The sequence below is a fragment of the Nansenia antarctica genome (assembly GCF_963989245.1).
Source record: "Nansenia antarctica genome assembly, chromosome: 15".
Taxonomy (NCBI): domain Eukaryota; kingdom Metazoa; phylum Chordata; class Actinopteri; order Argentiniformes; family Microstomatidae; genus Nansenia; species Nansenia antarctica.
In genome coordinates, this window is record NC_137685.1 from 11,892,482 (window position 1) to 11,958,903 (window position 66,422).

General features: G+C 45.9%; 3 protein-coding genes across 5 annotated transcripts; all 3 read left to right on the forward strand.

Annotated features, from left to right (window-relative positions):
• Positions 1-1,110: 1,110 nt before the first annotated feature.
• plxnb1b (plexin b1b) lies at positions 1,111-39,513 on the forward strand (the record flags this gene model as incomplete). The annotated part of the gene is made up of 38 exons (XM_080545992.1): positions 1,111-1,160; positions 1,709-2,879; positions 4,854-5,036; positions 9,364-9,492; positions 9,839-9,939; positions 10,902-11,034; positions 11,913-12,069; positions 15,590-15,698; positions 17,301-17,409; positions 19,195-20,065; positions 20,171-20,313; positions 20,887-21,021; positions 21,390-21,512; positions 22,030-22,123; positions 22,338-22,504; positions 22,674-22,825; positions 23,034-23,139; positions 23,615-23,751; positions 24,528-24,704; positions 24,900-25,125; positions 25,368-25,610; positions 26,052-26,231; positions 30,526-30,674; positions 30,842-30,942; positions 32,077-32,291; positions 32,583-32,761; positions 32,963-33,029; positions 33,945-34,091; positions 34,432-34,597; positions 35,114-35,217; positions 35,545-35,629; positions 36,326-36,492; positions 36,947-37,107; positions 37,624-37,771; positions 38,046-38,110; positions 38,554-38,629; positions 38,765-38,839; positions 39,409-39,513. Exons 2-38 carry the CDS (start codon positions 1,719-1,721, stop codon positions 39,511-39,513), a joined length of 6,846 nt encoding a protein of 2,281 aa, XP_080402118.1. The 5' UTR covers positions 1,111-1,160; positions 1,709-1,718.
• Positions 39,514-43,172: 3,659 nt separating this feature from the next.
• LOC308170751 (putative peptidyl-tRNA hydrolase 2) lies at positions 43,173-51,271 on the forward strand. 2 transcript variants are annotated; one of them, XR_013937799.1, is made up of 9 exons: positions 43,173-43,401; positions 44,879-44,995; positions 45,095-45,166; positions 45,322-45,396; positions 45,799-45,896; positions 46,811-46,925; positions 47,827-48,215; positions 49,733-49,808; positions 49,943-51,271. XR_013937799.1 is itself a non-coding variant. In XM_080545587.1 (7 exons), the coding sequence occupies exons 2-7, from the start codon at positions 44,885-44,887 to the stop codon at positions 47,911-47,913; spliced, it is 558 nt and encodes a 185-aa protein (XP_080401713.1). In that variant the 5' UTR covers positions 43,173-43,401; positions 44,879-44,884; the 3' UTR covers positions 47,914-48,765. The 2 variants fall into 2 exon arrangements, 1 of the variants encoding a protein (XP_080401713.1); XM_080545587.1 differs by lacking the exons at positions 49,733-49,808; positions 49,943-51,271 and having other exon boundaries at positions 47,827-48,765.
• A 708-nt stretch (positions 51,272-51,979) lies between these two features.
• On the forward strand, positions 51,980-58,142 carry LOC308170643 (putative peptidyl-tRNA hydrolase 2). Of its 2 annotated transcripts, XM_080545454.1 has the most exons (8): positions 51,980-52,205; positions 53,091-53,207; positions 53,372-53,443; positions 53,669-53,743; positions 54,059-54,156; positions 55,423-55,438; positions 55,472-55,537; positions 56,422-58,142. In XM_080545454.1, the coding sequence occupies exons 2-8, from the start codon at positions 53,097-53,099 to the stop codon at positions 56,506-56,508; spliced, it is 525 nt and encodes a 174-aa protein (XP_080401580.1). In that variant the 5' UTR covers positions 51,980-52,205; positions 53,091-53,096; the 3' UTR covers positions 56,509-58,142. The 2 variants fall into 2 exon arrangements, with proteins under 2 accessions (XP_080401580.1, XP_080401579.1); XM_080545453.1 differs by having other exon boundaries at positions 55,423-55,537.
• The last annotated feature ends 8,280 nt before the right edge of the window (positions 58,143-66,422 follow it).

Sequence of the window (66,422 nt, forward strand, 5' to 3'; positions counted from 1 at the left end):
GTCAGGTCAAAATGACACAGATAACTGTGGTAATTATTGTTATGCTCAAGTAAAAAAATGTTTTCTTTCTTTTCCATGTTTGGACTCTCGCCATCCCTTTACCCTCTTTTCCTAGATAAAGAGCTGCCTCTTATACAAAGAGGTCTCTCTAAATACCCCAATGTGTAGCGAGGAATGGCGTGTGTGTGTGTGTGTGTGCGTGTGTGTGTGTGTGTGACTGTAGTTAGGATTGGTCTGTTGAGCTGGGTGAATAGTGTCTCTTTCAGTCTCTCTCTCTCTCTCTCTCCAGCCTCCCTCTCTGACACAGAGAGACCCGTCTGAACTGGCAGGAGATAATCCTACTTCCGTGCCAATGAATGAAGAGGAGGGAGGGAGGGAGGGAGGGAGAGAGGGAGAGAGGAGGGGGGGGGGCATAATGATTGGGGTGCTAGAGGGAGAGAAGTATAGTGAGAGAAGAGGTAGGATGAGAAGTGAGGAGACAGGCAGATGGAGAGCTACAGGCTCCAAGAAAACAAGGAACCTTCTTCCATTTTGTCCCTCCCTTTATCACTTTTTCAAGCCTTCTTGATCTGTAAATGCAGGGACTGTCTGTGGCAGATGTGTCCAGGGGTGTTACTCTGCCAAAGTGAAGTGTTTTTGCCTTGTCGTCATAGCAATAGAGAAGGATTAGAGCAGTGTGTGTGTGTGTGTGTGTGGTACTGGAAGCTCTCTCTGTGAGTGACACTACTTGACCTGCCTTTTGCCGAGGGCTTCCCATTGCAGAGAAATGGATGTCGTCAGCCAAAGGCAGGACTGACAGGAATCTCAATGGGAATGAGCTTCACTTTGTTGCTTCGAATGGACTATATAGAGACAAACACACTCTTGTGGTCGGTAGTGTATGTATTGGTAGAGGATAGTGACGTAGCTTGGATGTTGTAGCTTGTTCTACATACAGTTAGTTGTGTGTGGGAAATGTATTTATTTATTAAGAAACATGCCAACAATGTCTACTTGTTTTACACTTTTTGGAAGTGGTTGCTGCGTTCGCTGCGGAGATTTTGATCTTGTTTTCCTCTCTCTTTGTCTTGTAGATTGTATCCACAGGGATGTGTTTCTAATCCAGCTGCTAGGTGGTCAAGAGGTGACATGCCTCTGTAAGACATCACTGGAAACAAATGGTGAGAAAAATAATATTTGGCTCAAATGCAGTACATTTTCTACGTCCGAACACCTTTTTTTGATACAGCCGCAGATGCTATTCACTCCAATGCACATTTGTTGTGGAGTTTCTCCAGAATTACATACTGGACACAAAGGCCTCAGAAAGAATGTCTGATGGGCCTAACAACAAACCAAATGTTTCCGTTTGGACCAAAAGAGGCCAAATCTGTTTAGGGGGTGACTCAACAACAGTTAGGCAAGAGAGGCCGTTGCTATGCAGTCAAATTTCAATCAAATGCATAGTGTATAGCACTTTTTTATATGGACAAATGTCTTCACAGTTTTTCACAACAACACAGTACTAAATGATATAATACAATACATACAATACAAACAATATGATCTAGCACCAAACCATTGACCCCTGATGTGAGCCAAGGAAGAAACAGACTCTGGTAGGGGGGTTTGGGGGGGGGGGGGAATCTTCCTCTATGCATCTCCAAAATCTTTTGAGAATGGTGTGTTGAATCTTTCTCTTCTTCTTTTCTCCCGTGTCTTTTCTCAGATCGGTTGCCATGCCTCCGGGGATGGTGTGTCGTCTTTCGGTCTGGCCAGTCCAGGCGCTGCTGCCACTGCTACTGCTGCGAGCCCTCGGCTGGCCCTCCTCCTCCAGCCCCAGTGGCCTCGCCCTGGCCTCTGACACCTCCTCCCCCTACCCCACCTTCACCCGCAACGGCACCCTCTTCGAGCACCTGGCCCTCCACCCCGACCCCGCCGTAGGGCGCGTCTACGTGGGCGCTCGAGATCACCTCTTCCAGTTGGACCGTCACCTGACCGCGGAACTCCAGGAAGACACGGGCCCGGTGACGGACAGCCGCGAGTGCCTACCCCCCGTCACCGAGTTCAACTGCCCCCAGGCCCGGCGGACCAGCAACCACAACAAGCTCCTCTTGGTGGACCCTTACTCCATGGAACTCATCACGTGCGGAAGCGTCAACCAGGGGATCTGCCAGAAGCGGAGTCTGGACTCGGTGGACACGGTGCTCTTCTCCGCCGAGAGACCGGTGGACACTCAGTACGTGGCGGCGAACCATCCCAACGTGAGCACCGTGGGACTCGTCGTGCGTTCGCGGCCCGACCGCCAGCCGGTGCTGTTCGTCGGACGGGGCTACACCAGCAGCCACCCGCCCATCTCCACGCGGAACCTCGCCATAGAGCCCATCTTCTCCTACGAGGAGACGGCCAAGCTCGCCGTGGCGGGCCGCCTCTCGGAGTACGACCACCATTTCGTCGCCTCTTTCACCCACCGGCACCACGTCTACTTCCTGTTCTACCGCCGCGACATCAAGTCTCAGTCGCGGGAGTACCGCACCTACGTGTCCCGCGTGTGTCTGGACGACCAGGCCTACTACTCGTACGTGGAAGTGCCTCTGGCCTGTCGCTCGGCGGCGGGGAAGAGCTACAACCTGCTCCAGGCCGTGCGGTTGGGGCTGGGAGGACAGGAAGGGGTGGGCGGCGGTTCGGAGGTCCTTCTCGGGGTCTTCTCCACCCGTATGGCCTCCTCCACGCGCCCCAGCGAAGACTCGGCCCTCTGCATGTTCAACCTGGTGGATCTGGACCAGAGGATCAACTCCACCAGGGACCTGTGCTACACCCAGTTCGGCAAGGCCGAGGGAGGAGCCGAGGCGGCCTACATCGAGTATGAGGTCAAGTCCAACTGCGCCAACCTGCCCTCGGTGAGTGGAATTATGACAGGGTTTTATTATAATTATGACAGGTCTTTAATGGGTTTTTATTTCTTTAGGTGCGCAATGTATTTGGGGGCTTGTCAAAGGTGAAATGCCTTCCCTTCTTTCTGCCTCACAGAACGGTTGTACGCAATGTCGAAGATGGAGATGAAGCCAGTTTAGACTGTTTAGATGCAAAGTCCTTGTTATGTTGCGTCTCTGAGTGGTGAAGTGGCATGTCTTGTAAGAACTGTATGAATATAGTGCATGTCTGCCCATGCGTGTGCCACTGCGTATGCTTTCCAGGGTCACACGGTTCCCATAAAGTGACCTCCATATCAAAGAATAAATGAAATGTAATATCATTTGTTTAGTACAGAGAAATGTAAACCTCTTTTTGCGGGGATTAGATTTGATTGTTTTTTCATAATGCCACTTTAGCTTCCGTAATGCATATTGCGTGCGTGCATGCGTGAGTGAGTGTAGTGTTAGTGTTCACATTCCTATAGGTTTCTGTAGCTATGTGCGTGCAGACCTACAACTTGTTGGTGGGAAGTGCACTGACCCACAGTGTGTTTAATGATACATCCTAGAGGACACTGAACAACCGTTGACCTCTGAACTCCAGACCGCCCTTAAACTGAGACGGGGTCCGGGTGGGGGCGCGGGGGGGGGGGGGGGGGGGGTATTTAATAGGATTGTTGGGAGATCGATCCACGGAATTAGCCTTCCTTAGTGGGAGGGCGACGTTTAACGAGAACTGACAAGGATGGACAAGGTCACCACGGAGACGATCACAGCAAATACACCGATTGAGCAAGAGGGGGGGGGGGGCGGGAGTAGAGGGGAGAGGCAGAGCTAAAGAGAGAATAGTAGTTAGAGGAGGGGTAGGAGGGATGTGAAAGAGAATAGGAATGGAGGGATATACTGTAGTAGAGAGAAGTAGGAAGGATAGAAATGGAAGAGATTAAACAAGTAATTGAACAAATAAATAACAGTTAGAAAAACAAAAATAGAGAGATGGTTTGCAGAAAGAAAGGGCTAAGGAGGAGCATGAGAGCAAGAAAGGGGAAGGGGACAGAGAGACGGAACGAGGAAAACAAATTAAATTATTAATTCTTAGAATTAAGAATGATTAATCTTGCAATGCACACAAGGTGGCCCATCTCCCATGGGTTCTCAGCCCATCTGTCCCATTCTTGGATAGTTTAAAAAAATAAATATGCTGATCTTGGATCTGTGCCTATGGGGTGACTTCTACCTGGAGCACAAGGGGAGGGGGGGGAATATGCTGAGTGGAATTCAAACAAGGACTGAGTCTCTGGTTCAAATGAGAACTGGCTAATATTCATAACAACACACCAACACCACATGAAAACCACTCAAACAAGTCACTGTCAACAGTCATAGAGCTGATGTTTATTGCCTGTACTTCCTATTGTTATCACTCATAATGAGTAACGACTTGCTTTTGAGTGTTTCCATGAAAGAAATCCTGTGGAACAAAAAACAACAGCCCCGTTGCCAAAGTGCAACACAACTAATTCTCCATAATCTTTAAAACACTCTCAACCCGAGACTGCTAGATTCCTGCAATTGTTTCTCCCTCACCTCCAACCCCTTTCTTCCACTATAAATCTTCACTGTGCCTTTTGTAGCCCCTACCACATTTGCTATCACTCTAGCTACCAATGACTGATTTGTCTGTAGGGCAGATGTTTTTATACACAGAAGCATAGTTTACATTCTACCTGCCATTCAGTGTTAGCAGGTGCCAGGTGGATCCACTCTCTGTTAGTGAATTCTTTTCAGGAATCGGACTATTTCAGAAAGAGTGTGTCTGTGTGGCTTGTTGCATCAACACATGTAAATGTTCTACCTTGACACAAGTATACACAACACAAAAGAACAGGTAAAGTGTACCCTTTCTTACGTCATCATAATTAGAGTAATTGATGTACGTCTTCCCTCCTTGACCCACAGAACACTCTGGACGCCTATCCCTGCGGCTCTGACCACACCCCCAGTCCAATGGCCAGTCGGGTACCGGTGGAGGCTGAGCCCATATTGGACAGCCCTTCGGCCCGTCTCACCGCCGTCGCTGTCAGCGTGAGGGCGGGACATACCATCGCTTTCCTGGGGGATTCCAAAGGAAACCTTCACAAGGTACGTAGAGAGAGACCCCCTCAACTCAGAACTGGACACATTTTCTCAAGGCTGTTTTTTTTTTGACGTTTCTCGATACGTTTTTTTTGTCGATCAGAAATAGCTTTGTGTTGTAATACTGCAGGCTAAACTTATAACGAGAGTAGGTCTGGGAACAGGTGGCTAATGCGTCCATCTCAAGTGGCTCTGGGAGCGTTTGTTTCTCTCTAGCCGGCCAGAAACACTCTCACTGTCAGTCCTGTTATGATTATAACACAGCTAGAGCTTTACTGCAGGAGCTCTTCTCTCTCTCTCTCCTTTTCTTTGGCTGTTCTTTCCTACGCTTGTTTCTCACCAGACTTGGTTTGTTTTTTGTCCTTTTTTTTTTCATAAGATGATATAGTCCTCCATTGTTAACGTACGACCGGGCTATTAAAACCACAATAACAAAATAATAATAATAATAATACATTAGACTTATATAGCGCTTTTCTAGACACTCAAAGACGCTTTACAAACTGAAAAGATCGAGTAGTTATAATAAAAAGAAACAAAAAATAAATAATAGAAAGTATATAAGGGCCAATTAAGGTAGTGCTGGGGACACATGGGAAGGGGAGGGGGAGAGTGTTGAATCAACTGGCACCATTGTTGACCCCTACGCTCCATAGGGGTCGTTCCTGCATCCGCCCTGTACTATCCCACAGATGCAGAGATGATAGCACAGACATCCCCATTCAAACGTTGGGACAATTGTCCAGAACAATAATCCTTTTTGCGTTGGTTGGCGTTGCCTATGTTGGACAGATCATGTGATGCTAAGTGTGTAGATGTAGGGGTGTGTGGGGGCACCAGCTCTTGTCAGTTTGATTTCCGAGGTGTGCCATCAATGGGTGAAGAGGTCACGGCAGGGTCAGGTGTAGCGGTGTCTTCTGGGGGTTCACACAAGGGCCAGGGCACTCCACGGTCGTGTCAGGGAAGACATGGAATGTTCTGGTGAGGGAGACAGACAGAGGGAAATAAGGGTTGAAACAAGGGATAGAACAGTAGAGAGAGATGGGGGAAGAATAGAGACGGGGAGAGCAAGGAATGAGGGATCAGCGATGGATGTGGAAAGAGGGAATAGACAGGAGAAAAGAGGAGGAGGGATGGAGAGGGAGAGCACGACAAGAGAGGAGGTGGAGATTGAGAAGAACAATAGGAGATAACACACCTTCGCGTTAACGGGACATGACAGTGACACACATGTTCAGGGGCATGGGATGGGACAGTACACAACACAAATCTCAAATATTGTCATGAAACAGACAAAGGATCATTCAGGAGTTTTTTACGGAAACCAATGGCGAATTCCCTCTCACAGCTAGCGCTAATTCTCTCTCATAGCTAACGCTAGCATAGCTAACAATTAGCGCTTTGTGCCAGTTTTTTTTTTTTTCCTCAATGGCTGCGCTGCACTTGTGGCTAGGCTGGGGGGAGGGAAGCAAAATCAGCACAATGACACCCATTAACAGTATTTTTATACACTGACCACGGAGCAAAACCACAGCCCGTGTCTCATCATGTTTGGCTATTAGGGCTCTATGACTCGTCATCGTCGTGAGTAACAGTGCACAGTCATCGCGAACTGGCACAGATCACGGCGTTCCAAACACAAGGCTCCATTCTCCATAGAGATTCATTAGTCACACGACGAGACTGTGTCACTTTCACAACCCCCCCCCCCCCCCCCCCCGAGGTCTGATGATGATGACTGTCACTCATTGTCATTGTTCCCATAACTGTAGCTGGCTGGTTGGGTCCCAAATGACACCCTATTATTCTGTGTGCTAGTGCACTTGCTCAAAGACTCAATTAGAAACAAAAGAAAAAAGACCGTTTCATACCTTTCTGAATAAGAGTTGAGCATGGCAAGTTTTTGGACTTCAATTGAAAAAGCTCTCATGTGTCAGCAACACATTCGTACATATCGACCTTTTCAAGGACATTCTGTCCCGAATGTTGGGTTGTTTTCTGTCCTGTATGGCTTAGAAATGTTTCCTGTTGATATGAACGGCCTTGGGATCTACCGCTGAAGCTGAAAGTTGCGAAAAGAAAACCTCTGCATTACAAAGCCAGATGTGCCCCTATCATATTTGACTGACACTAGCTTGGCAAAGATCTGAAGAGGTATTGTGGAACAGCCACAATTTGTTCTTACGAGTGGTTGTAAAACATGTGGGGATTGTTTATGTTGGCCAAAGCCATTGCCATAGAGTACCTATCACATTTCATTAGATTAATAATAAAAAATAACCCAATCTGAAATGATATTTTCAGTGTTTTTTACTAAATGTTTTGATTGTAAGAACTCTAGAACTTATCCTTCAACTAAAAACAGTTATCGGCATGCCAGTTTCCACTCCACATGCTACAACGTTTCTCATAGAGAGAGAAAAATAGTCTAGCATGATATGTTGCCACATTTAGCCATTAGGAATAACAACACGCATGCTAAATTGAATTCTGTTGGTATTTGAGGCATTTGGGCTGCAGGGAGACTTTCAGAGGTGCAGCTCCATCAGCCTTATGAGAGTGTATAGAGATGAGACTCTGGATTCACCCCTCCATCATCAGCCTTATGAGAGTGTATAGAGATGAGACTCTGGATTCACCCCTCCATCATCAGCCTTATGAGAGTGTATAGAGATGAGACTCTGTCTGGATTCACCCCTCCATCAGCCTTATGAGAGTGTATAGAGATGAGACTCTGGATTCACCCCTCCATCAGCCTTATGAGAGTGTATAGAGATGAGACTCTGGATTCACCCCTCCATCAGCCTTATGAGAGTGTATAGAGATGAGACTCTGGATTCACCCCTCCATCAGCCTTATGAGAGTGTATAGAGATGAGACTCTGGATTCCAACCTAAATGTTTGTCTTGCACTGAGGTCCGCTGGGCACATGGCAGAAAAGGGGGTGTTTGTGTGGCGTAATATATGCCTAGGATGATCGGTTTTCTTTTTGCCATTACTTTATGTCTCTCTCTCCTTCCTCCCTCTAGCGTGTGTGTGCTTGTGTGTCTCTTGTCTTTGTCTGTTTGTCTGTTTGTCTGTCTGTCTGTCCGTCCGTCCGTCCGTCCGTCTGTCTGTATTTGCGTATGCTTATGGATGAGTTTGTGGGGTTGTATTGTGTGCATGTTTGTACCGTACGTGCACGGTTATCACGGTTATATGTGGATTTCTCCGAAAAAAGCGGACAGATTTGCCTCCTTGGCGTTCAGTGAAAACGGAAGTCTGATCTGAAGTCTCCTTTGAAGTGGGGGGGATCTCATTTAAATGTTTGTTTCATTTCCCCCCCCCCCCCCCCCCCATTCTGTTCCACCGACCCGGTTGTCATGTCGGAGCGCTAATAGTGCTTCAGTGTATTTGGCTAAACAGGCCGTTATTAAAGCCTGGACAGTCAATGCCTTTGATGAGTGTTGGATCAAAGAGCAATGCACTGCACAGATGACCCCACCCCACCCCCCTGCCAATAGGCCAGGATTATCTCATCATGGCAAATTCTTGGCCCACATCTCACACTCTCACCCCCCCCATCATCTGCCTGTACTCTGGCTGACATATTGTACAGTACAGACACACACACACACACACACACACACACACACACACACATTACATTGTTACCATTTAGCAGACACTTTTATCCAAAGTGACTTACAATTAGAGATTCCCCGAGTCTCCCTGGAGTAATTTTAACAATTTACTCAAGGACACACTAGTGGTCGTGATCCTTGACTTGAACTCATGGCCTTCTGATCACCCAGTCCAACTCACTATCCACTAGGCCACCACTTTCCACACGCACGCATGCGCTCTCTGTGTTCAATCCATGTTAGCTGGGAGGGAATGTGGATGTTGTAAAGCTCTCCTGTAAATAGTATACAAGCCTGATGTGGGGTGACTCAGCCAGGCTCTTTAAATGAACTCATGTTACAGTGGTTTTGCTTCCAGTTAAACCCAGTGGACTAGCAGGACAGGTTGCATACCATTTATCTGATCATGTTCTCCGATGTGAATTGTTTCCTAATCCCCCCCAACAAATATTACCCCAAATTTCCCCTAAACCGACATCACGCAGATATTTCACCCAAATGTCATTGTTTCTCTGTAATATGGGATAGATCGGATGGTCTAGTCTGTGGTTGTAGTCTAAGGATACACAACAAGATAAAACAATGGGCTTCAATGGCAGCCGCATTAGCGTTGTAGCTACAGTAGCTTGCTAACCAACTCTCAGTCACCGTTTGCTTCAGCTCAACATAAAACCTCACCTTCTCAACCTCACTGTCGTTTTGTTTTGTAGGTGTTCCTGGGCCCCAACGGTGAGGTGGAGGAGTACTCCATCGTGTCCATCCAGCCTAACATGGCCATAAGCTCGGACCTGGTCCTGGATCAGTCTGAGGAGCACCTCTTCATCATGACCGCCACCATGGTACGTTTGTATAAGCTGTACCCAGGCCAGGTCACATAGAAGGCCCCACTGATCAACACGTCTCAAATCAAGCCCTTGGCCAGCAGACACTTATAACTATGCTTGCTAAGTTAAGCATCCTTATACGTTGCAAGCATCGTGATATCCGCAAGTTTTTTTTTAACCACTGGCCGACTTGGTAAGTCTTACCTTATTGCGAAAGAAATTCGGACAATTAAAGGCAATCGGGTTCTTTTTTTGACATTGGACCGATATGATTTCTCAGTTTAATAACAACTCTCTTATCACTCAGTATTTGGGATATTAAATGTGAACATGGCCTGTTGTTGTTGTTTTGTTGTCATAGCTACAGAAGAGGCCAGTGGCGGAGTGCCAGGAACACCTGGACTGCCAGTCCTGTCTGTCTGCCCACGACCCCTACTGTGGCTGGTGTGTGCTGGAGGGAAGGTGAGCTGACTGACCCCAAGTATTTATGGAACCCATTATGCTACAGATTGAGATTTAGATTCAGAGTGACTGGAAGTCTAGGATTTTTTAGCGTCTCTGGTACTCTATGGTTTGTGTTGTGAGTTAGCGTCTCTGGTACTCTAAGGTTTGTGTTGTGAGTTAGCGTCTCTGGTACTCTATGGTTTGTGTTGTGAGTGTCTCTAGGGGACTCTGATTTGTGTTGTTGCGTCTATGTTGTTGCAGCCACACTTAACTGTTGCACTTAACACTTAACCTCTTGTGGTTTAGGTGCCGGGTTGTTTAGGAAAGTAGAGTAGCTCGGCACTTCAGCTCAAATGTGAACACACAAACTAAATCACAACTTAGAGTCAATGCCACAGCCCTCCCGTCGAAGGTTGCTGGCACAAACGCTTGTTTCGACAAATTTAGATTTTTTTTTTTTTTTTTTTGAAAAGTCATCTTAAAAGCTGACTCCGGGGGATTGTAATGATGAAGAGCATCCTCTCTCTACCATCTGTTTCTTCCCTCTGCCCCCCCTCCCCTATCCCTCATCCCCCCTCTACCTTCATCTCCTACACCTTGGCCACCTGTCCCTCCTCCCTCTCACCTGTTTTTTTTCCCCCTCTTATTTCCCCATTTTCCTTTTGATATGTCCCACCCTCCACTCTCTCTCTTTTCCCTCACTTCTTCTGTCTTCATTCTCCTGTACCTCTGCTTCTCTCCCCACTTTCTCTTCTTCTCCCACCCCCCCCCCCCCCCCCACACACACGGCCCACCCCCTTTCTCTTTTCCCCCCTTTCTCTTTCCCTCCTTCATCCCTGGGTTAAAATCAATTCCAATACGTAATCTGTGCCTGTCGAATGGAATTGTTCCCGGCAGTGTAAAGCCCTGGCTTAAGCGAATTGCTTCAAGTATTGTAAACCCAGTCCCTGATACTGACGGTGTGTCGTGTCTTTGTCCAGGTGTGGCCAGAAGTCTCAGTGCACGCGCGGGGCCCAGCCAGGACAGTGGCTGTGGAGCTTTGACATGGAGCACCAGTGCCTCACCATCCAGTTCCTCAGCCCCTACAACATCAGCCGCGAGGAGAAGAGAAGTGTACGTGTGTGCATGTGTCTGTCTGTCTGTCTGTCTGTCTGTAGGTCTGTCTGTCTGTCTGTCTGTAGGTCTGTCTGTCTGTCTGTAGATCTGTAGGTCTGTCTGTCGGTTGGTTGGTCGGTCGGTCGGTCAGCAGGCACACGCATGCGCGTGTGTGCGATTCATTTGTACGGATATGTATGTACAGTACTGAATGTGTGTGTGCCCTTGTATGTTCCTCTGTGCATAACCATGACCGCCATGACAGATGAGGTCTTTGCATACAAGAGACCCTCCACTAGGCCTTTACCGCTACTTTAGTACATATCTCTTGTCATTCCTCTGAGCCAGAGCAGTCCCTTATCTGCTGATGGGGGGAGTTTGAGCTTGGCGGAGTGGAAAGAGTCTCTGCTTGTTATTGTTACGTTGTCACAGCCTGGGAGTAGATGATTATCATGCCCGGTACTGCCTCCGCTCCGTCTGAACCCAATTGGAATACAAACAGAATACATCATGTTTTTAGTAGAGATCAGGATCCCCTGGATGGATTTCCAGATAACGGATGTGAGGGGGAGATACTATAGGAGGAAGGAACGGTGCATGCTGGGAAGTGTCCTTGGATGGGAAACGACCAGGCCAAGGAGACGGGGGCTCTCGCAGGACAGAACCTGGTTGGTGACACGGGGTAGAGCCCCAAGCCCAGTTCCCGGATTCCCCTTTAAGATCAGTCCAACTTCATCCAGTTCAAACCAGTTCTATACTATATCCTGATCCAGTTAGCTTTCCAGGTCCCTCTCCTCTCAGAATGGTGTTCAAATCACCTGTATCAGCCCCCTTTCTCTTGATCTAGTTCTAGCCAGCTTGTTCATGTTCCCTCTCTCTCTCTCTCTCTCTCTCAGATCTCCCTATCAGTCCCAGGCCTGCCTGTCCTAGAGGAGGGGGAGTCCTACTCCTGTTTCTTCCATGACGGCGAGGGTCCTGCCACCGTCACCGACGGGGGGGTCACCTGCCACTCCCCAGACACCCACAGGGTGCCAACTGTACCCCCCGGACAAGGTGAGTGTGCCAAGCACTCAAGCACGCACTGGGCACAGATGAAACTGAGTGTGTGAGTGTGGTGTGAGTGTGTGAGTGTGTGAGTGTGTGAGTGTGTGAGTGTGTGAGTGTGTGAGTGTGTGAGTGTGTGAGTGTGTGAGTGTGTGAGTGTGTGAGTGTGTGAGTGCGTGAGTGCGTGAGTGTGTGAGTGTGTGAGTGTGTGAGTGTGTGAGTGTGTGAGTGTGTGAGTGTGTGAGTGTGTGAGTGCGTGAGTGTGTGAGTGTGTGAGTGTGAGTGCGAGTGTGTGTGAGTGTGTGGCGGGGGAGATAAACCAGCAGATCAGCCAACAGTATCTGGGTAGAGCAGATTTACGTTCTAGCCCAATCCTCTCTCTCTCTCCCGGTTCGCACAGCACGGCGTCCTGTAATCTCTCTCCAGGAGCCAGCCAGCCAGTCATTAAATCGCACGCAGCGATTCATTCATCATCTGTACCTTTCTGTCGTCTGGGATCATTTCTGTTGCGTGCCTGGATTTGTTTTGGTTAGTCGTTACTGGGAAATAACAGAGATTAGTGGGGTAGTAATAAAGAAAAGTACATGCACACACACACACACACACACACACACATAGTGGAGTAATCATAAGAAATCTCTCACACACACACACACACACACACACACTCCGCACCCCCAAAACCACTGGAGAACTACCTACCCCCTTCCTCTTATCCATCTATCCCTCCCTCCCTCTCTCTCTATCCACTTGTTTTCTCATCCCTCCCCTGTTCCTCCTTCTGGTTCCCATGAAAGCATTCCTGGAGAGCAGGTTGTGTTATGGTTCTCAGGCAGAGGGGTTAGGATCGTCTGCCTCCGGGTATTAGCAGTGATGGACACTGGGGTTCAGCGGTAGATCCCACAGGTATTAGACATGGAGCCACGTGGGAGTTACCTTGAAGAGAAAACCACCCTGCCTTCATATGATCTGGAGCACGGGAGGCTGGGGGAGGGGATTCCTTTATTCCATTCCATGCATTACAATGAGCCTGTCCTCCGAATACAATACCTCCACCAGCCTCCCATGCTGCCAGTGATGCTCTCCCCCATTCCATTCCATTCCATTCCATGCGTTTACAATGAGCCTGTCCAGTTTTTACCTCCAACCACCTCCACCGATCTTGAGTTAAGGGTCATATACACTCACCGAACACTTTAATAGGAACGTTATACTGTGTAGTGGCATTGATTCCGTAAGGTATTGGAAACATTCCTTTTTCTGAGATTCTGGTCCATGATGACATGATTGCATCACACCATTTCTGCTGATTTGTCAGGTGTACGTTCAAGCTGTGAATCTCCCGTTCTTTGGGATGTCAGAGGTGTTCTATTGGATTCAGATCCGGTCCGATCAAGGCCCCTGAGGGACACTGAACTCATTGTTATGTACATGAAACCAGTTTGAGACGACTTTTGCTTTGTGACATGGTGCATTATCATGCTGGAAGTAGCCATTAGAAGATGGGTACATTGTGGCCATGAAGGGATGCACATGGTCAGCCACAATACTCAAATAGGCTGTGGCATTCAAGCGATGATTGATTAGTATCAGAATCGCTTTATTACATCTTCCTATACAAGTAAGAGTAAAATTATTTGTCTTTGGTTCCACAACATTGGCATTGCAGCATTCAGATACAAAAACCACAATAATAACATAATTATAATAAGTAAGTAAAAAAGTAACCCCACATTGATAGAGTAAAAGTGATAGATTTTATGGTGGCTTCAATAGTGCAAGAAATGCTGTGCAGAGTATGATGATATATAAATGGACTGACTTATATAGCGCCTTATTCCAAAGCGCTTTACAATGGCCTCTCATTCACACACCCATTCACACACCAATGGCAGCAAGCTACCATGCAAGGCCCGCTCATTGGGAGCAATTTGGGGTTCAGTGTCTTGCCCAAGGACACCTCGACATGTGGCCAGCTGGGGTTCGAACCGCCGACCTTGCGGTCATTAGACGCCGGCTCTACCTCCTGTGCCACAGCCGCCCCATAGCCACAATATGAAATGCAATATAATACAATACAGCATAATACAATACAGTGCCGTAGTAAATTATTCAGGCAGTCTTGAGTATTCGTCCAGTGTGTTTCTCCAGATTGCTTGGGGGAAATAGCTGTTTTAGCCCCGAGGCTTCAGTAACATTTCCCTGACGGCAGTAGCTTGAATAGTTACTGATTGGGGTGGCTGGGGTCCCTAATAATCCTGATGGCCTTTCTGACACACCGGTCCTTGTAGGTGTCCTGGATAGGGGAAAGCTCACACCCCCTGATCTTCTCAGCTGTCCGCACTACCCTTTGCAGCGCTTTGCGCTTTTGGGCAGTTCTGTCAGGATGCTTTCGGTTGTGCCTCTGAAGAAGACCCCTAGGATCTCAGGCCCTAGGCCTAGTATTAAACGGCCCAAAGTGTGCCAAGAAAACATTCCCCACACCATTATATCACCTCCACCAGCTTGGACTGTTGACAAAAGGCAGGTTGGGTCCATGGATTCATGCTGTAGACAGCAAATTCTGACCCTACCAGCTGTGTGCCTCAGCAGAAATAAAGATTCAGACCAGGCATTTTTTTTCTCCAAATTTCAACTGTTTTGGTGAGCCTGTGCCTACTGCAGCCTCAACTTTTTGTTGTTTGGAGGGCCAAGTAGCCCTACCACTTCGCCCTACCCCTCTATCCCAACAAGAATCGGGACACCCTGCCCCTACACGTGGACGCGCAAAACAGAGGGGGTAGGGATAAGTGGTAGGAGCAAGGGGTGTATTGGGATTGGGCCATAGACCAGAAATGAATAATTGGTTTCTTTAATAGAATGGTATGTTCAAAAAAGAAAATCTTGTTATCATGGTATATTATACTATTGTATGTTGTTTTATCATCATGATTGATATGCAGCATGAGTCTGAAGGAATTATGTGCAGGCCTCGTGTGTGTGTGTGTGTGCGTGTGTGTGTGTGTGTGTGTGTGCGTGTGTGTGTGTGTGTGTGTGTGTGTGTGTGTGTGTGTGTGTGTGCGTGTGCGTGTGCGTGTGCGTGCGTGCGTGTGTGTGCGTGTGCATGTTTGTGTGTGTGTGTGCATGCGCGCGCGTGTGTGTGTTATTGCATTGTATGCACAGTGGGCAGCTTGGGTCTGAACTCTTGTTCTGTTTATGTCTGGGTCTTTGGGGGTGCAGATGGATTTTATTATGGTTATGTTTTGGCTCTCCAGTCAGCCGAGCGTCCTCTCACGTTCTCCCCTCCTCGCACTGTTTTGAAGAACCCGGTGCTTCAGGACAGACAGCCAAGTCTCACTCTTGTTTCTGAATCCCCCCTACCCCCACCCCCTTCTAAGATAGTAAGCTTAGACAAATATTTTCAGAACCCCCAAGCTTTTTGGCACTGCGGTTGTTCTAGAGCAAGTGAAGCGTAAGGGCAAACGTTTTTTTCTTCCTCTTCTTCTCCTTGTTTCTCACTGTTTCGCTCTGTTTCTTTTCCTGCCCTCAGATTTTGTCACGGTCACCCTGGCCCTCACTTTCCGCCAGGTCGTCGTCACGGCGAGAGAGTTCACCTTCTACGACTGCACCGCCGTCAAGCAGCTGTCTGGCAGCATGCCGTGAGTCTCTCTGTTTGACTTTGTACTTGATGTCTCTTTCTCTCTCTCTCTCTCTCTTAGTCTCTCTCTCTCTCTCTCTCTCTCTCTCTCTCTTAGTCTCTCTCTCTCTCTCTGTTCACATCTGTGACTCTACCTCTCTCTCTCTCTCTCTTTCACTCTTAGTCTCTCTCTCTCTCTCTCTGTTCACATCTGTGACTCTACCCCTCTCTCTTTCTCTCTCTCTCTGTCTGTTCACATCTGTGACTCTACCTCTCTCTCTTTCTCTTTCTCTCTCTCTTTCTCTTTCTCTCTATCTGTTCACATCTGTGACTCTACCCCTCTCTCTTTCTCTTTCTCTCTCTCTTTCTCTTTCTCTCTATCTGTTCACATCTGTGACTCTACCCCTCTCTCTTTCTCTCTCTCTCTCTTTCTCTTTCTCTCTATCTGTTCACATCTGTGACTCTACCTCTCTCTCTTTCTCTTTCTCTCTCTCTTTCTCTTTCTCTCTATCTGTTCACATCTGTGACTCTACCTCTCTCTCTTTCTCTTTCTCTCTCTCTTTCTCTCTCTCTCTGTCTGTTCACATCTGTGACTCTACCTCTCTCTTTCTCTCTCTCTCTCTGCTCCTCGTGTGTCCTCTCTTTTTCTCCTATGCTCTCTCTCTCTCTCTCTCTTCATTTCCCTTCCACCTGGGCATGCTAAACCTCCAAATGCACCTCAGTCCTCCGTTCATACAACTATTTTCCTGTACTCTCAACTTAAGGTTGTGTTGGCCTCATAGCCACTTTGTCTCTCTCTCTCTCTCTCTCTCTCTCTCTCTCTCTCTCTCTCTCTCTCTCTCTCTCAGAACCCTCTGGGTCTGTCTTGGCTGCAGGCACCTGCCTCTCGCCCTCCTTTCCAACATTCTCTCGTTCTCTTTATGTTCTTTCCATCTCCACATGTGGTCGTCACTCGGCTCTACTCTATCTTCAAATTAAAAACCAAATGGATGGAAGACAACCCCACAGAACTCCGAATGTAGCACAACATGCCTTTAAGAAGGGAATAAATTACAAAAAAATATTTCTGTTTGAAAGTAGTGGGTGCGAATGTTTGCATTGGTACAAATGCTTAGGACATTTTTCTCTGGCCTTTGCCAAGCTATAAATGTGTGCCTGTCTTCCCTCTGTCTTTGGGCTGTGTTGCCACATATGCATCACTCAATTATATGTCCTCTGTCTTCCTCCCTCCTTTCCTGGCACATGCTTCAGAACACTCCGATAAGGAAACTGCCACTAAATTCGATAAGACGAGTGACCTTTTTTTTACCATTGGCAGCAATTGGATTACCATGTGGGGAATGTGTGCTCTCTCTTTCTCTCTCCCCCTCTCCTTCCCATCTCTCTTTCTCTTCTCTCATCTCACCCATCATTAAACCTTTGAATGCCAGTTCCCATCATTTCTTCATAACCCCTGATTCACTGTCTCTTTCTCTGCCCTCTCTTCTCCCAACCCCACTTGCCCACCCTCTCTCCATTCCTTTCCTGGTTGTCTTCAACAGAGTACGTTTTGTCATAACTGTATGGTAGCCCTAACGCCTAGCCAGTATAGCACAGTTGACTCCTGCGTTTCTTCCTCTTGTAGTTGTCGCGGGTGTGTGTTGAGTCGTTGGGGGTGTAACTGGTGCGTCCACCAGCACACATGTACGCACAAGTCCACCTGCGAGGAGGGGGTCATCATCTACAACGAGCACGTAAGTCCACGTCACGTAAATCCACATCACGTAAGGCCGCTCAGCTGGAGTATGATCACAACGCTGCTGGTGTGTTGAGACGTGCAGTCCACAGCCGGAAGAAGAAGAAGGATTCTGCACACACACACACACACACACACACACACACCGCAGTTGGAGATTTTGATGTTTTTGTGAAATTAATCTCTGCAGGCACCTGTGGCATATCGGTGTTGCAACTTCATCCATGTACAGTGCCATGCGTAAGCGAATGGGACAATGAAACACGTGTTGTGCTTTTGGCTCCGTTTCAAAGGTTTGGATTTGAAATCACACAACTATTATGAGGTTGAAGTAGAGATTCTCAATTTCTAATGGTATTTGTGTACATATTAGTTTCTTTAGAAATGACAACACTTTTTTGATACATAGTACCCTTATCTCAGGGCAGCATAACAGGTTCATATAATGTCCAAATTAAGAAGAACTTGTGTAGTATTTGGTCAACAATCCTTTGCTTGAAGTCTGTGACCTATTGACCCCACCAGACACTGGGTTTCTTCTTTGGTGATGCTCTGCCATGCCTGGATTGCAACCATCTTCAGTTGTTGTTTGTTTTGAGATCTTTTTAAAGGCTTATAATCTAATCAACAGGAAATCAAGTTCTTGTTCAATTGGAACCTGGTTAGTTGCATAGTTGTTATGGCAGTATGTGTTGGGTCATTGTTGTCTTACTGTATGGATTTGGAGCCATTTTGCTTGCACTTGAGCAGACACAACGCTTCTGTGCACTTCAGAATATAATCTGCTGCTGCCATCAGCGGTTACATCATAAAATAAGACATAAGTTAGCCAGTTCTCGTGGAAGCTATCCATGCCCACAACATAACACACCTCCACCATGTTGCTCAGATCCTGTTTTCTCCAAACATTCCGGCTTTCCACCAGGAACTCATGTACATGATACTATTCATTTTATCTGTCCACAACAAGTTTGTTTCGGGACCTGTGCAGGGCTTTTTGGGTACTTTTCGCAAACTGTAACCTGACCATCCTTTTTGAGGATAACTAGTGGTTTGCACCTTGCAGTGAAGCCTCTGTAGGTCGACTGGTGACGTATCGTGACGTTAGAATTTCAAAAAATAAAAGTCAAAATTGAGTTTTTTTTTACATAATCTGATCCATTAGGTGTTTATTAATGCCTGTGTGGTGTTATTTTTTAAAATGTTGACATTTTTGAGTTAGTAATTCATAAAATACAAAGGTTCCATCTCACAAAACATAATGGAATGTAAAAACTTTGACGCTCAATATCTCTGAACTACCCTAGACAGTAACTATCTAAACGGAGATAGAACCTTATAATTCTAAGCTCACGATATTCTGCTGACAGTCTCTGACACAGTCACGCCTAGTCCTGGAGAGTGTTGGAATTTCTGAACGGTGACAACCAATATATACACAAATACTCTCTAATAAAAACGGACCTTCTCTACTTTAACCCCATAGTACTTGAGATTTAAAATCCTGTCCCATCACTTACGCAGGGCACTGACATCAGATTATTATAAATAACTAATAATCATCTCCATTTTGCCTCTATGTGGCCACCCAGGTGCATGAGCTGTGTCATCATTGATGGTAACACGATACTGACGCCATCAGGATACGTGTTTTCACATCACATTTTGAGTTTCACATCACAACGTATGATTTGGTTTATTTTCCCTTTGGGTCCTTTCTGTTTCTGTCTCACCCTCTCCCCATGTCTTCCACTCTGCCCCGCCCCCCCTCCCCCCTCCCCAGTTTAAACTCCCCACCTCGGCTCCTCCCACAACCAAAGCCGTAACCGTCACAACGAAGGCCCCGACCACAACCAAGGCACTGACCACAACCACACTCCCTCCCACAACAACTACAGCTCCCACGACAACTACAACTATGGCCACTACTACTACTACTACTACTGCTACTACTACTACTACTACTACTACTACAACAACAACAACCCAAGCTCCTGCGACTGTAGCTACCACCCAGGAACCGACGACAGAAACCTTGCCTACAACACTCCCCACGACCACTGCTCCGGAACCCACTACACTACCCCCTACCACCATGCCCACTGAAGCCCCCACCACCCTGCCTCCTACCACGCTAGCCGAGGGCACCACTCCCGCGGCTGAGACCACCACAGCCGAGCAGGAGGAAGAGCAGACCCCAGCGGAAGAAGAGGCGGTCGCCGGGGCCCAAACTGAAAGTGAAACCGAAGGCCCAGCGGTTACCCCCGGAGACGTGGATGTCGCGGAGACGGACTTGGCGCCGACGGTCACGACGGCGGCAGATGACGATGAACAGCAGCCGCCGGAGGAGCTTTACCCCCTGACCCCCCTGGCGGCGCCCCCCCCTGAGGAGATGTTCCCGTTGGACGTGGTCACGGCGGCGCCCCCCCCTAGCCCCCAGGACCGGGACCGGGCTCTGACTCTGCCGGAGCCGCCCACCGAGGCCCCCCATCACCCCACCCCGGGCTCCTACCCCCTCCCCACCCCTTTCCCCTTGGGGGAACCGGCCGGCTCGGAGCCCACCTTCCGTCTGGACCAGACCCAGCCCCCCCCGCCCCCGCCACCCCCCGCACCGCCCTCACAGGACTCCCTCCTCCCCCCGACCGAGGTGGAGGGTCAGGGGGCCGACCTGGAAGTGCTCTCTCCTCCTCACCCCGAGGAGGAAGTGAAAGAGGAGGAGGAGGATGAGGAGGAGACTGAGACTGAGACGACCACACCAGAGAACGACACCGCCGCTACGTTCTCGACCGCCGCGGTGCTGTCAGGTGACGGGGAGTTTGACGCCCCCCCGGCCTTCCCCCGCCTCCTGGACGCAGACTCGGAGCTGGACTACCAGTACGACTCGGCCGACAGCGCGCTGCCGGTGAGTTCCAGACCAATCAGAAGTCTCCGCCGTGACCGCGGCACGTCCCAGCTCTCTTGACTGGACGCGGCTCTAGAATCCCACTTCTGACACCAAGTGTCTGTATCCCCCGAATGTATCCCCTTTATTCCCCTGCTGTTCCTTACCGTGTTTTTTGCTTCTGTTGTTTGACGTCGCTTCTTCTTTTTTTCGGAGATTGGCCGGAAAAAAATGGCTGCTTTGGCACAAGCTGAAGCAGTTGGTTTTTTTTGTCGATGTTGTCATGTGATTTATTGTTTGAGAAGTCATACAATTATTAACAGTCCAACATTCACTCTAACATAACAGTCAGGGATCTATCCAGACAATTACTGCAGCATACGGTCCTTGGTGTGTGTGTGTGTGTGTGTGGTAAATGGTAAATGGCCTCTCATTCACACACCAATGGCGACAAACTACCCTGCAAAGCGCCGGCCCGCTCACTGTGCAATTTGGGGTCCAGTGCCGCGTGTGCGTGTGCGTGTGCATGCATGTGTGCATGCGTGCGCATCCTTGCGCACATGACAGTACATTCACACTGCTGTGTGTGTGTAGGGGGACGAGGGCTCTTATGTGAGCTGGGGGGCGTCGGCCTGTCCCTGTGTAGAGAAGGTCCAGGGGTCGCCTCTGCTGCCCGTCAGAGTGGAGAGGAAGGTCACACTCCTGGCCCGGAACCTCCATCTATACCAGGTAACACACACACACACACACACACACACGCACACACAACCACGTCTACACACACACACACACACACACGCACACACACCTCTACACACACACACACACACACACACACACACACACACACACAGCCACCTCTACAAACACACACACACACACACCTCTAAACACACACACCTCTACACACACAGACACACACACCTCTACACACAACCACCTCTACACACACACACACACACACACACACACACACACACACACACCAGACACCCTCTACAGTGGGATAACACATTTCAGGAGCTATGTGAAATGTTTAATTTGTCCTGTTAGGATATCAACCTGTTGGTGTGTGTGTGTGTGTATGTTGCCTACAGGACAGAGACCTGGACTACGAGTGTGTGTTGGTGATTGAGGGCCGTACAGTTGTGGTAGATGCTTACGTGGAGATGGATGAGATGAACCCATCTCTCTTTGACATCACCTGCCAATTGCACCAGGTTAGACCCTTCGAACACACAGGCATTGATAGTGAATGTCTGTACGCAGTCATGTGGATTTACTTTGACATTTCTGTTTTAAAACACAATGACCATTAGCATCTAACCAGAAGTGCAAATAGTGATATAAAACATGATATAAAAACATGACAGTGAAAGTCATGGGTACAGTATGGCAAGTACAGTAGTTATACAGTTATGAGCTATCTACAGTTATGGTAGCTATGTACAGTTATGGTAGCTATGTACAGTTATGGTAGCTATGTACAGTTATGAGCTATGGTTTTGGTGCTAATGAGGCTGCATTCGTAAATTCGCTCTGGAATCTGATCAGCACTCATGGAATGCCTCTTGTCCAATCAAATGACTTGATAACCTTTATGACGTTGAACCCATTGTGCGCTCCGGCGCTCTCAGAGCGAATTCTTCGAACGCAGCCCGAGAGACATTGTTACTGAGAGTGACCCTGTAGTGGACGTTTCTTAGGAGACTCACTAACTCTATCCCCGAACCACAGTACGCCTACTCTGCCCCCGTGGAGGAATACAACGCCATGGTGTACGTGAAGAGAAGGGACACCTTCCACGTGGACAGCTCTCACGACCTCTATGGTGAGTCCTAGAGCTTATAATAATAATAATAATAGCTTAGATTTATATAGCGCCTTTCTCAACGCTTAACAGAGTTCATAGACAGACAGACAGTCAGACAGACAGAACAGAAAAACAAAGCAAAGAAACAAAGACAACAAGATAACTCTCCATCTCTCTCTCTCTCTCTCTCTCCATAGTGACTCTGTTTAACTCTCCATCTCTCTCTCCATAGTGACTCTGTATAACTGCTCGGTTGGGAGGTCAGACTGTAGTCGCTGTCACACGGCACATCACAAGTATGGTTGTGTTTGGTGCGGCGGAGCCCAGTCCCGCTGTCTCTATGGAAACGCCTGTAGCGAGCCCATCGAACAAACCTGCCCAGCTCCGGTCATCCACTCTGTGAGTAGACCCCCCCCCCCCACACACACACACACACACACACACACACACACACCTCATGTAAACACTCTCACCCAATCCATGCGAGGCATTTTGCGCACCACACCACCTTTTAGGACACCACGTACACCTTTAAAATAACACCATGTCCTCTTTTCTCCTGTGGTAGATCGAGCCCCAGACGGGTCTGGTGGAGGGGGGGACGGTGGTGACCATCTCAGGGTCCAACCTGGGCCAGAAGGCGGAGGACGTCCTCTACTCTGTCAGCGTGGCGGGGGTCCCCTGCTCCGTCATACCCCACCTCTATGAGGTCTCCTCCAGGTGAGACGTGTGTGTGTGTGTCTGTGTGTCTGTGTGTGTGTGTCTGTGTCTGTGTTTGCGTGTGTATTGAAGGGTTGTGACTAATTGCTGCTATGCTATTTCATAATAATTTTATGTTGTGTTAGCTAGAATAGCTACAATGGAGTCATTTGTGTGTGTGTGTGTGTGTGTGTGTGTGTGTGTGTGCGTGTGTGTGTGTTCCCTGTAGAATCGTATGCAAGACCAAAGCCAGCGGGGGGGAGAAGACAGGCCAGGTGTCTGTTGAAGTGAGCGGAGGACAGTTTGGTCTCTCCAGCCAGAGGTTCAACTACCAGGTAACCAGAAGCCATGCTCAGCGTGTGTGTATGAGTGTTAACCAGAAGCCATGCTCAGCGTGTGTGTGTGAGTGGTAACCAGAAGCCATGCTCAGCGTGTGTGTATGAGTGGTAACCAGAAGCCATGCTCAGCGTGTGTGTGTGAGTGGTAACAAACAGTTGTATTCAGACTCAGCGTTGAAGGACATAACTGTGAGCGTGTGTTCCTCGTGTGTCAACTCCAATCAAAAGTCTAGTCATATAAACAATTAATCTTGCTTTAAGATGTGATGAAATGTGTCATGTTTAACTTTGTACCATTTAGAGGTTAGGTTTGCTTCTCTTCACTTAGATATTGATTGTAAAAGGCATTTGGACTAGGGGTGCCCACATGTTTGCACCCCACTGGAGTAATAAGCATTAGATTAGACTAAATGCAGTTAAATGGCCATTACTGTACTAACTCCCTCACCACCCTCTACTCTGGACCCCCCAGGACCCGTTTGTGATGGAAGTGTCCCCCCAGAGGGGGCCCAAGGCGGGGGGCACGTCTCTGCTCGTCTTAGGGAGGAACCTGCTCACGGGACGTTCCACGGACCTCAGTATTACTGTAGGGGGGGTGCCCTGTGTCATGTAAGTGGACTGCGCACACACACACACACACACACACACACACACACACACACACACACACACACACATCCCTTTACAATCGCCATCCCTACTCTTGAGTAGGCCAACCATGTGTATTAAGTTGCAGGACATGAAACCTAAAACTTTGTTAAAAGCCCAAAATAAGACAATTATTCAAACTGCCTTTTCTCACTTTGACCTTCGACTCATCGACCCTTCTGCCATCTACTTATCGACTGTCCCTTCTCTTTTCCTTCTCTCTTCTGTCTCTCTCTCCTCCTTCTCTCTTCCTCCTCTCCTCCTGTCTTCCTCCTCTCCTCCTTCTCTCCTCCTCCTCTCTTCTGTCTCTCTCCTCCTTCTCTCTTCTGTCTCTCTCCTCCTTCTCTCTTCCTCCTCTCCTCCTTCTCTCTTCCTCCTCTCCTCCTCTCTTCCTCTCCTCCTCCTCTCTTCCTCCTCTCCTCCTGTCTTCCTCCTCTCCTCCTCCTGTCTTCCTCCTCTCCTCCTCCTCTCCTCCTCCTCTCTTCCTCCTCTCCTCCTCTCTTCCTCCTCTCCTCCTCCTCTCCTCCTGTCTTCCTCCTCTCCTCCTCTCCTCCTCCTCTCCTCCTCCTCTCTTCCTCCTCTCTTCCTCCTCTCTTCCTCCTCTCTTCCTCCTCTCCTCCTCTCTTCCTCCTCTCTTCCTCCTCTCCTCCTCTCCTCCTCCTGTCTTCCTCCTCTCCTCCTCCTCTCTTCCTCCTCTCCTCCTCTCTTCCTCCTCTCCTCCTGTCTTCCTCCCTCAGTTCATCGGAGGTGCAGGAGGGCAGTGTGGCGTGTGTGACCGGCAGCAGCAACAGGACCGGTGACCATCGTGTGACGCTTCGCTATGGCAACAGCCAGCGCCACCTCCATGACACGGCCTACCGATACACCCCGAACCCCAACATCACCCACGCTGCCCCCTCCAAGAGCTTCCTCAGGTGTGTGGGGGTGTGTCATAATGTTTTCATATGACTATCACAGTGAGCACACGTGATATAATAACTCATCAGCTCATCTATCCTAACACTGTGTGTGTGTGTGTGTGTCTGTGTGTGTGTCTGTGTGTGTGTGTGTGTGTGTGTGTGTGTGTGTGTGTGTGTGTGTGTGTGTGCGTGTGCATGCGCGCGCTACAGTGGTGGGCGTCTCATCTACGTGTCGGGCCATAACCTGGATGTGGTCCAGGAGCCCAGGATGCTGGTCACCGTGTCCCCCGTAGAGTCCATCCCTCAGAAGAAGAGAAGGACGAGAAGGAGGAATGGAGAGAGAGAGGAGAAGAAGGAGGACGGGAGGACTGGGAGGCAACGGAGGACGGCACCAGGCCCGGACTGTCCTGAGGACCCCCTCTGTGCCATCAAAAAGGTGTGTGTGTGTGTCTGTCTCTGTGTGTGTGTGTGTGTGTGTGTGTGTGAGAGAGAGAGAGATTGACAGGCCAGTATGTGAGTAGGTGTGTTGACATCCTCACACAATATGAGCTGGAAAGGATCTCAACTCAAAGGTGTACATTCCATCTACCTATTCATTGAAGTGTGTAGGAGTTCTCCAATGAAGTCATGATGATTTGCCCTCACTGACCCCCCCCTCCCCTCCCTTCCTCTCCCCAGTACATGCAGCGTTGCGAGGTGAACTCCTCCTCTCTCATCCTGTGCCGGACCCCCACGGTGGACGCCTCCGTGTGGGAGTCCCGGGTGGGCGTGGAGTTCCTCCTGGACAACCTGAGGTTCTCCTTCGGCTCGGTCAGCCCCCAGGGGTTCACCTACGAGCCCAACCCCATCCTGCACCCCCTCAACCAGCAGGAGCCCCTCAAGCCCTACCGCTACAACCCCGGCAGCTTCATCCAGCTGGAGGTGAGCGATGGGAACTGTAGTTTTTAGTCATCGACGGAAGAAAAAAAACGTGACTAAAATGTTTTCCGTTTTCGGCAACTAAACCTAGACTAAAAATTAAGAAGGATCAAAATGACTAAATGTGACTAAAACTAATGTGCATCTTACATCTTACATACATACACTAACATTTTATTTAATTTACATTACACATTTAATGTGAAATAGGCCAGGACACCCCAGGACACTTATTATTTAAACTTTTTTTAAACCTGAACCCTAACCCTAAAAAGTTTCACTTTTTGAATTAAATTACGGAAAATAACTTTTCCATATTGAATAATTTTTTTAGGCACCTCTATTAACTCTTAATATCCCTCCCTCCTTCTCTCTCTCTCTCTTACCTTCTTGCTGGGTCCATCTCTTCCTCCCACTCTCGCCCGCCTCACCCTCTCTCTCCAGGGAGAGAACCTGGACCTGGCCATCTCTAAAGAGGAGGTTGTGGTCCTGGTGGGGGAAGGTGTGTGTGCGGTCAAGACCCTGACCAGGAACCACCTGTACTGTGAGCCCCCGCCCCAGCAGCCCACCCCCGGCCCCCCCGGCAAGAAACGAGAGGGTGCCGACAGTCTGCCTGATTTTACAGTGAGTCCACGCCCCACCCCCACCCCCCCCCCCACCCCCAGCACAGATAAACCTGTTTCCCAAAGATTGCCCCAAAAAGTACTCCAAGTAAAGATAGTGTAATGTAGGGCTAATTCAAGCCGAAAACACATTGTTAGAGAACTTAAATAAAAACAAACTTTATTTGAATTAAAACAGTCTTTATTCAAGGCTTCATTCCAGATAAAATCACGTTCCGTAGAATCAGACTAAAGCTTGTCCGCTTCCTGGTGTAATTATTCAAAGAAAGGAACTTTGTTTGTGGTGTCAGGCGACATTTAGGCACATAACAAGCACATACAAACATTCCAAAATACGTAGTTGAAGAGCAATGCATTTACACATCAACCCGCTAGAATAAATTGCATCTCGGGCTTCATTGTATCGATTGTAAGTCGCTTCGGAGTAAGGCGTCTCTGCTAAATGCCAAAAATGTAAATGTAAAATGACATAAATGTTTTATCTGTGGACTAAATGGGGATGATCTGTTGTGTTTTAACGGTTGGTCTGTTGTTGTTGTGTTTTAACGGTTGGTCTGTTGTTGTTGTTGTTGTTGTGTTTTAACGGTTGGTCGGTTGTTGTTGTGTTTTAACGGTTGGTCTGTTGGTGTTGTTGTGTTTTAACGGTTGGTCTGTTGTTGTTGTTGTTGTGTTTTAACGGTTGGTCTGTTGTTGTTGTTGTTGTTGTGTTTTAACGGTTGGTCGGTTGTTGTTGTGTTTTAACGGTTGGTCTGTTGGTGTTGTTGTGTTTTAACGGTTGGTCTGTTGTTGTTGTTGTTGTGTTTTAACGGTTGGTCGGTTGTTGTTGTTGTGTTTTTTTTTTTTTGTGATCAATTTTTTATTATTATTTCAGGGAGTAAAACAAGGGGAGTGGTAACATACAAATAAACAAAGGAGAAAATAGAATAACACAAATACGGTTTACCAGTACAAATACAAAATGCGCATAAAACTTTTCAACCCCCCCCCCCTCCCCTTCCCTTCCCAATCTCCCTTTACCCCAATAATTCCCCACCTACCCCTCCTCCCACAAGTGTCCCTCCCGCCAGATATCTCCCACCCACCCGCCCAATCACAACCCCCCCGCCACCCACCCCCCCCTATCACAGCCCCCCGCCCACCACCCCCCACCCAATCACAGCCCCCCGCCCCCCCCCCCCCCTCCCTACAGGACCCTATGGAAGGAGCAAATCGATTAGCCTATAATAGTGTCTTGAGGATGGTTATAGTTTGGTCCCAGCATGAAACATTGTCCGAAATTGCATGATGCCTGTTGGCTATCCAGTGTTCCATGCTGGCTATGTCAATGAAGTCTAATATCCATCTCTGCGTAGTCAAGAAATGGGGTGACTTCCACCTGCAAGCTATAAGCCTTTTGGCTGCTGTAAGGCCGGCCAGCCAGATGCGTCTTTGTTTGATGTTTAGATCCAGGTTTGAACTGTCATTTAACAATAGGACTAATGGTGAGTGTGGAATGTGTTTGGACAGGATCAGGGACAAAGCATCACAAACTGTCCTCCAGAAATCAGCCACTCCCGGGCATTCCCATACCATATGAAAAAAGGTGCCAACTGTATTTCGGGTGCAAAGAGTACAGTTAGGTGAAGGTATGGTCTTTATTTTATGTAGCAGATATGGAGTGAAGTATGTCCTATGAGTAAAATTGAAATGGATAACCTGGTGGTTGGGATTTCTGGAGGAAAGGGATATGTTTTGCCAAATTAATTGCCAATTTAAGTTATTGTGTGATAAAGTATCTTTCCACACTCTGTCAATGTGTAATGGTTTTAAAGAAGCCTTAACCAGGATGGAGTAAAGAGCTGAGACCTGACCCCTGGGTCTGGTGAATGCTATGTGAAATGGATGTATGTCTAATGAGCTATTCCAGGGTACCCCGTATGTGCGCATAGCTGTACGTAATTGAAGGTAGAAAAAAAAGGACGTACCCGGTAAATTAAAGTTTCTCTGAATGTCTTGGAATGAGCGGAGACCCTCAGCCCCAAATAAATCTGAGAATGTGTGAACTCCCTTGTCACTCCACTGGGGAAATGAGATTGGACGGCCTCCCAACTGGAGAATTGAATTTTTAAATATAGGCGAATGGAGGTACCATTTGGTTGAGATTTTGCAGAGCTTTTCTGCGCATCGCCAAACTGAGATTAATTCAGTGATGATGGTGCCGAATTTCAATTTGGACTGTTTAATAGAAATGTTACAGTATATTACATCTTGTAACCTATGAGGATGGACAATGTTTTCCTCTAAGGGGCGCCAAGAAACACGAGCAGCCGGATCAAACCATGTGGAGAGAGGACGCAGCACAAAGGACCAATAATATAACATTCGAAGTTTGGTAGCCCCAATCCCCCTTCGTTTTTTAGCCTCTGGAGGGTTGAGAATTTGAGTCTGGGCTTCTTCCCCCTCCATATAAAATGAGAAGAGATAGAGTGTAGTTTCTTCCAATAACCACTTGGTGGGGCTAGAGAGAGCATGGAACTAAAAAAGTTTATTCGTGGAAGAATATTCATTTTAATAACTGAGATACGGGAATGAAATGTGAGGGGTGAAGTTTTCCACCTTTGTAGATCAGAATCTACCTCCTTCAGCACATTCTTATAATTAATTGATACTGTGTTTGAAATTGAGGGGTAGATAGTGATACCTAGATATTTAATATTCTGGACCACTGGGATGTTCAGTGAGATATCTAACTGTCTAGCTGAGGCATTCAGTGGCAATAGAGCTGATTTTCCCCAGTTAATTTTGTAACCTGAAATTCGGCTAAAATTATTAAAGATGTTTAGAAGGTGAGGGAGTGACTGAGGGATATTCTGAATAAAAAGAAGGATATCATCAGCATACAGAGATATGTGATGTTTGGTGTTCTGGACCGTAATAGGATCATGGGTGACTGACTGGCGAACGGCCTGGGCCACAGGTTCCAGAGATAGGGCAAACAGCAAAGGAGAGAGAGGGCAACCCTGGCGCGAGCTGCGGGATACTGGGAACTGTTTAGAGCATGTGTTCCCTGTCAGAACCATTGCTGTCGGGTTAGAATATAGTAGTTTTATCATATCCACATAATGATCTCCAAAGCCCATATAGCGTAAAACCGCCCATAAAAAGTGCCACTCGAGACGATCAAAGGCTTTCTCAGCATCAAGTGAGAGAATAGCATTTGCTGAATCAGTAATATTCGAAGAGTCAATAATATGGAGAAGGCGGCGAACATTGTCTGAGGCAAGGCGATTTTTAATGAAGCCTGTTTGGTCCTCATGCACTAAGGTAGTCATAAATGGTTCCAGTCGAGAGGCTAGAACTTTGGCGTACAGTTTAGTATCTGTATTTAAAATTGACAAGGGGCGATAGCTTCCGCAGTCAGTAGGGTCCTTCCCCTTTTTCAAGAGCAAAGAGATTATAGCTATATTGTTGTTTTTGGAGAAGGAGCCATTTTTGATTGCAGAATGAATCATTCCCAATAGCAAGGGGCCAACTTGGGGCCAAAAGGCCAGATACAATTCAGGTGGTAGACCGTCTAACCCTGGTGACTTGCCTTTATTCATGCATGAAAGAGCTTTGTATAGTTCAGATAGCGTAATAGGAGAATCTAAATCAAGGGAGTCATTTTGGGAAAGCTGGGGGAGCTGTAAGGGGTTCAAGAAAGAACTAACAGCTTGATCATTATAATCAATCTCAGAAGTATATAGAGCCGAGTAGAATGCCCAGAAGTTATTGTTAACCTCTGTTGGATCAGTGCACAAAGTACCTGTAGAACTTTTAATTGAAGAGATGTTTGCTAGTTGTTCATTGGTTTTAAGTTTTGAGGCTAGTAAATGGCTTGGCTGTGCGCTGTGCAAGTAATGGTTTTGTCTAGTTCTGTGGATGAGGAAATCCGCTCTATGTCTGAGAAGATGGTTAAGATCTTTAAATAACACTTCTCTCTCAAGAACTAGCTCAGGGGTAACATGCGGAGTCATTGTGATCTCCAGTTCAGCAATTTTCTTTTCTAAGTCTTGAATATGTTTTAATCTGGATTTGTGTAGATTAGAGGCAAAACCAATAGTTTTATCCCTAATGAACCCCTTCACCGCATCCCAGAGAATACCAGGATCATCCACAGATGGCTTATTAATTACAATAAACTCATCAAGTTGTTCCTTCATTTCCTTTAGGAATGACTCATTCTGCAAAAGGGTAGAGTTAAAGCGCCAGCGAGGAGCCCTTTTAGGCTTCAAGGATTGTTGTTGTGTTTTAACGGTCGGTCTGTTGTGTTCCAGGTCCAGATGGGGAACCTGAACTTCTCGCTGGGCCGGGTCCACTATGACACCCTCAGCCTGTCCACCTTCCCCCTGGAGGCCCAGATAGGAGTAGGGGTGGGCGCCTCCATCGTAGCGCTCATTGTCCTCATCATAGTGCTCATCTACAGGTGCGTGTGCGTGGTTGTGTGCACCAGTCTGCGTGCATGTGTCTGCGTGTGTGTGTGTCTGTGTGTCTGTGTGTGTGTGTGTGTGTGTGTGTGTGTGTGTGTGTATATATGATTATTCAGTTGAATTGATTCATATTTCCCCCCCCCCCTCTCGCTCTCTGTCTCAGGAGGAAGAGTAAGCAGGCTATGAGGGACTATAAGAAGGTCCAGATCCAGCTGGAGAACCTGGAGACCAGCGTGAGAGACCGCTGCAAGAAAGAGTTCACAGGTACAGGAGGAAGGGAGGGAGGGGGCTTGGCTTGGGCCTGAAATGTGACAATGAGAAAGAACGTAATAAATCCAAATCGCCTCTACTTGGGTAAATCGGAGGTTCCAACAAAGCATAGACCCGTAGACCGTAGGAACTCAACTTTGTCTTTGTGCGGTTTAGCATTTAACAGGGCTTTTGTAGAGCATTTAATGCGCTGGTGTCTTTACTCTTCTCTCGAGCTTGCTCACCACAATAGATTGTGGTGGCAAAACTGCTCCCTCTACTGGCTGGCTTGAAAATATAAAATGAGACTTGAGAAACCCCCAGCATGTTTATTTATCTTTCTCCATGCGGACGGATCTATTTTGTTATCATGACTGTCTTTATGAAATTAGGTCATTATATGAACTTCCCTCCAAAAATTCAGTTTAATTTTAGTCCCTATCCTCATCCAATGTCAACATTCACAATTCTTTAGTTGTCAACACAATTCTCAGCATCCAATTTCAACGTCAACACTCCAACCGTCAGTCATCGAGTAGAGTGGAATAGAATAGAACACTTGAATACACAGTGAATACATTTTTTTTATGGCTAAACAATCGACAATGTTGCAAAAATGATGTATCAAATGACATTGTAAAATAATGTTCACCTGTTCCTAAAAGAAGTTGGTAGATGTGAAGTGGGATCCTTGGGACGACCCTTCTTTAAACACCAACCTTAACCCTTACCTAACCTTAACGATAACCCTTACAATATATAATATATATGTTACAGTACATGTGGGAATGCGGTACATGTGGGAAAACTAGGGTTAGGGTTAGGCGCTACGGTGCTAGGGTTAAGGTTAAGGTTAGCGTTAGGTGTAGGGTTAGGGGTAGGGTTAGGGGTAGGGTTAGGGGTAGGGTTAGGGATAGGGATAGGATTAGGGTTAGGGTTAGACATGCCAGCATGTACCAAGTCGACGTAGCACCTAACCCTAACCCTAGTTTTCCCTCATGTACCGTATTCCCACATGTACCGTAACAATATATATAACCTTACATTTTTTAAATCTCAACTTCAATGGGGTGATTTCCCAAAAGTGGTCATGGCACATATACATTTAACCTTTGACCATTGTTTATCTGACCCCCCCGCCCCCCCCAGACCTGATGACAGAGATGATGGACGTTGGTGACCTGGTCGGTTCTGGAATCCCTTTCCTGGACTACCGCCGGTACGCCGAGCGCATCTTCTTCCCTGGCCACCGGGAGTCGCCACTGAGGCGCGACCTGGACGTGCAGGAGTGTCGCAGGCAGACGGTGGAGCAGGGCCTGAACCAGCTGTCCAACCTGCTCAACAGCAAACTGTTCCTCACCAAGGTAGAGGGGCCCGCTGTCATCATCATCATACCATATCATTACTATCAGCATTCTCATAACCCACAGCTACACACACACTCACACACACACATTCCTGGATTCATCCCTTCCACCTACCAGCTTCCACCAGGTTTCACATCTACACGTAGTTGGACGCAGCGGTTATCTGACTGACATTTTATTTACGAACGTTTCAAACGTTTTCAAGGCTACGTCGAAGTCTTTCCGTCTCCTTCTCGTCTTCCTCACTCTGTCGTTCCCCTCCCTCCCTCCCTCTCTCTCTTCCTGCAGTTCATCCACACTCTGGAGAGCCAGCGTACGTTCTCCCCCAGGGACAGGGCCTACGTGGCGTCCCTCCTCACCGTCGCCCTCCACGGTAAACTGGAGTACTTCACTGACATCCTCAAGACCCTCCTGAACGACCTGGTGGAGCAGTACGTGGCCAAGAACCCCAAGCTCATGCTCAGGAGGTAAGGGTGTGCGTGTGCGTGTGAGTGAGTGAGTGTGTCTGTGTCTGTGTGTGTGAGATGCGATGCCTGTGGGGGGGGGGGGGGGGGGGATGGGTTTCATAGGTTATCATTTTGTTTTCTTAATGTCTGGTCATCATACCGAAGGAGTGTTTTGGAGCATAAGGCATACGAATTCATGTCGTCTTCTTTGACATATCGTAGGACGGAGACCGTAGTGGAGAAGCTGCTGACCAACTGGATGTCCATCTGTCTCTACGCTTTCCTCAGGGTGAGTTGGGATACAAGGCTAGAACAGTGGTGTCGTTAACACCTGGGCATCTGGGGCTCGGGGGCTCGAGCCCCCCGAATGTTTTCTGAAGGATCTTCCATCATCTTTCTTCGTGTCATCTCTAACGTTGCCTAATCTCCAATACTACTCTACTACACCAGTTTTTCTTTTGTTAATAATAACAAATGATCAATTGTTAGTACTTGTTTGAATACAGATGAAACGTGTCATTTCACACTGCGATCTCTCACGCCGTATTGGGCAAGAGAGCGGTTGAACACAGTTGCAGTAATATCACTTTTATCTATATCTTTTTTATTAATTGTCTATTATCTTGTTAAATGTATATCTATTTATTTTCTAAATATATATATATATATATCTCTTCTTGTCATTTTTGTACTATCCTCCTCTTGCTGTATTTTTTTATACTGTATGTAAAGCACTTTGAATTGTTGTATAAAATGGGCTATACATGTACAAATAAACTTGCCTTGCCTTGATTATACTCATTAGCGTGTGTTAGCATGTTGCTAATTGGCCTATCACTAAGCCACGCCCCCTTTGAAAACTCGGACAAACAAACAACGCTTCACTGACAGTGACTGACCGACCGACCGTGACTGAATGACATTCAACGACTTACAATGGCGGGAGTTGGCAAATTCTGATTTCTGATTTACCACAGCAAGTAATAAACATGTTTTTTTAAAGATGACAAGAATATTTCGTCCATAAGCTTTTCACCATCAGATATTAGCGAGTTGTTTGTCCGCGAGCGAGTTTTCTGCCTGTAGTGACTTTTGCTGTGATATGATTGGACAATTTCTATTTTGGGGCGTGGCTTAGCGATAGGTCCATTGTTAGTGTAGGCCTCCTGGTAAATGTGGTCTCTCCCTTCCCTCTGCCCTCCAGGACTCTGCAGGCGAGGCCCTCTACATGCTGTTCAGAGCCATCAAGCACCAGGTGGACAAGGGCCCGGTGGACGCCGTGACGGGGAAGGCCAAGTACACCCTGAACGACAACCGCCTACTACGAGAGGACGTGGAATATAAAACCCTGGTGAGCACACACACACACACACACACACACACACACGCACACGCACGCACACACACACACACACACACACACACAAAATGTTGTTATTTCTGCTCACCTAGTTATCAAACTTATATTATAATAATATACTAATATATATTGTTATATATATACCATAATCATAACAAGTATTAATTAATAGAGAGCATAGATGAATGACTCGTTTGCCAAAGCACCACCGCTAAACCGTAGCTGTGTGTGTGTGTGTGTGTGTGTGTGTGTGTGTGTGTGTGTGTGTGTGTCTGTGTGTGTGTTAACATACCGTCCTCCCTCCTTTCCCTCCCTCCCTCCCTCCTCCCAGAACCTGAACGTGCTGATGCAGGGTGGGGGGGTGAATGAGACCCAGCCTCTGCCCTCCAAGGTTTTGGACATTGACACCATCACCCAGGTGAAGGAGAAGCTCCTGGATCAGGTCTACAAGGGAACCTCCTTCTCCCAAAGGCCACACACAGACTCCCTGGACCTGGGTGAGGAACACACACACTAACCTTCCTCCTGTAGACCACACACATAATGGTTGGATTTGGTTTAGGACACATAATACACATATTACACTTGGAAAATGTCCCTCAGGCCACACACAGGCAGTTGGCTCACTGTTGAATGTTTTACACACACACACACACACACACACACACACACACACACACGACTGTTGTACTTATGTTGTGTGACAGTGTGTGTGTGGTGTTCCAGAGTGGATTGCTGGTGTGTGTGGTGTTCCAGAGTGTGTGTGGTGTGTGACAGTGTGTGTGTGGTGTTCCAGAGTGTGTGGTGTGTGACAGTGTGTGTGTGGTGTTCCAGAGTGTGTGTGACAGTGTGTGTGTGTGGTGTTCCAGAGTGGAGGGCTGGTGTGTGACAGTGTGTGTGTGTGGTGTTCCAGAGTGGTGTGTGACAGTGTGTGTGTGGTGTTCCAGAGTGTGTGTGTGACAGTGTGTGTGTGGTGTTCCAGAGTGTGTGACAGTGTGTGTGTGGTGTTCCAGAGTGGAGGTCTGGCGTGGCAGGTCACCTGATCCTGTCTGATGAGGACCTGACGTCCGTTGTCCAGGGCAACTGGAAACGCCTCAACACACTCCAACACTACAAGGTCTGAACTCACACATTATATGCCTTCATAACATGTTTATTACACACACACACACACACACACACACACACACACACTAAAGATGCAATCTGTCTGTAAGACAGTTGAACTCGGCTAGTGAGGTATTTATAAGTTCAATTATTCAAGAATCAGTGACTATATATCATTCATTTTAAAGGTCCAAAAATGTATGTAACAATCCCAGATTGCCCCCTTTAAAATGTTTATCAAGGATTTAATTCAATACAATAGTGCATTTATACAGTTCAAGCCTTAATATAAAGCATGAATGAAGTGTTTCTAACACCCTGTGTTCCTATTGGTCAGGTGCCAGACGGGGCGACGGTGGCGTTGGTGCCACGCCACAGTAAACACATTCACCATGACAACCACGACTACATCGCAGGAGAGAGTGAGTTCCTTTCAAATCTCTTTTTTTTCTTTTTTTTCTGATCTGATCAGATCAGCGCGTATCGTCATCACCACCGCTGCTTTTACAACAGCCATTATCACAACCTGCTGTGGTTTGAGGCAAAAAAAAACAGAGGAGGGTTTCAAAGTATCAAAAAGTGATTGTCTTATGTACAGGGGATGACGGTACAATGACACTCACTCGGAAGTTCTCGTCTTTGAAAACATGATAGGGAACACGCGAGTCGAAACAAGAAGGCAACGATACGGTGACGTTCGCGATAGAAATAGGCAGCACTCGAGTTGAGGGGGGATCCCGCCAGAAATAAAAACAGTCAAAATCATCCCCCTTCTAAAACTGCCACACCCCCTTTCCATCCCTTATGGCATTTTATCAATGAACGTGGTGTTACTGCTATTTCAACATTTAGTTTTGCGCATATTGAGTAAAATACTGTCGGCATGGGGGCACCGCACACATGCAATGACATTTTTACCAAGTCACTGACGCTGAAGTCACTGACACTGAAGTCACTGACACTGAAGTCACTGACACTGTGGGGATGCTAAAATTGTCCCCATATGATAAAATCCACCATCCCCCCTGATTTTATTTTACAACTTGAGTACTGGAAATAGGGAATACGTGGTCGTGACGTGGTCCTAACCTCTCTCCCCCCCCCCCTGCCCTGTGTAGAGACGCCCATGCTGGAGGACCTGGACGAGGGCGGGGTGAGGCTGTGGCACCTGGTCAAGGCCAGCGAGGAGCCGGACCTGCCCAAACACCGCAGGGGCAGCCTGAGGGAGAGAGAGAGAGCCAAGGCCATACCAGAGATCTACCTCACACGCCTGCTCTCTATGAAGGTAGGCACCCACATGCACACGCACACACACACACACACACACACACACACACACACACACACACGCAGACACACACAGACGCCTGCTCTCTATGAAGGTAGGTACCCACACGCACACGCACACACGCACACACACACAGACACAGACACACACAGACACACACAGACACACACAGACACACACAGACGCGCACATGCACACGCACACACACACACAGACACACACAGACACACGCACACACACACAGACACACACACACACACAGACACACACAGACGCACGCACGCACACACACACACACACAAGGGCCAGAGAGTCATACAAGAGTCAACAACACAGATAACCCTTTCAGCTATCCATCTCTTCCCCTCTTCTCCCTCTCCCTCTCCCTCTTCCTTCCCCCCCTCCCTCCCTCCCTCTCTCCCTCCCTCCCCCTCTCTCCCTCTCTCCACAGGGGACTCTGCAGAAGTTTGTGGACGACCTGTTCATGGTGATCCTGAGCACCAGTCGTCCCGTGCCGCTCGCTGTCAAGTACTTCTTTGACCTCCTGGACGACCAGGCCGTTCACCACGGGATCTCTGACCCCGAGACCATCCACATCTGGAAGACCAACAGGTACACACACACACACACACACACACACACACCAAACACACAGACACAGACATAGACAGACAGACAGACGGGAGGTAGGTAGGAGGTAGAGCAGGATGTACTACGTACTACGTAGTACTACGCTAACGATCGCAAGGTGAGCAGATCGGTGGTTCGAGCCCCGGCTGGCCACGTGTCGAGGTGTCCTCGGGTCAGTATTGAACCCCCAAATTTCTCCCAATAAGCCGGCCAGCACCTTGTTGCATGGTAGCTTGCCGCCATTTGCGTGTGTGAATGTGATAAAGCGCTTTAGAATAAAAAGTGCTTTGGAATAAGGCGCTATATAAGTCAGTCCATTTACCATTAAGACAGACAGACAGACAGACAGACACACACACATCTGGAATATCAACCAGAGACTCAGACACATGCACGCACGCACGCACATTCAGGGAGGGACCGACATACAATTTGCTGTCTCACGTACCACCTTTCCTGAATAACGAATCCCAACCAACACTTTTTCTCTCTGTCCAGCCTGCCTCTGAGGTTCTGGATCAACATCGTGAAGAACCCGCAGTTCATCTTTGACGTGCAGGCCTCGGACCACGTGGACGCGGTCCTCTCCGTCATCTCCCAGACCTTCATGGACTCCTGCACACAGGCGGAGCACAAGCTGGGCAGGGTGAGGGAGAGGGAGAGGAGGGAGCAGGGGTCGGGGTCGGGCGGGGGGAGATATTTAATTGGTTATATCTTTTCTCTCTTTATTTGACACGTTCCCTCTCCCTTACCAGGGGTGTAAACTTTCTTCTAACGTGACACGTTTCCGTTTTTACCTCAAAATAGGTCTTCCATGTGAATCGTGTAGATCTGGGGGGGAAAAAAGAAAATGTTGTCACCAGTTTGCACCCCTGCTTACTCTCTCATTCCCTTCCCTGTCTCTCTGTTCTCCACACCAGGACTCCCCCATCAACAAACTGCTGTATGCCCGAGACATTCCCCGTTACAAGCAGATGGTAGAGAGGTGAGTTTGAACTGTGTTCGTCCCTAAGTACAACTGCAACACTTGCAAGCTTTTGAGCCATTGTTACGAACCAACGGTTTTGCTCTAAAGTGTGTGTGTCTGTGTCTGTGTCTGTGTGTGTGTCTGTGTGTCTGTGTGTCTGTGTGTCTGTGTCTGCGTGTGTGTCTGTGTCTGTGTCTGTGTCTGCGTGTCTGCGTGTCTGCGTGTCTGCGTGTGTGTCTGTGTCTGTGTCTGTGTCTGTGTCTGTGTCTGTGTCTGTGTCTGTGTCTGTGTCTGTGTCTGTGTCTGTGTGTCTGTGTGTCTGTGTGTCTGTGTGTCTGTGTGTCTGTGTGTCTGTGTGTCTGTGTGTCTGTGTGTCTGTGTGTCTGTGCGTCTGTGTGTCTGTGTGTCTGTGTGTCTGTGTGTCTGTGTCTGTGTCTGCGTGTGCGTGTGTGTGTTTTCAGGTACTACGCTGACATCCGACAGACCATCTCTGCCAGTGACCAGGAGATGAACTCTGCTTTAGCCGAACTGTCCAGGGTACGGAAAATGGCTGTTTTCTGATTTATTTTTTAAATCACTAAATGACGAGTCTCTATAAAGGAATTCAAAGCATGCGTATACAACGAGATCAAGTCAGAATGAACACACAATTAAATATTTCCTTGTTTTCAGAATTACTCAGGAGAGTTGAATTACCTCGTCGCCCTGCATGAGTTGTACAAGTACATCAACAAGTACTACGACCAGGTATGTCTTCATTCACTCTTACGTCTGGCTACAGTATGTTGTAACTTTATAGGTTACATGATTGATTCATATGTTACATGATTGATTGACAGTTACAAAGAAGATGAGTTGCATTTTTAAGCTCAGAGCATTTAAAGAGATTGATAGCTGTTTCCAGTTTTTTTTTCGTTGAAAATGAACATCCTATAGGCAATTTATTGTTTTCAAAGAGATCCTAAAATGTATGCCAACTGATTTACTATATAAAGAAGGTTTCGACTTATAAGCCTGACATCCTGGCCATCATTTTGAAAGTAGAAATACTATAGTAGTATACTAGAAATAAATACTATAGTAGTATACTATAAATAAGGAAAAGGCTAGTCAACTCCACAAGAAAGTCTAGTTCTGAAGAATGTGTCTTATAAAGGAGGTTGGGGGGGTCACGTGGGAGCAGTGACATGTCTGACGTCGGCTTCTCATTCTCCTGCTCAGGACGATCGACTGTGTCAGTCCGTTTACCGTTTGTCTTCCTCTCCCTCTCTCCTTCTTCCTCTCCCTCTCTCCCTCTTCCTCTCCCTCCGTCTCAGATCATCACAGCCTTAGAGGAGGACAGCACGGCCCAGAAGATGCAGCTAGGCTACAGGCTCCAGCAGGTGGCGGCCGCCGTGGAGAACAAGGTCACCGACTTGTGACAGCGGAATCACAGACTCTCCACACCAAGGTGGAGGAGGCCATGGGGACCAAATTAAGAGGTGCGCACAGTCTGGGGGGGGGGCTTTAACCACCGGGAGCTGCAGCTGGGGGACAAACAGCAAGAGGGGGTTGAGAACGGACGGACGGACGGACGGACGGACAGATGGGTGAGGACAGGTTGTCAGAGGGGTAGGAGTGGACAGAATACCCCCCCCCCGCCGCCTTTTGCCACAATTTTGACTAGGGGTGACTTGGGTTCACACACACACACACACACACACACACACACACACACACACAAAAGGCCTGTTGTATTTGGGCACACAGACGCACACTTTCTACAGGCAGGACGGGACACTTCTCTTCTGCTGTGGACAAGACTGAAGACACACCCGTCTACAGACGTGGACGAGGATGCGCTGCTCTTCTCCCCCCCCCCCTCCCCAAAGTGCGGCCATTTTGTGTCTTCTGCCCCTCATTTAGGACTTTGTGAAAAAAGGGGCTTTGTGAAATGTAATCTTGTGTAAATGGAACTTGGAGTCTAAAACTCTTTGTAGTCCCAGGTCTAAGGTTATAAAGATATACATTAATAACAGCTCACATATCTATGGTTATATGGGAGAGTAGCAAGCCTGGTGTTTTCAACCAATAGAAAAGTTCTAGATGGAGAGAGACAGAGAGCGAAGGGTCTCACTGATCAATCTTTCTGTGGGACGTAAAGTAGTTTCACACTAAACAATAATGGTTGGGATGAATTTCGTAAAGGTACTTCTATTGCTTTGTGTGTTTTGTTGTTGCTTTAAGGTCATGTCTTTCTTTCTTTGTTAATTTCTTTCTTTTAAACTGTGTGAATGATTGAGTCAATGTGTCTTTGTGTGTGTGTGCGTGTGCGTGTGCGTACACGTGTGTGTACTGTGTACGAGTGTGTACGAGTGTGTACGAGTGTGTACGAGTGTGTACGTGTGTGTACGTGTGTGTACGTGTGTGTGTACGTGTGTGTACGTGTACGCAATCCCCTATACTGCCACCGATACTGATACCATTGTATTGTTTTTTACACAATTGAGGATATATATGTTGGGGCATTACATGTATATATTGTATTCTCTCTTGCCGTTGTTTTATGGTCTTTTTTTTTTCTTTCTTTTTTGCAAATGAATGAACCAGACACGGCACCCATTCTCCACAGTTTTATCAGTGTTGGTTGTGCCCTATTGGGGTTCATTGGGGATTATGGGACAGTACACTGACCCTAGATCTGTGCCCTAGAGTTAACGCAGGTTTCATAGAGTGTTGAGTGTGTCACCTCCCTCTTCAACTAACTCATTCTTTCTCATATACAGTATGTTAACATTTTCATGTAATTAGATATGTTACATTTTGATGACATCATATTGATCTCTTCCCCTCAACTAAGGCAGAACAGTTGGCCAGCACATATCCGTCCAAATCATAAACATACATAAACATAACCCCAGGCAGGTGGCAGTGGGGGAGCTGTCAACCACGTATTGTGTACACAAAGACACACACACACACACACACACACACACACACACACACACAGAAACATTTCAGGTAGTGCCCAAGTCCATTACAAAGTTTTGTTCTATTTTATGTCACAAAGATGGGAGGGTGTTATAGTCGTTGAAATAGACTGGCAGAACGTTGACAAGAATGGTACACTTACCAAGAGATGCAGTCTTTCTGAAGGTACTGAAAATGGTGTGAATTATTTTCTGTGTGAATGGTTTATTGACTGACTTTCTTTTGCTTTTATGCTGTTTATGTTGATATTTCTAAAGGGTAACAGTCACTGGAGGGAGACTAGAACTGAGATGGAACCAAAATCTCAACAGAAGACTCATTTTTAGAATTTGATTTAGTGAAGTACGTGTTCCACAGTATTTTTATGGTGAAGATTTCCTCCACTTTAACGTATCGTACATTTTTTATTTTTAACATTCCTTTTTATGTTTTCAACAAAGAAAAGTATATTGAATCATATCTGACTTTGTTTTGTTGTGGTACTTAAGATACAATTTTGGCAACTCACTCTCACTTGTTCACATCTGTAATGTAGTCTATTGAACACTAGATGGCGACAACTCCTTTAATTTAATCTTCTCCTATAACACTGCTGTATTTACTGTCCACGAGGTTGTAAAGAAAACCCTTGGACCTTCTAGTCACTTTGTGCAACGTTTGATTAAACATTACAATCATGAATAAAACACATATATGTTTTTTATAATTTACCTGAAGGAGTTTTGTCGTACGATTTTCAGAGGCTGTTCACATTTTCCAGTGTCCAAGAAACGTTCATCTGGAGCTAGACATCCATTCTATCCCACGCCTCCAATAGTTTGTGTATATTTACCTGAATCCTTTGATGAAGCTGTATACCAAGAAACTGATCACACAAATGTGTGGTGTTTGTTGACGACGCCTGATTTTAGTCTCATGGATGGGAGAAGTTCGAGACCACCTGGTATATGTCTTTATATGGGGGGGTGCACTGTGGGGCTTCCTAGTGAATAGTGACCAAAAACAGCCTGACAATGAGTATGCCTTCCTATCGCTACACTGTAAACCAATCTGTGTACCAGTACAGTCTTGTGTGATCATTAATCATTCTTACGGGAGTATATAGAGTTCTTCCGTGACGTGTGTAATTGTGTGGATTCTCTAGTTTGAACCTGTTGGTATGTGTACCCCCCGTTTTCCATAGATGGCACAGCATAGGTGAGTCATATAATAGTCTATAGGTTAACCTCATACTGACCCCACACACACACACACACACACACACACACACACCTAATGTCTCGTTGGAATGGATGGTTTGCACTGCGCATCCAATGCAGACGAAGTATGTATGAAGCTTAACGAGGATGGAGATAGAAGTTATTTTGAGGGAAAAACTGTAACTATTGTTAGGCTGTATAAATTCAGCTGTGTAGAGCAGGCTCTGCAAGGAGCAATTTTTAAGGATGTTTCTTATTTTTGTCTGTTAATATCATTGTACATAATGATTTAATAATGTAACTCGTAGCGACTTAACCTGTTTAATAAGAGAGAGAGCAAAATTCTTACAGATGGTGAGGTAATAAAGTATTCATAAAATGATATGTTGTGTCTTTTTTGTGAAGTATTTCTATTCATATTTCTAAACTAGGTAGCCTATTTGGTTGGCTATTAATTTCATTCATGTCACATAATTAGTCACATAAGTTTAAGCATGTGAATAATATCAGTTCGTGAGCTTAGAATTATAGGGCAGTTCAGAGATATTGAGCGTCAAAGTTTTTACATTCCATTATGTTTTGTGAGATGGAACCTTTGTATTTTATGAATTACTAACTCAAAAACTTCAACATTTTAAAAAAATAACACCACACATGCATTAATAAACACCTAATGGATCAGATTATGTAAAAAAAAAAAAAACTCAATTTTGACAAAAATTGAGATAGAACCTTATAATTCTAATTTCTAACGTCACGAGTTTCTCTGATAAAAGCTACATTTGTTGTGGAACCCATCTCATCTTTCCTTTGCTGACATACGACGCTCATATCGCCGGGACCGGATTTAGCGGAACTCTGCAATTGACGCCATCCGGCATCCGTAGTCTAGCAGGAAGAACGATCTGTGCCATTCAACAAATGGTCTAAAGCGCTGAACCCACAACAACCCGCCCATCATCTAGTGAATGAACCTGACCCACCCACAGCTACACGAACAGCCTGTTAAAGTCTTCATCGCAGTAACAGACGAAGAGGGAACAACTGGTTTAAACAGCAAGCATTTAACAATCCCAGTGAACATCGTGGGATCGCAGCTAACCAGCTAGCTAGCCTCAGTAGCTACGCAGCATCACACAGGTAGGAGCTACAAGGCATGTCTGTCTGTCATGACTACATGTGTACATTATGTTGTCATATTCAGGCTTGATCGAGCGATTAACTAGCGAAATGGGGTAAAAAATCTAATTGAGTTGTTGTTGCAAGGTCTGACCTAGTGATGGCGAGATTAAGCTTCTTGAACTGTTGAAGCTTTCCATCAAATTGCGTCACACATGGACCGAAGCTTCGTGTTGCTTCATTTGCTCTACTGCGCCATCAAGTGGACAATAAATGTATAGCAGGCAGAGTGATAATGACACCGTGGATTTGGTGTGTGAAGCTTTGAATTGATGTGCTTGTGTTACTAGGAAAACAACATTTTATTCATTTATTCATTTTTATTTAAAAATAACAATTTCTCCACAGTGCTGGGCTTCAGGCGGTTTCTTTTTTTTGAGACGATTTCACCTGCTTTTGACAATTATCCTTTCACAGGGCACAGATGAAGTTGGGATACATAGAAAATTAACGGCAAGTTTATACGTCGGCTTCATCTCGCCATCACTAGTCTGACCTAGCTAACGTCAGCTAGCTGTGTGTTATCTGGGTGTCATGTAACGTTAGCTAGCCTGTGCTATCCATCCATCCAGGCTAGCGATCCGCCACTGAACGAGCGAGCAGACTGGTGGAGTCAATGCGCATTCCACAATCTGATCACTCACATGAATCTAGCTGGATAACTAACTCATCACGTTACACGTTTAGCTGATCATTAGCCTCATCTGTCATCTCTGCTGGCCCTGATGGCTTGTCTCTAGTCTAGGAGGAGACTGACCAGGGCTGTGTTGTCACTACCCATCTTCCGTCGTAGACTGAAGACCCATCTCTTCAGGTTACACCTTAACTGCTCCTCCTGAGACATCTTCTGACCCTCACCACTGCGTCTCCTAAAGACACCCGCTTTCCCCTCTACTGTGTCCCTAAAAACTTCTATTGCCCCCCTTGTACTGTTTCTCAGTTTCTCCAGTAAAAAAAAAAAAAAAAAGTTTTAGTAGAAGGCGATAATAGGGAGAAGGTTTTTCCTTCTATCAGTGGCCCCGGGCCCGAGCTAGAGTACTCTTCCTGCAACGAATGGTGGATTGCTGATTCACATGCTTGATATTCAAATGTATTGATTGTAAGTCACTTTGGAATAAGGCGTCTGCTAAATGCCAAAAATGTAAAATGTAAATGTTACTACTCACCAGTTTTCCCTCACGAACCCAGGTTGCTGACGCCCAGACAGTGCATTCATACGTAGCTCATTTTAATCTAACTGCATTATATATTCCTGATCCTAAGGTTTCATGACTGGAGGACACAGCTTCTTTTTGTCCATTTTCCAAATCAGAGGATGACATGATGATCCTCAAAGCTGGCCTTGTTATGTCAGGATGGGACTATTAGGCCAAACTTGTCGTAATGCAACAGCTGTGTTTGTATTGATTGTGGAACCGTTCCGTTCTTCCTTCCCCAGCGAACGATGGAGCCCTCCGAGCAGACAGGCCCAGACTCTCAGGTCTCCCAGGAGGTCAACCCTGTGTACCTGCAGCAGCTGCGAGAGCTGGACATCCCAGAGGAGGCGGCCAAGCAGGTTGGTGCTCAAATTGCTTGCAGTTTCTGGGACATGATGAGCTTAATTACTTTGCATTTGAACAATTATATTTGTTTTGTTTTGTTTGTATCTCAATAGGCCCTCTTGCACACCCGAAATGTGTCTGCGGAGGAGGCTGCCATGTACTACTTCAACAAGTTGGAGAATGAGGTGACCAAAAGCTAGCCTTTAACCTCTAACCCTAACCCTACCCTTTAGTCTGTACATAAGCTAGCCTTTAGTCTGCATAGGCACACATCATTGTACATTACCTCTTCTGTACTGTGAGCGAGCCCGCTTTAAAATCTTGTCCATTCTGCTCTCAGGAGGAGGGAGATGACGATCTGATGTTTAAGATGGTGTTTGTGGTCAACATGGATCTGGCCATGGGTGTTGGAAAGGTCAGTGGAAGGACCAGGCAGGACGCAGTGTGTTGATGTCTGGTGAAACACATCTGGGTTGTTTTGTCTGATCCAGACCATTTATGGGAAAAGTCTCAGGGGAATGGAAATGGAAAAACAAAACCTAACACACATTTGACCTAATACCACATGAAACTGTCCTTATTGACACTATCTTGATGTCCTGGGGTGTATTCCATCAGCGTCACTTAAGGACAATCCAGGCTTATTTTGAGTCTCGCAAGGGAGCTGCATGTGCCCCTGAGCAAGACACTTAACCCCTAATTGCTCCAGGGGCGCCGACTATGGCTGACCCTGTGCCTAACCCTAGAGCAAAAAAGACCAAATTCCAACAATTGACTGACAAGTTGATGCATGGCAAATAAAACCTTATTTTTCTAGGTAGCTGCACAGGTGGGGCACGCAGCCGTGGGTCTCCACCAGGCCCTGCAGGAGAAGAACAGCTGGAGGGAGATGGCCTGGAAATGGGACCATGGCGGGTAAGGGCTGGGCTGCTTGATCTAGCCATACTTCTAATGGTTCTGGTTGGATCACATGACGATACCACCCATGCCTGCCTTTTCTCCGCAGTGTGTCACCCTCGTTTTCACGATCTGTGGTCTTATAACATTCGAGTTATAGCAGGGTACAGTGGGGTGCAAAAATGTGGGCACCTCTATAGTCAAAATGCCGTTTACAATTAATATCTAAGTGAAAAGAAGCAAACCTAACCTTTAAATGGTACAAAGTTAAACATGACACATTTAATCACTTTTTAAATCAAGGAAAAAGCAAAAGTTTGGGAACCCTGTCAGCTAGTACTTTGTAACTCCTCCTCGGCCAACTATAACAGCTTGCAAACGCGCCCTGTAGCCAGCTAAGAGTCTTTCAATTCTTGTTTTGGGATTTTTTCCCCATTCTTCCTGGCAGAACACCTCTAGCTCAGAAATATTATTTGGCCTTCTTGCATGCACGGCATGTTTGAGATCTCTCCACAGATTTTCAATAATATTCAAGTCTGGGGACTGATGGCCATTCCAAAACCTTCTCTTTTTTTTGAGGTATGCTTCGCGTCATTGTCTTGCTGGAATACCCAACCTCTCTTCAACTTCATTTTCTGGACTGACCTTCGAACATTAGCCTCTAGAATGTCTTGATATTTGGTGGAATCCATTCCAATTCATTGAAGCCCTAACGAGTAAATCACCTTGGTCTGGGCCTTAAAAGTAATCATCTTATTAAAAGGTAACAAAGAATAATCCAAAAGGGTTTCCAAGGGCCCTTTTCCTTTTTTTACAAATTGAAAAATGTCTGCACTCTCTGCAATGTAAGTCGCTATGGATAAAAGTGTCGTCTCAAAGGCGTATATCATATGATCTTTATGTTTTGTTGTTGCTTCCTTCTTGCCGCGCAGTGCTAAGAAGGTGGTGGTGCAGGGGACCAACATGGCCCATCTCCTGGAGCTGCAGGCCCTGGCCATGAGCCTCAGCCTCCCCACCTACCTGGTCCAAGACGCCGGGCGCACCGAGGTGAGACGCCCACCCCCTAACGGCGCCACCGCTCCATCATCATCACCACAGGCGGCAGTGGCACAGAAGGTCGAGCCGGTGTCTAACGATCGCAAGTTCAGCGGTTCGAACCCCGGCTGGCCACAAGTCGAGGTGTCATTGAGCAAGGCACTGAACCCCCTAATCGCTCCAGGGTTGCTGTCTCCAGCCGACCCCTTGCTGAGAGTATTAAATACCAAATTCCAACAGTTGGCTGACAAGTTGATTGCATGGCTATACAACTATTATTTTTATTATGTTATTATCATTACGGCTCCATATTAACAAAGCAGCACGTTGCTTATACACCCACTGCCATTATTGTGGCATCGCATCAACATTGATCAAAAACCACTGTTTGAAATGAACAATTTCTCTGGAAGATGTTTGCAAAGTGTAAACTACACTGGATGAAATACTGCCAGTGCAGTTACAAATTGATAGCATGAAACATCAGATCAGGTGAATGAGAGGGTTCACTGTGTACGTGTGTTGATAACGATACACAAGCTTTAGACCCTTGTGCATGTGAACATATAATGATACAGATTGCGCAATGTGAAAATAAAGAACGCAACAACTGATTCAAAATGTTAAGTCTCTGAGGAGCACTATATGATAACTAAATACAACCTTCACAAGCCAAACATAAACATATGCGCTATCAATGTGTCAACAAGTGCATGTCACAGACTGCCCTCATCATTATCAACGTCAACCTGCGTTTGACTGACAGCTAAGTTACATGGTGCATCTGGATTGTTATGAACTGCTTATGAAAAGCAATATGAAATGATAATTTAAGGCACTTACAAACTAAAATGATGATGCTGAGCTGTCGTAGTTAAGACATTCACCTAAACCCTATGAATCCATCCGGCAGGTGGAGGCGGGCTCTCGCAACGTTTTGGCCATCATCGGGGAAGAAGAGACGGTCAACAACGTCACTGGAAGTCTGAAGCTGCTCTGAGGGACTAAACTGGCTGTGGAGGTGCAGGAGCTGTGCAATGCCACTGGGGCAACCAGCAGAGGGCAGCATCCCCTAACAGCAAGAGGGTCTTGGCATGCAAGCGCGCAAACAACAACCTAAAAAAACCATAAAAGAAGAAAAAAAAAGAGAAAAACAAGACATGACCCAACCACAAGACAAACACACTCAGCTTTTCTTTTCTTCTGTTCCCTGTGCCCGGGCCACTGACTGGAGATGTATGGAGAGCTGTTGCAAGCTGAGAGGAAGGCCCTCGTTCCTCAGATGGGGCCATGTTGAAGGCAGTTAGAACAACTTTTAAAGTCTGCGTTTATTGTTTTGATCGAGGAGTGTTTAGTTAGTGAAAGGGGAGAAGCCATTAGTATATATACAAAAATCATATCAAATGTTGATGAGGGTTAAAAACCCATGACATCCATAGTCCTGTTTCCCAACTTAAGATATGATTTAAGGCCTTTGCACACCAATGCGTGCGTTTACGCCTGCGTATTTTTAATCCGTCATCCGAAAAAAAAACGTTACGCACAGAGACCTTGCACACCGGTCCGTTGCGTTTTTTTACGTTGCGAACTTTCAGGGTCTGTTGACACTCCTACTCTCCTCTCCTAACCCTTTCGCAATACGCAACATGGAGTCTTCAAGCAGTGAGGATGATTTTGTGCTCCTCTCACTTCTTGAAAATAGGAAAAGGAAAAGGAAATATTGGATCCACCCCATCCTCAGAACTCGTCGGCAGCAAGGGGTTACATCTCCAATACTCTGCCATATTCTGTCTTTATATTCTGAATCTTTGTAATCACGGCTCTTTTTTTCATAAAGAGCTTTGTGCTCTGACACAAGTAGTATTAGCTTCTCGGAGGCCATCACTTTCTCTTATTTTATCACTTTACTTTACCTCAGAGATGTGTCTCTCACTATTTACCTCAGAGATGTGTGTCTCTCACTATTTACCTCAGTGTACATTCGTACGGTGGCCAGAGTTGGCCAGAGTAAAAAAAAAAACTACTCTCAAAACGCTTTTGACGGACGCGAAAACGCAGAAAATCGAACCTGTTGCGTTTTTTTTTTTGACGGACGAATAATTACGGATTGGTGTGCAAGCGTGGTTGACACAACATGAGTTCTAATTTATTTTTTTAACGGACGTAAAAAACGCGTTGGTGTGCAAGGGCCTTTAGAGTACAAAACATTTTTTTTTACAAGGATAGAACCTAGTGTTTTGGTGATTGTTATTAACTACTGTTGTTATCGTAATACAAAGAGCAAAATGTCTTAATCGTAATGGAATCCTTTTAGATGTAGGGTCTCCCTGTGAAAGTTACTGCTTGGCAGTAAAGAGTGCTCTACTGATGATATCTTTATCTATTTCTTCGATGTGTAAAATAATGTGTATATGTATACACCTGTATGTATGTATGCAACGTTCTCTCCCAAAGACCCCTACCCTCTAGAAAACAATAACTACATAATATCGTTGAATGGCCGTCCTTTGCATCTACATACGTCTGTTTAGGGCCGTATATAACCGCTGTGCCATCCTCAAATGCTCTGCACAGTCACTGTTGGACTTTTTTACATGATTGTCGGTGTTTTGTTTTTCTTTCTGCATAAAAAGAAAGGTCAGCTCGAGGCTTTCTCTGAGTTAGAATTCCTGGACGTTGGAGGTGGGGGGGGTTGGCCGAAAAAGTAACACTGACTTGTAATTTCATGATGGCACTTGATAAGAGTGAGGAACTTCGTGTATGGGTTAAAATTGCGTCTGTGTCTGTGTGTCTGCGTGTGTGTGTGTGTGTGTTTTCAGGTACTACGCTGACATCCGACAGACCATCTCTGCCAGTGACCAGGAGATGAACTCTGCTTTAGCCGAACTGTCCAGGGTACGGAAAATGGCTGTTTTCAGATTTTTTTTAAAATCACTAAATGACGAGTCTCTATAAAGGAATTCAAAGCATGCGTATACAACGAGATCAAGTCAGAATGAACACACAATTAAATATTTCCTTGTTTTCAGAATTACTCAGGAGAGTTGAATTACCTCGTCGCCCTGCATGAGTTGTACAAGTACATCAACAAGTACTACGACCAGGTATGTTTTCATTCACTCTTACGTCTGTCTAGACAGTATGTTGTAACTTTATAGGTTACATGATTGATTAATAGTTTGTGTATATTTACATGAATCCTTTGATGAAGCTGTATACCAAGAAACTTATCACACAAATGTGTGGTGGTGTTTGTTGACGACGCCTGATTTTAGTCCGAGACCACCTGGTATGTCTGTATATGGGGGGTGCACTGTGGGCTTCCTAGTGAATAGTATGTGTACCCCCTCGTTTTCCATAGATGGCACAGCATAGGCGAGTCATATAATAGTCTATAGGTTAACCTCATAAAACTCAGGACATTTTTAAGCGTGACCTCAAAACCTACTTATTCAATGTCGCCTTTTGATACTAAGGGAGACATTGGACATTATAGAACTAGGATCACTAGGCCATTACACCATACTCGTGTTTTGAGATTTGTGTTGACAGGAAAATGGACCCGGGTGCTGATGAGGCACTGTCAGCTCCAAATAGCACCTAGAGCAGTACTGGAACCAGTACAAGGGTGTACCAGGACCACCATCAGGTTGTATTGCTGTCATCTTTATTGTCTTTATTGTGTTGTTGCATCATAACTGTGCCTAAGATTCTCTTTTGGCAGGACCTGTGACCATACTGGATGCAGAATGATGCAAATACAACACTAAATTTATGGACAGTGTGTACGCCGATAATATGCAAGGAATTTTTCCTGGATACATGGTGTACAGGTTTTTGCCCTTGCTTGCTTGCTTTGTGCCGGTGGTCCTTGGCCTCCCCTTGGGGACCGCTGGGTACTGGTAGGCAAACTGGCTAGTAGTCGCTCTATTGGTAGAGGGCTGCAAGGGAATTTTTTCCTGGCTACATAGTATACAGGTTTTTACTTTTGCCTGCTCGCGGCTCTGTCAGTATTGATTGATTGACTGATTGACTGAACATTTTCATTGTGTGAAGCGCATTGAGTTGCATCTTGTAAGAAATGCGCTATACAAATCAAATTTGATTTGATTTGATTTGATACTGACCACACACACACACCCCTAATGTCTGGTTGGAATGGATGGTTTGCACTGCGCATTCAATGCAGACGAGTATGTATGAAGCTTAACGAGGATGGAGATGGAAGTTATTTTGAGGGAAAAACTGTAACTATTGTTAGGCTGTATACATTCAGCTGTGTAGAGCAGGCTCTGCAAGGAGCAATTTTTAAGGATGTTTCTTATTTTTGTCTGTTAATATCATTGTACATAATGATTTAATAATGTAACTCATAGCGACTTAACCTGCGCATAAGAGAGAGAGCAAAATTCTTACAGATGGTGAGGTAATAAAGTATTCATAAAATGATATTGTGTGTCTTTTTTGTGTGAAGTATTTCTATTCATATTTATAAACTAGGTATGTGGTGGGCTATTAATTTCATTCATGTCACATAATTAGTCACATCAGTTTAAGCATGTGAATAATATCAGTTTCTCTGATAAAAGCTCCATGTGCAACAATACTATGTGCAATATGACAACCCTCGGGTACATAAGGTTCAGAGATAGGAAATGTTAGGATATTTACAGCATAGCATAGAGTACAGCACAGTGTTTTATTGTATAGTAGAGTAGTATAGTATAGTAGATAGTGTACATAGCCTTTATTTATGTAAACCAGCTCTTTTCCCTTTTTTATTTTATTTTACCCTAGGCCCTCTTGTTTTTAGTCTTTTTCCTAGCACCAGGGGAGCCCCCCCTCCTAAATGTCGCTGTATGGTACCTGTACTGTATTAATGACAATAAAGACCATTCATTCATTCATTCATTCATAAAAGCTACATTTTTGTGGAACCCATCGATGGAACGAATTCTCATCTTTCCTTTGCTGACATACGACGCACATATCGCCGGGACCGGATTTAGCAGGACTCTGCCATTGACGCCATCCGGCATCCGTAGTCTAGCAGGAAAAACGATCTGTGCCCAAAATGGTCTAAAGCGCTGAAGCCACAACACGGAACCACCCATCTAGTGAATGAACCTGATTCATCCTCCAGCTACACGAACAGCCTGTTAAAGTCTTCCTCGCACTAACAGACGAAGAGGGACCTCTGGTTTAAACAGCGAGCCTTTAACAATCCCAGTGAATATCGTGGGATCGCAGCTAACCAGCTAGCTAGCCTCAGTAGCTACGCAGCCCACACAGGTAGGAGCTACAAGGCATGTGTGTCTGTCATGGATACATGTGTACATATGTTGTCATATTCAGGCTTGATCGAGCGATTAACTAGCGAAATGGGGTACAAATCTAATTGAGTTGTTGTTGCAAGGTATGACCTAGCTAACGTCAGCTAGCTGTGTGTTATCTGGGTGTCATGTAACGTTAGCTAGCCTGTGCTATCCTCCAGCTACTAGCCATCCGCACCTGAACGAGCCAGCGAACTGGTGTGGTCGATGCGCATTGCAAAAACGGATAAATCTGGCAACGCTGCAAGAATATAGCTGGATAACTCATAATGTTGTTAAACGTTAGCTGATCATTAGCCTCATCTGTCATCTCTGCTGGCCCTGGTGGCTTGTTGCCTCTAGTCTAGGAGACAGACTGACTGACCAGGGCTATGTTACTATATTATTACTACTCACCAGGTTGCTGACGCCCAGTGCATTCACATTCATATGTAGCTCGTTTTAATCTAACTGCAGATATATCCCTAATCTTAAGGTTTCATGACTGGATGACACACAAGACATGGCTAGCTTCTTTTTGTCCATTTTCCAAATCAGAGAGAGGATGACAAATGATGATCCTCCAAAGCTGGCCTTGTTATGAATGAATGAATGAATGAATGAATGGTCTTTATTGTCATTAATATAGTACAGGTACCAAACAACGAAATTTGGGAGGGGTGGCTCCCCTGGTGCTAGGAAAAAAATACTAGAAACAAGAAGGGAAAAGAGCTGGTTTACATAAATAAAGGCTATGTCAGGAATCTGGGACTGTATAGGCCAAACTTGTCGTCATGCAACAGCTGTGTTTGTATTGATTGTGGTGACCATTCCATTCTTCCTTCCCACATCTTCCTTTCCCCAGCGAACGATGGAGCCCTCCGAGCAGACAGGCCCAGACTCTCAGGTCTCCCAGGAGGTCAACCCTGTGTACCTGCAGCAGCTGCGAGAGCTGGACATCCCAGAGGAGGCGGCCAAGCAGGTTGATGCTCAAAATGCTCTTGTTTTCAGTTTCTGGGACATGATGAGCTTAATTACTTCGCATTTGCTCTCAGCTTGAGATTCCTCGATCGATCTTCATTACTGATAATTGATACGTAATATTGAACAATTATATTTGTTTTGTTTTGTTGTGTACCTCAATAGGCCCTCTTGCACACCCGGAATGTGTCTGCAGAGGAGGCTGCCATGTACTACTTCAACAAGTTGGAGAATGAGGTGACCAAAAGCCTAGCCTTTAACCTCTAACCCTAACCCTACACTTTAGTCTGTACATAAGCTAGCCGTTAGTCTGTACATAAGATAGCCTTTAGTCTGTACATAAGATAGCCTTTAGTCTGTACATAAGCTAGCCTTTAGTCTGCATAGGCACACGTCGTTGTACATTAACTCTTCTGTACTGTGAGCGAGCCCGCTTTAAAGTCTTGTCCATTCTGCTCTCAGGAGGAGGGAGATGACGATCTGATGTTTAAGATGGTGTTTGTGGTCAACATGGATCTGGCCATGGGTGTTGGAAAGGTCAGTGGAAGGACCAGGCAGGACGCAGTGTGTTGATGTCTGTGGTGAAACACATCTGGGTTGTTTTGTCTGATCCAGACCATTTACGGGAAAAGTCTCAGGGGAATGGAAATGGAAAAACAAAACCTAACACACATTTGACCTAATACCACATGAAACTGTCCTTATTGACACTATCTTGATGTCCTGGGGTGTATTCCATCAACGTCACTTAAGGACAATCCAGTCCTGTGCCTAACCCTCGAGCAAAAAATACCAAATTCCAACAATTGACTGACAAGTTGATGCATGGCAAATAAAACCTTCTTTTTCTAGGTAGCTGCACAGGTGGGGCACGCAGCCGTGGGTCTCTACCAGGCCCTGCAGGAGAAGAACAGCTGGAGGGAGATGGCCTGGAAATGGGACCATGGCGGGTAAGGGCTGGGCTGCTTGATCTAGTCATACTTCTAATGGTTCTGGCTGGATCACATGACGATACCACCCATGCCTGCCTTTTCTCCGCAGTGTGTCCCCCTCCTTTTCACGACCTGTGGTCTTATAACATTCGAGTTATAGCAGGGTACAGTGGGGTGCAGAAATGTGGGCACCTCTAGTCAAAATGCTGTTTACAATTAATATCTAAGTGAAAAGAAGCAAACCTAACCTCTAAATGGTACAAAGTTAAACATGACACATTTCATCACTTTTTAAATCAAGGAAAAAGCCCTGCAAAAGTTTGGGTACCCTGTCAGCTAGTACTTTGTAACTCCTCCTCGGGCAACTATAACAGCTTGCAAACGCGTCCTGTAGTCGCGAGAGTCTTTAAATTCTTGTTTTTGGATTTTCCCCCCATTCTTCCTGGCAGAACACCTCTAGCTCAGAAATATTATTTGGCCTTCTTGCATGCACGGCATGTTTGAGATCTCCACAGATTTTCAATAATATTCAAGTCTGGGGACTGTGATGGCCATTCCAAAACCTTCTCTTTTTTTTTTAGATATGCTTCGCGTCATTGTCTTGCTGGAATACCCAACCTCTCTTCAACTTCATTTTCTGGACTGACCTTCGAACATTAGCCTCTAGAATGTCTTGCTATTTGGTGGAATCCATTCCAATTCATTGAAGCCCTAACGAGTAAATCACCTTGGTCTGGGCCTTAAAAGTAATCATCTTATTAAAATAAAAAGAAACCTTGCTTTAAGGTGTAAAGGTGAAAAAAAGGTGTAATGTTTAACTTTGTAGAATTGAGTGTTCAGGTTTGCTTTCAATCACTTGGAGATTAATTATAACAGACATTTAAACCAGGGGTGCCCACATTTTTGCACTCCACTGTATATCTACAGCACAGCCTTCATATTCTAAGGGCCAGTTTCACAGACAAGGCTTAAGCCTAATCCTGGACTAAAAAGCATCTTCAATGGAGATTTTACATTGAAAGTGTGATTTAGTCCAGGACTAGGCTTAAGCCTTGTCTGTGAAACCGGCCCTAAATGTTTTGTACTCTGGTCCTCTGTGGCTCAGTTGGTAGAGAATGGCACTAACAACGCTTGGGTTGTGTGGTTCAATTCCCGCTGGAACCGTATACACTGAAAAACGTCTGCACTCTCTGCAATGTAAGTCGCTATGGATAAAAGTGTCGGCTCAGAGGCGTATATCACGTGATCTGTCTGTTTTGTTGTTGCTTCCTTCCCGCCGTGCAGTGCTAAGAAGGTGGTGGTGCAGGGGACCAACATGGCCCATCTCCTGGAGCTGCAGGCCCTGGCCATGAGCCTCAGCCTCCCCACCTACCTGGTCCAAGACGCCGGGCGCACCGAGGTGAGACGCCCACCCCCTAACGGCGCCACCGCTCCATCATCATCACCACAGGCGGCAGTGGCACAGGAGGTCGAGCCGGTGTATAATGATCACAAGTTCAGCGGTTCGAACCCCGGCTGGCCACAAGTCGAGGTGTCATTGAGCAAGGCACTGAACCCCCCTAATCGCTCCAGGGTCGCTGTCTCCAGCCGACCCCTTGCTGAGAGTATTAAATACCAAATTCCAACAGTTGGCTGACAAGTTGATTGCATGGCTATACAACTGTTATTTTTATTATGTTATTATCATTACGGCTCCATATTAACAAAGCAGCACGTTGCTTATACACCCACTGCCATTATTGTGGCATCGCATCAACATTGATCAAAAACCACTGTTTGAAATGAACAATTTCTCTGGAAGATGTTTGCAAAGTGTAAACTACACTGGATGAAATACTGCCAGTGCAGTTACAAATTGATAGCATGAAACATCAGATCAGGTGAATGAGAGGGTTCACTGTGTATGTGTGTTGATAACGATACACAAGCTTTAGACCCTTGTGCATGTGAAAATAAAGAATGCAACTGATTCAAAATGTTACGTCTCTGAGGAGCACTATATGATATATAGCACTATATGATACTAAATATAACCTTCACAAGCCAAACATAAACATGCGCTATCAATGTGTCAACAAGTGCATGTCACAGACTGCCCTCATCATTATCAATGTCAACCTGCCTTTGACTGACAGCTAAGTTACATGGTGCATCTGGATTGTTATGAACTGCTTATGAAAAGCAATACAAAATGATAATGTAAGGCACTTACAAAACTAAAATGATGATGCTGAGCTGTCGTAGTTAAGACATTCACCTAAATCCTATGAATCCATCTGGCAGGTGGAGGCGGGCTCTCGCACTGTTTTGGCCATCATCGGGGAAGAAGAGATGGTCAACAACGTCACTGGAAGTCTGAAGCTGCTCTGAGGGACTAAACTGGCTGTGGAGGTGCAGGAGCTGTGCAATGCCACTGGGGCAACCAGCAGAGGGCAGCATCCCCTAACAGCAAGAGGGTCTTGGCATGCAAGCGCGCAAACAACAACCTAAAAAAACCATAAAAGAAGAAAAAAAAGAGAAAAACAAGACATGACCCAACCACAAGACAAACACACTCAGCTTTTCTTTTCTTCTGTTCCCTGTGCCCGGGCCACTGACTGGAGATGTTATGGAGAGCTGTTGCAAGCTGAGAGGAAGGCCCTCGTTCCTCAGATGGGGCCATGTTGAAGGCAGTTAGAACAACTTTTAAAGTCTGCGTTTATTGTTTTGATCGAGGAGTGTTTAGCTAGTGAAAGGGGAGAAGCCATTAGTATATATACAAAAATCATATCAAATGTTGATGAGGGTTGAAAACCCATGACATCCATAGTCCTGTTTCCCAACTTAAGATATGATTTAGAGTACGAAACAAAAAAAAAACAAGGATAGAACCTAGTGTTTTGGTGATTGTTATTAACTACTGTTGTTATCGTAATACAAAGAGCAAAATGTCTTAATCGTAATGGAATCCTTTTAGATGTAGGGTCTCCCTGTGAAAGTTACTGCTTGGCAGTAAAGAGTGCTCTACTGATGATATCTTTATCTATTTCTTCGATGTGTAAAAATAATGTGTATATGTATACACCTGTATGTATGTATGCAACGTTCTCTCCCAAAGACCCCTACCCTCTAGAAACAATAACTACATAATATCGTTGAATGGCCGTCCTTTGCATCTACATACGTCTGTTTAGGGCCGTATATAACCGCTGTGCCATCCTCAAATGCTCTGCACAGTCACTGTTGGACTTTGTTACATGATTGTCGGTGTTTTGTTTTTCTTTCTGCATAAAAAGAAAGGTCAGCTCGAGGCTTTCTCTGAGTTAGAATTCCTGGACGTTGGAGGTGGGGGGGTTGGCCGAAAAAGTAACACTGACTTGTAATTTCATGATGGCACTTAATAAGAGTGAGGAACTTCGTGTATGGGTTAAAATTGCCTCTGGCTTAATACCTGCACAGTGACCAAGCACATGTACTCTTACTGTTTATTGCAGATAAGGGTAATAGTTTACTAAAGTGAGACGTCTGTCACGTTTTTGAACTAACAAGCGGGAGACTGCTTTCTGCAATGTCGTCGAGGCGTGCACTATCAATAGCAAACAAAGGGTTTAGCTGATCAATCAAGTATATTGATTAAAGATTGAGTGGGGGAGTATGACAGTTCTGAACTGTGTCAAGAATTATTGAGTCTTGAACTTAACGGTCTTACGCATTTAACAAGCATCTGATGTTGTAGGATGTCTTGTATGTTTTTTTTGTTGATGACGACTCCTAGTTTATTAGTAAAGATAAAAAGGAATTGTGTTTTGTGGGGCAGGGGGTGCCACTTGTTTTATCTTATTTTTAGACAAATTATTTAAATGTTAATGACATGCATGTTGTAACATCTTGACATGTTTTTCTTTGCTTTAAGAGACCATGAAAAACCTCATGGGCTGCATCAGTTTGAATAACATGTGTTAGCACTTTGACCTCCCTATGTTACACAACCGTTTCCTGTTTTAGAAACCAAGGAGACAATTAAAAATGCCTCCAACTGATGAACTGAGATTGTGGTTTTTGTTTTCCGTCAAAACAATAAAATGACTCTACACTGTTAACTGTTACTAACATACTCGAAAGACAATTGTCATGTGGTGTTAAAATTACATTATGGGGGCATTTGTTTATTGGTAATGTTTTAATTCCCCTCCTGCCACGTTTCAACTCAAAGGAGGGGGTGGTATCACTACAGTTCTGGTATGACTATGCTTGGTGACTACCCATGTGACATGACTATCGGTATGTAACTTGTTCACTGGGATTACAATAGACGTATTGTGGGAGGCCAGCCACGATCTGGCACGGTTGCTGGGAAACTTGGAAAGAGTCCTTTGGAAGAAACAGTTGCTCCTGAAGGCCGGGGGAACAAAGGGTTATCCTGTCTTAACATGAATCTACATTCCCCAGAACCTGTCCTGGTGTCTGTCAGCTCAGAACCTGTCCTGGTGTCTGTCAGCTCAGAGAAGCTGCGGAACCACCTGGAGAACAGTGAAGACATGGAGGGCCGGCTTCACAGACACGGCTGAGGCCTAATCCTAGACTAAAAAAAGCATCTTCAATGGAGATTTTACATTGAAAGTGTGATTTAGTCCAGGACTACTAGGGTTTAAGCTGTGTCTGTGAAACTACAGGCCCCAAGTGTGATTGTGACAGGACTTTTCCCCTCGTTCAATGTCTGCTGCCTAGCCCTAGACATCATTTTCATGGGTTATTATCTTAAACTGTCACTGAGCTATGTAATGCTATAGCAGTAGTCTTGTCTGCAAGTCCTGGATCTAGTTCACATGGGAAGCGCATAAATATAAATACATAAAGCCTTTGCAATTACGTCATTGGTATTGTCTAAATCAGACATTCTGGGTTGCCAGATTACGTCAAGGGGGTAACATCTAGTTTGCCACGTGCCCCGCCTCAACAAAGGGCTTTTTAAAGAAAAACAGGGTTAGGCCCTGCCTTTTAAGGCCAACATGTTGACTGTACAAACGGGTCCATAGATATACACACTACACATCGTTGAACTCAAGGTGACATCGTAGATCGTAGTTTTTGGGACGAATGTGTCTGCGTTACACTACATACACTACTGTAGGTTAGTCTATTGCCAAACGTTGGACACAAATATAATGTGTTATTTTTGGGCACGGAATGCCATGCAGTCTTTTCATTTCTTCAGACCACTGCAATAAAAATGACGTTGGCATTTTACCACCTTAAGGCAAATCCCAAACTCGTCATCCAAACCTCATGACACGACAAGAAATCAAGAAGCCCGATCGCGTTTAAGCTTAATTTATCATCCATTCATCTTCAGATGCCATGTTATTTTTAAACCAGAGAGACTGAGAATCGGGATTTTATAAGCGTCTAAACCGGCAATTAGTACAATTTCAAAAGTAGAATTTTAAATCGTTTGCCCTTGCAAAATTGTCCATAATATATAATATAACTGTTGGCTATTTTAGATGTATAATAACAATACACGGATGTTTATGCTTCGTCACCAAAACTCCGCAACAGACCGTAAACCATGACGGGATTTTGTCGAATGTGTAGCCTATCGTCCCCTGCTACAAAGTGTATGTGGAGAGAGACTGAAGTCAACAGTATTCAGGGGTATTCGCTGGTCACCTTCCCTATCCCAGACCCCTCATAAGACCCCCTACATGAGCGACCCCTCATATCCATTCATCTCTCTGAGGCGGGGCTGACCCTACCTCTGTCGTACTCCCTGGTACGGGGCCCCGGAGACCCCGTGGAGCTAAGGTTGGCTACTTTGTATCGGTATGTTACACGAAGGCTTTTCCCCCTTTGCGTTGTAGTAATACCCACAAATAAAAAACCATAGAATTGAAACAATAGAATCCTTCTCACTATGGAATTAACGAAATTCCACGGCTTTATTTATAATTTCCCCCAACTTTGAAGACATTAGGTCCGCTTTTTGTATCATATTCTTTCCCGAATCCATCCTTTCTACCGAGCTGTGGCTCTCCTGTGTGCCACCACTACACATCGCATGGTGAGACTGTTCCATCCACCACCCCTCAACGAAACGTAACGCCCTCTTTGCGTTGACGAACAACACAATTCGGCGCCCTAATCCCTAATTGTCCAATAGGATGCGCGTACGGCCATGTTGTCTCTTGATTGACACTTTTCTGGCCAATCATCTGTAAGAGGGCGGGAACATCGGTTGATGCAAGCAGCACAATTCGGCGCCCTAATGGTCCAATGGGTTGCGCGTACGGCGATGTTCTCTCTTGATTGACACTTTTCTGGCCAATCATCTGTAAGAGGGCGGGACATCGGTGCATAGCCCCGCCTCACTAATGAGCCCCTGCATGGTGGCCAGGGAAACCCCGTGGCGTGGTTGTGTGTCAGTTTCGCTGGGGCCCGTTTTGCTCGATGCCGGTTTGAGGAGGGGGATGGGCGCTGAGACAGAACCAGAGCCCCGTAGCCTACACCACAGAGCAGCATAGACCCCTATATAAATATCGATTGTAAATATAATAAAACACCACAATAAATGGAATTAACCAACGGGGGATTCAACATAGACACTCGAATGGAAGTACTGTAACCCAAACAGGACAGGGAATTAAACTTTGGACGTGGGGGGACATTGAGAAGTTTGTTTTCCACCCCAGGAGAGGGAGCTACCTCGGAGGGCAAAGGGATACAGGAGACGCCGTGGTTGAGACAGAGGCCTTGTTCGGTCTGGTTGGATTTGATGTTGGAATACTCGAAGATCTGCAAGGCAACAACACAGGAGGTTACTGTATTTGTACTGGGTTGGGATGTCTCACTAGGTGAGTGTTTTAATCTTTTAGTTATGTTATTGTTATTTACACATTTGGCTTAACTGTCTGTGGCTATCATGTATGATATTATCAGATCAATAATAGCTGCAAATGTCATTCTAAAGCCTGGTTGTATGTTAGACAACTTATCTCTTAGGCAACTGTTCAGCTCTTTTTCTCACGACTTTTAATGCTTTTCTTGGACTAACTCAGTCGTTTTGATATTTGATAATGTTCCCATAGTTTCATCTAACGAGGCCAGTGGCTTTATGGAATTATTTTTCTTGGTTTTGGCCAGTGTCCTCGTGTAATGTGTAGTAATGCATGATGCTAACTCAGCCTGAGATACACATTCTCCTGATAAACATTGTTTATGTCGTTTCATACTTAGTAACCCTCACATAACATCATTCTGTTGAGATAATGGTATGGGCATTTCAACTGAGGTGGCTGTAAAAACAGCAATATTTAACGTCTTGGACCTAGCCAGGCAGTCAAAACTTACAAGTTGGCTCATGATGATAGCTAGCTTTGCAACTAAATATCCATAAAATATATCCATATAAATTATGTTCTTTCTCACCCTTCTAGCCAATGCTTAACCTCCTTATTTTTTATATTATTTATTATTTTGACCAGATTTGGACAAATCTTCTAGTAATTGACCATGAATTCGTCGACTTGTCTGAAAACAAACTACAACTAGAATAGTAATACTACCCACTGCACTGGATTCAAAAACTATATTTTAATAAGAGAATCTATTATCTTTCCCCATAGTTGGTGTTTATTATGGGAGATTGTTAGCCGGATATGCTACGTATAGCTAGCTATGTGTAGCTAGGCAGAACTTAAGCATTTGCTAGCTTAAGGTTCTTACAATCCAAGAAACAAGTTCTAGATCTAGATGGCTGTATTAATGTCATTATGTGCTTTGCACAAGCATACAATTCTCACTGTTATGCATAAACTAAGTTGTTTAAAATGAGCAACCTTGGAGGTAAAATCGGTGTCAGGATTGGAAAAGTCCTTATTTTAATAGCTTAGCTTATCTGACACAGCTAACGTTAGCAATGCTATGGCTAACTTTTTGGATATTATCCAGTTGATATGTTGCATTCAGTTTCATAATGTGTACCACCCCTATCATAATGGAGAGGGCTGCATTGTAACATGTAACGTGATTGTGCACCAATTCAACTCAAGTATGATTCTCATATGATTTTTTCATGCCCAATTCTTCCCCAAAGATCCTTTTACAGCCTGGCTTAACATCTTGAGTTTAGGTTCAGAGTACAGTAGTGTTTATAGTGTTTGTGTTACATTTGTACACCAAAGATTGGGGCCTTGAACTTTCTTCATGGGGGTAATCTGTCTTAATAGAACCTAAGAACGCCTTTTACTAGTGACTTGCTTTTCTCATTCTCCTCCACCACCTCTTGATATGATTCAATGATAATTATTTCACCTAAATATGAAAAATAGGCTGAACAGGGTGACTCAAAATGCCTTTAATTAGATGGATACAACTATGAATTCATAGCAGTGAGTGGAGAAATAGCCTAACTTGCTGAACACCTTTGACTAGTGACTTGCTTTTCTCATTCTTCTCCTCCACCACCACCTCCTCCTCCCCCATCATCCACCAACCCCCCACCCCCCACCACAACCTCCCACAACACCCCCCACCCCAACCTCCCACCCCACCGCCCACCCCCAACCCCCACCCCCCACCCCACCCCCCCCCACCCCCACCCCCCCACCTCTGTGGCGGCTACAGATGGGTGGTGTGTTTGAAGGGAGGGGAGCTCTTTCCTCGCGTTTCCTTTTTTAGCCTCCATGTTTTTATATTCCAACAACAAGTGACTCGACTCGAGAAGGGAACTAGGTCTGTTAGTGGGACACATTTTAATGCATGATGCTAACTCAGCCTGAGCACATTCCTCTGATAAACATTGTTCATGTTCGTTTCATACTAGTAACCCTAACATAACATCATTCTGTTGAGATAATGCTATGGCATTTCACTGAGGTGGCTGAAAACCCCCAATGTTTAATGTCTGGGACCTGGCCAGGCAGTCAAAACTTGCAAGTTGTCTCATGATAGCTAGCTTGATATCCCAGCTGAATATCCAACTCACCATTTATGTTCTTTCTTTCTCACCATTATAGCCAATGCTTACCTCCTTATTATTTTTTATTTTTTATTATTTTGACCAGATTTCTAGATTCTTCTAGTAATTGACCATGATTCGTCGACTTGTCTGAAACAAAACTACAGCTAGAATAGTATCCCACTGCACTGGATTCACTGGATGAAAACGATATTTTTAATAAGAGGACCTATTATCTGAAGGGAACGTCTGTTAGTGGGACTCAGTGTTGAAGCTTTGGAGCAGAGAACTTTTTTGTGTCCACCACACTAACATGGCCTGTTCTATAATACCGGTTAGACTTGTATATATGGGGCATATATCTAAGGTAGCCTTGTATATATGGGGCATATATCTAAGGTAGCCTTGTATATATGGGGCATATATCTAATGGCGCTTTTCCATCAGCGGCCCAGCTCGGGTCGGGTCGGTTCGGTTCGGGTCGCTTCGGCCCGCTTTTGATCAGTTCTGGTTTTCCACTATACACAACAGACCAGGAACTAGTAGGAGGAGTAGGCGATAGTAGGCGGAGTTACGCGTCATAACAGCGCGCCATGGTGGTGACGTATATTTTCACGAGACACAACACAGCCACAACAACAGCGACATGGAGGAACTTGAAGCTATCGTATACTTTTTCCTCGGCATGTGGTATATTACTAACCGTGATTTTTTTGGAGAGAAAGAGAAAGAGAGAGGAAGCTATGTACACATAATAAAGTCATGTTTTTTTAACCCTTAAAACCACTGCCTTCACTTGTCTGCTTTATGAACTGTAGTATCATTGTGTGCCGTGTTATTCACGGACAAAAACGGTGCCCTTTGCGGGTTAATAACTTCGGTTTACCGTGGGTTAGGATAACAATTCAAACGTGTCCGGATAGGGGAGAGGACAGGGAATCCAAAACCATTTGAATGGTATCGATCCTACACTCCTATCACCGTCGACAGCGCGGAGCGAATTCCCGGGTAGAAATATTCTCTGCCCCCGCTGTCAACAGGAGTTTCATCCAGCAGCAAGCGGTGCTTTGCGGGTTAATAACTTTAGATTACCGTGGGTTAGGATAACAATTCCAACGTGTCCGGATAGGGGAGAGGACAGGGAATCCAAAACCATTTGAATGGTATCGATCCTACACTCCTATCACCGTCGACAGCGCGGAGCGAATTCCCGGGTAGAAATATTCTCTGCCCCTGCTGTCAACAGGAGTTTCATTCAGCAGCAAGCGGTGCTTTGCGGGTTAATAACTTTGGATTACCGTGGGTTAGGATAACAATTCCAACGTGTCCGGATAGAGGAGAGGACAGGGAATCCAAAACCATTTGAATGGTATCGATCCTACACTCCTATCACCGTCGACAGCGCGGAGCGAATTCCCGGGTAGAAATATTCTCTGCCCCCGCTGTCAACAGGAGTTTCATCCAGCAGCAAGCGGTGCTTTGTGGGTTAATAATTTTGGATTACCGTGGGTTAGGATAACAATTCCAACGTGTCCGGATAGAGGAGAGGACAGGGAATCCAAAACCATTTGAATGGTATCGATCCTACACTCCTATCACCGTCGACAGCGCTGAGCGAATTCCCGGGTAGAAATATTCTCTGCCCCGCTGTCAACAGGAGTTTCATCCAGCAGCAAGCGATGCTTTGCGGGTTAATAACTTTGGATTACCGTGGGTTAGGATAACAATTCAAACGTGTCCGGATAGAGGAGAGGACAGGCAATCCAAAACCATTTGAATGGTGTCAATCCTACACTCCTATCACCGTCGACAGCGCGGAGCGAATTCCCTGTTAAAACGTTTCTCTGCCCCCGCTGTCAACGGGACTTTCATCCAGCAGCAAGCGGTGCTTTGCGGGTTAATAACTTTGGATTACCGTGGGTTAGGATAACAATTCCAACGTGTCCGGATAGAGGAGAGGACAGGGAATCCAAAACCATTTGAATGGTATCGATCCTACACTCCTATCACCGTCGACAGCGCAGAGCGAATTCCCGGGTAGAAATATTCTCTGCCCCCGCTGTCAACAGGAGTTTCATCCAGCAGCAAGCGGTGCTTTGCGGGTTAATAACTTTGGATTACCGTGGGTTAGGATAACAATTCAAACGTGTCCGGATAGAGGAGAGGACAGGGAATCCAAAACCATTTGAATGGTGTCGATCCTACACTCCTATCACCGTCGACAGCGCGGAGCGAATTCCCTGTTAAAACGTTTCTCTGCCCCCGCTGTCAACGGGACTTTCAACCAGCAGCAAGCGGTGCTGCGAGCAGCAGCGGCCGGGTGAACTCCCGGTTCATTGAGTTTACGGTTAAAAGCATAACTTCTCGGGGTGTCAGTGCGGTGGTTAAGGGCTCAAAATGACCGTAGACCGATGGTGAAGTTAGCAAAGGAGTATTGTGTTTCTACCGCATTCACAGCCGGTGTTATTCACGGGCAAAGACGGTGCATAATAGCGATTTTTGTGTTATGCTTGTTGTAAATAAAAGTTCTATGATGCATTGAAATGACATTAAACTAAGATAATACGATGGTCAGCATAATTTTTCTAATCTTTATTAATAAGCTATTACAGAAACTGTAGTGATATTTTCCAAGAGCGAATGTGGTATTTCAAGATGGCGGTTAGCGAAGAAATCTATGAACATGGGATGACGATTTCCATTGACCAATCAACGGTGTGCAGCGTCACACGTCACACGCAGCCTGGCAAAAAGGTTCCGGGTCTACATTTGGACCCTGGTATCGAAGGGTAGCTAAAGAAGCGTGCCGAACCGACCCGACCCGACCCGGGCCGACAAATGGAAAAGCGCCAAAGAAGCAGGCCAGCCCGGGTCGACCCGGGCTGGCACGATAGTGGAAAAGGGGCTTACGGTAGCCTTGTATATATGGGGCGCATATATCTAAGGTAGCCTTGTATATATGGGGCATATATCTAAGGAAGCCTGGTATATATGGGGCATATATCTAAGGTAGCCTTGTATGTATGGGGCCTATATCTAAGGTAGCCTGGTATATATGGGGCATATATCTAAGGTAGGCTTGTATATATGGGGCATATATCTAAGGTAGCCTTGTATATATGGGGCCTATATCTAAGGTAGCCTGGTATATAAGGGCCATATATCTAAGGTAGCCTTGTATATATGGGGCCTATATCTAAGATAGCCTTGTATATATGGGGCATATATCTAAGATAGCCTTGTATATATGGGACATTGCGGTGGTGGTTCTCCTCCAACATTAAGGGGGACATTAAGTCAGACATCGAGTTCACGATGTGGCCAAATCCCATCTACTGTATCTTATTCT

Excerpts from the sequence above, each read along its gene's own strand:
- LOC308170751 (XM_080545587.1), top strand. The coding sequence starts at position 44,885 with ATGGAGCCCTCCGAGCAGACAGGCCCAGACTCTCAGGTCTCCCAGGAG. Across the intron at positions 44,996-45,094 it reads CAGAGGAGGCGGCCAAGCAG|GCCCTCTTGCACACCCGAAA; the intron begins GTTGGTGCTCAA and ends GTATCTCAATAG. Across the intron at positions 45,167-45,321 it reads TCAACAAGTTGGAGAATGAG|GAGGAGGGAGATGACGATCT; the intron begins GTGACCAAAAGC and ends TTCTGCTCTCAG.
- LOC308170643 (XM_080545453.1), top strand. The coding sequence starts at position 53,097 with ATGGAGCCCTCCGAGCAGACAGGCCCAGACTCTCAGGTCTCCCAGGAG. Across the intron at positions 53,444-53,668 it reads TCAACAAGTTGGAGAATGAG|GAGGAGGGAGATGACGATCT; the intron begins GTGACCAAAAGC and ends TTCTGCTCTCAG. Across the intron at positions 55,538-56,421 it reads AAGACGCCGGGCGCACCGAG|GTGGAGGCGGGCTCTCGCAC; the intron begins GTGAGACGCCCA and ends TCCATCTGGCAG.